Below are 72,089 nucleotides of genomic sequence, written 5' to 3'. Positions count from 1 at the left end.
TACATGGTAGGAATTGTTTGTGATTCAGCAATTCTAATGAATTTTGACCTCATTTGCATCTTCACCATGCCTTTATTCTGTCATTAAACATAAAAACTGCACTTGAACATATATCCTGTCCTAATTTCTGAACAGTTGCATTACCTCAGCTCAGACTCTATATGGTTGGTAACCATGCAGGCAGGGAAACTGAAAGAGAGCTCAATATTGTAAACACAACAGATGGTATTCCTTTGCTATATATCTGCACAGAAGAATAAAGTTTGATAAAGTTTGACTGTATTCTTTAAGCTACATACTGCATATGTTTACATGACAGTATGAATGGGCTTTACACTTTTAGCTGTCTACATCAGTTATGGGCATATTCTTCATTTGGGAGTGGAGGAATGAAGCTGCAATTATGTCATAGCACCTAAAAAGGATTGATGCTATTGTTACTCTACATCTGTAGCATCTGCCCTGTCTAATAAAGTAATAATATTTCTGCTATTACATGTTAAGCTTAGTTCCATACAAATCTAATAACTTTTACTTGCTCTTATTGCCATGTAGACTCCTTCCCGTGGCTGTATTTGAAAGGTTTTTGAATACACTGGTGGCACAAGTACAGAGACTACTCTGTTGTTTTACAACTTGTTGAACTGCTTCACTGTGTTGGTTTGCTTCATTAGTATATAATTGAGCTACTTATGCTCTCATTTTCATGCCACAGAATTTGCCATGTTTGCCCATGAGTGTGTGCCACTACACGGAGTTTATTGAATCTAAAACTTTTTACATTCACATGCGCATTGTGGCACAATGCGCACAATGTGAAAAATGACCATGTAGGCTTTACTGAATCTCCCTATGCATTTACAATTCAGATAAAATGAAACTGATAAAATTATGTGAGGATGTGTTTGATAACTTTGAGAAAATGTAAACAGCATTAAAAAAAGACAGAAATTTGTGTAATGGGAGTCGGGAGGTGGGTTGATTTTGAAAGTACAAAACTATTCTGTTGTTCATGCTCTTAGTGTGATTTATGAGAATAATTTAAGAGGTAATTTAAAATATTTAGGTGAAACAAAAAATGTTTCTTGTGGGGATTTATCACATTTAATTAATGTAATCACTGTAGGGAAAAGGGTCATGCTGTGAATAACTGTAGAGCTAAATGCAGGATTTGTAAAAAAAAAAAATGCAGAAAAAATGTAGAGGGGAAGTAAAGAAGATGAACAAAGGGAGGCGGGGAGATTGCAATCCTCAGAAGAAGGGAGGATTGGACAAGAAAAGAATGATATATTTCAAAGTGATATAAGTGAGAAGAGTGAAAATCTGTTATTGAATGTAGAGTTAGAAACAAATTTGTGTTGTTGGATAGTGAATACATGGAAGAAGAATATGAAGGAATTGTGCATGTAAATAAACCATACGTCAAACAGCAGGGTTAATAAAAAGGAAATTTAAAAATTTAATAAGATTATGAAAAAAGGGTAAGAATAATTTTAGGATAAGTAGAATTAAATATAAATCATTTAATGAATAGCAGGATGTTTGGTTTATTAATGAGTTAAATTTCAACTGGGAAAAATGTGAGGTAATGTAATTGTTTGGAAATTAGGACAGGAAGTATGTTCAAGTATAGTTTTTATATTTAATGACAATAAATGTATTAGATATAACTTATTAAAGATGGGACAAGAAAGGTGGATATTTGGTGGGATAATGACATGCATAAATTAATAGGATTTTTTTCTTGCACAAAGATTAAAGAAATGGATCATTTATTTTAGGAAATAAAAAAGCATGTGGTTGTTAATATTAACATTATAATGGGAAATTGTAATTGAGATTTTTATGAAATAAAAAAAAATGCTGAATATTAAAAATGGAAGAGGTATTAAATTGATGCAATTATTTACTGTATTTTTTTATTCATCATGTTGCAATATATAATGTTGGAGGAGAGAGGGGAGTTATTAAGAAGAGAAGAAAGAATAAAAGGTTAGTAGGAAAGAATATTAATAGTCTACAATTAAATGAAGAGGTTGTTCTATTATTGTAGGATCATTTGACTTAAAGATTTTAATTGGATCATGATCTGACTGGTGGGTGATCAAGGAGAAATATAAAAAGGTTTATTTAGAAGTAGAATTTTATAAAATAGAAAAAAGGTGAATGTGGAGAGTTGTATAAAAATGTATGATATGGAGTTTAATAACAAAGATTAATTTGATAAACAATGGAAGTTGCATAATTTTAAATAAGAAAAAAAAGGTTCTTTTATTTAACCAAAAATATTTTACAAGGAAGGAATTTGTCCTTTTTGGGAGGAAGTCAAAGAAAATCACTCTACTAAGAGAAATTAAGGATGTGGATGTGTGGATGGTAGTAAAAATGTGCTGAAGGAAATTTTAGTTTACATTTTGAATGAATGATTAGAGAAGGGTATTTTTGTAAAGAAATTTGTCAGTGTGTAGTAAAATTTATTTGAAATCAAAAAGGGAAAGTGTGATAAATTGGAGAATGATTAAATAATGCAGATTATGTAATGTTTATGAAAATTCTTCAGATCCATTTTGGAAAATTGTTGGGTGAAGTGTTGATAACCTGTATTTAATAGTTTAAGGGGCTATTATTAATAGTGAAGGAAGTGATGAATGTTATGCTTTATAGAGCTGAAGAGGTTAAAATGATGAAAGGTGATGTTGATAAATCATTTGATAATATAGGACATAGGGCAATTATTGAATATATTCAGACACTGTGGAATTCAGGGAAATATTGAATGCTATTAAATCAGCATATGATAGGAATTATATTTTTTTAATTGATGGTTCAGTGGGGAAATAAGGTTAAAATGTGTAATAAGACAAGGGTGACTGATGAGTAGTGTCTTGTTTGCTTTTATTATGAATGCATTTGAAGGGAAGCTATATTTTTATGAAAATGCTGAATATAAGAAACAAGGAAGTGATAGGATTCATGTTTTGTCCTATTCAGATGACATTGTGGTAATTATAAATAAATTGTAGATAAAGGAAGCTTTGGTTCATTCAAATAAATTATTGAAGGAAGTTTAATGATGAGTAAGGAAAAGTAAAGGATTTGGAGGCGTTGTGAAGATAAAAGGAATTTATTTTTCTAGAAGTGAGATTAATTTGTTAAGGGTTACGTCTGGAAAGGTAGAATTTATTATGAAATAATGGGATGACTTAAAAAATTAAAATATATAGGGTTGTTTTGGAAAACTTTTAGAATGTCTCTTAGAAAAAAAGTGTATTTACTTGTATAATATTATAAAAATAGCTTGTTTGATGAATATATACATGATACACCATTAAGAAAAGAGATTGTATATTTTCTCAGGGTAATATGGGGTTAAAGACTGAACCCAGTAAAAAGAGGTGTCTTACTAAGTTGGGATGAGAGGTGGTCAGTTTAATACATCCAATTGTTTGTGTATCTTTGCATTTCTTTTGGCTTTTATGGAAAAAGATGTTTGAATGAAATTGATATAATATTAAATATTTCTTGTGGAAAATGTTAGAAAAGAAAAGGCAAACAGTTTAATTAATGAAGAAATTAACATTTATCAGGATAAAATTTTATAATAGAAATTGAACTTTAAAATTATTGATAGTAGAAGAAAGTGATACGAGTGTATTGTTTGGTCATGGTATGTAGTTAACCCTTGGCAACATTTTATAAAAGAAATAGTATAAGTTATTCAGAGAAGGAAGAATAGATTTAAAATATATCAACAATTATTATGGGGAGCAACTGCAAATAAACTTCACATTAAGAGACATAGGAAGTACAAATCAATTTTGGAAAGAGTTTATTTTATTTTTGTTTAGAACTAAATAGAGAAGATAAGTCATTTTTTTTTATTTGGAGTGTGAGAGGTAAAAAGAGGTGGAGTTCTGTATAAAGAAAGTATAATGGAAAATATAAATTAATTAGGAGACATAAATACAGATATGATATTGTATGGTTGATATGGGTAGAATCTGAGAGAAAATGAACAAAGTATCAATAGAAAAATGTTTATTACTATTATTTGAATGTCTGGAATCCAAGAATTAATGAGTTATTATTTAATAAGTTATTGAGTTGCAGGAAATCTTAAAAATAGATTTTTGTGGAAAAAAGAAGTGGAGTCATGTTTAATGTGTTCTGTTTCATGTGAATTTGAAAAAATTAATATGTATTTACGTGAACATGTATTTGAGTGACAGTAATATTTATTTATATATTTGTAATTTGCAGATATGTCCAATGAAGGACCCATACTCTTGTTGATAGGTGACATGGGAACTTTTATATCCATCTGAGTGACAGCCAACTCAAGCAGAATGGACTTTGGTTTAACATCTCATTCAAAGAACAACAAAGGTAACAAAACGCAAGTGGGAAATAACTAACAACTTCTAGGAAAATTAACTTTTTGTCTATTTCCTTAGCTGTCTGGAACATGTGCTCAGAAAAATGAGATGTTTACTATGGTATACCACATGAAATCTATAAATGTTCATTACCTTAATTGTTTTGTGCCATTGATTAATACTAGTTTTATGATAGAAAATCTGATCAAATGGCCATTTAGGGCATTTGAAAAATACAATTTTTGCTTTTCTGGCATTTCAAAAATATATCATTTCCAGTCCTCGTGTATGTATCAGCCTTTTAAGTTTAATCAATGTGATATTCTTTATAATAAAAAGGGAAAGGGCAGTGTATCATTTCCATATGAGACGACCTGTTTCTCACACGACTTACAATTTTCACAAAGTAAATTACATGACGTTTTTGTTATATTCTTAACCACAGTTGGCAGCAGTTTGGCCTTGTTTCATCCTTTGCATCTTTGATTACAGACTTTTCCAGATTAGTTTAACTGACCAGATATTTGGGTTCCATAGCTATGGTAACAGTTTTTCATGGGCTATAAACTAGCTGCTCAAGAAAAGGCACATGTACTGTTTCTCTCATCCATATTTCCTAGGATATGATTGGTAAACTTGCTGAGGACAGTGTCTATCCACAACCTTTCATAAATCTCATGCTAGCTGTGATGCCCCAACACTAGCCCAGTAATCAAGGAGCCTCAATCCTCACCACTGGCAACAGTGGGGGGATGTACACACTGGGAGGATGACAAGTAAACATGCAATAAAGTGCAATTTCCCTTAAGAGCACACAGATATCACAGTCAATCACTCTCTTTCTCCAGATCCCCAATACAAGGTCCCACTGGCACAGCTATAGAGTTGAGATCTCAGCTGAGTGGCCAAGCTTAGACCTCCAGCATCCTTTCTGTCCAACCAGTGCTTCGTTTCCCTGCCCATGTAGCTGACACACACATTTTCAGATTTGATTCACACACACACACACACACACACACACACACACACACACACACACACACACACACACACACACACACACACACACCTGGGAAAGGCTGGCATGGAGTTATTAGCTATGGCCCCTTCTGCACAGACACTAAGGTAATTTCCACTGCCACCAGCCACTACTTAAATCAGCTACTTTAAGGCCCTTAGCAAAGGGTGGCCAATCCTACTGTATAATGTTACTATTAATCCAAATGGTAGTCTGACCAAGAGCAAGGCTATTAGGGGTGGCCTGCACAGTTATACCAAGTACATATGTAAGTACTCTTAGAGCTTAAATATGTCTTACAGATATCTGCCACAAAGATGGGTTTGAATATATTTAATAATAAATAAAAGAACAAGACAATACTCAGAAAATCATCACAGTAACTTCAGAGTTCAAAGTCATGGGAAATATTTAAAACAACATTGCAGGACAGTCTCAAATAAATAAAGAAAACATCTAAGGTATACTTCACTATATTCCTAACTGTAACTAAGAGAAATTACTGTACCCTAGTTAACTTACTTACAGAGCAACAAGCAGGCAGAAGGGGTGAGTGTTTCCAGACCAAAGACAAAATGCCCCCCCCCCTCTCTGAGTGTTTTTAAATTAATATCAACTATTACTGCTGGGTTAGCTTGGATGACATCACTTTTGTTCACCTGACTTTAGTTCCCGAGCTATACCCACATTGTCAGAAACTTCAGCATTTAGCATCTTCCTGTGAAAAATACATAGCCTTCAGATGTTTGCAGATCCTGAAAGTCCTAAAATAATAAAACACTTCTACATCTCAAGCCTAGTAATCATCTCTCTTTCAAGGCAACACAGCGTGTCCCCTAGTATAGACATACTGTCTCCTGTTGACTGAAACTGAAAGATAACAATTGCTGTTTATGGTCCAGCGATAAAGTACTTCAATCTCAACTATTCTTAAGTTTTGCAAGTTAATCTCCAGTTAAAATGCATACATCTAAACAATTACAATAGTGTAAAATCTCTCTTCAGCACATGTCTATACAATATGATATACAGTTTTAATACATTTGTAAGACAAGCATATAAATCATGTTACATTTATATTTGACATATAATTATTTATAAAATTCCAGATAGCTGGGCTGGCAGTATTTACTTTTGTTACACTGGCAATTACTAGGAATCTATTAGTCATTTAGGTAATGCAACAGCTGCTTGTGACCTACTTTTTGCAAGAGTTTGGGTAGTGGAATGAGTGTTAAGATGTGATTCAAGTTATTTAATACTATTGTGTTTCCTTCTTTGTGAATGGACAGAACTTAATCTTTATTTTAAGCAGAGAGCAGCATCTCTTCAGAAATAGATATGTTTCTAATCCACATTTAATGGGGTTTAAATGAGTGTACATTGATGACATTAGCTGTTCTTTTGAGAGAATGGAGTGGGGTTTATCCAAAGAGTGGAAATACTATTTTCTTTCTTTTTTTCTTTACAAAGAAGTCTTAGTTTTTGGGCATTGGGGAAGGATAGGAGGAAAAAGGTAGCGGGTAATATATCATTATTGCTGGATGAACAGGAGTTGTCAGAATGAGTATAATGTCTTTCTAGGGAGTCGGAACTGGGAACTTTTCAGTTATTCAAGGACCTATTCAGAGTGCTGATGTTTCAAATTAAACTGTCAGAATGCTGCATTCAGTCTCAGTATTTTTTCCCTATACCCACTATTGTCCAACCATGGAGAAAATATATATAAGTATTGAGATGTCACCACAATGGGGTGCCAAAGGGCTTCTCCCATTAGAAAAGAAAAGAAGTTTGAGGTTTGTCAAAAGTAGCTTTCAGTGAGATATTTTTGCAGCTTTAGTAATTAATGCAAGTACATAAATACAGTACAAAATTAGCATGTTGAGTCAATAATGATGCTACATGCACTTCAGCTGCACGATTCTATCAGTGACATCCAAGTACATGTTTATTTCTTCTGTTTTTGTATCTGTCAACTTTTCACTTAGGAATTCTGGGTAAGGTCCAAAATAGTGGATGGACAAAGACCCAAAGTTAGGGACAACACTTAAATATTCCAGTTCACATAAAAAAGTTAACTGAGCATCAGTTGTTGCATCAAAATGTATTTTTGAGCAGTAACAATGATGAAACTCTAATGTCTGTTCACACTGACTGAATGGAATTCTTAGTAATTTACCAGAAAATCAATATTTTTTCAGGGACAAGGAAAATGTGGGAAAATCAGGGACAGCTGAGCAGTATGTGCGAGACTGTTCACATCACATTCCCAGCCTGTATTTTGATTGCCATCGTGTTCTATATGTGACATAATTTCCTCATTTCTGCTGACCACCATATCACTTCAGCATTGCCCAGACTCTGAATCACCAGGTAAACTAACTGTCCTTAAATCTGTCAGCTGTGTGTTCATTGCAAGGTTTACTCACAAATCTTATTTTAAATAAAACTTAAAGGAAAAACATGTTCCATGTTTTTCTATAAAACAATGAATCAGAAGTGTTTAACAAATTGTAAAAATATATTTAAAATATTCCTTCACTTCAGTAAAAAATATACTCTACCTATGACAGGGGTATCTATGTGTATATTTATATCTGTACTGTCTAGAATTTTTTACATTTATGCTTCCTTCTCCCTTTTGTAAAACCTATTTTCAGTGCACACGAGCCTGAAGCAATGAAATTTCATCCAGTGATGCATTGCATTTGTTGATCTGATTGACAATAAAGTTTACTTTGACTTTGACTTGACAATGGTTTTTGAACAGAGTGCCAAAAATCATGACTTCTACAAAACAGCTCAAGTGCCAATTGGACAGAATAAGAAGGAGATATATTTGTGATATTTGAATATGTGCATGCATTTTAAATACTTTGGCTAGATATATTAATTACAGTCAATAACTCTGCTCAGGTTTGCTGTAAATCAAACCAGAAAAGTGAACAAAGTCAGGCTATGATGTTCTTGATTAAGTACACCCTTCTGGTGGTCCCTAAAATATTGCCAGTCATACTGCTCAGTTGTCCCTGAGAGCAGTACCTTCTCCATATTGTCATGAACAATATCCCATCTAGACAAAGACCCAGGGATCCCAATAACGAGCTATTGGAACTCCAGTTTACCCTGGGCAAGGCAAGCTTCCAACTCATAACTTGTTACAGATCCCCCTTCAATATCTCAAAATGATCGTGCACAACGTCTAGCAGTTCTAAAAGATCTTCCTATAAGTAAGAACTCTTTGATCCTTGGTGTCTTCAGTTATACCTCCACAATTTGGAATGCCTACACTTCAGTTATACCTCCACAAATTGGAATACCTACACCTCTAATTTAGGATTAAACTCAAATATTTTTAGATTGGGTAAACAGATACTCCCTGTCTCAGATTATACTAGAACCCACTAACACAGTCCTTACTGTTCCACCCCTAGCCTATCACTCGCCATTTTAATGTAACCACCAACTTATGACATTTACTCTCAGAACTTTCATTCCCCTGCACCTAATGATACCCACTTTAAAAGACTACAAAAAGGCAATTTTTATAATTATATTATAACATCTCCAAATTTACCTGCAGCATTATTATCATTATCAACACTTTATCTGCACCAGCTATACAAACAATTTGTATGCTCATTTAGACAAATGCAGTCCCTCCTAGAACCACATACAATATGGAATATAAAAAAAATTCCTCTGTTGATCAGGTCATAAAAATAAACTATAACAAGAGGAAGATGATTTCCATTTGGAAGAAAATGTCACCAGATGTTGCCACCTTAGATAAAGTCAAAAGTGAGTTGAAAATTCTGTGTTCAAAGATTCACATTGCAAGTGCTTCAAAGGCAATGGCTAATAACTGCTACATCAATTACTTTACATATCTGGGATTATATACACCTGTTTTCTATACACTTTGCTATGTAGCATAATGCAATATAACGAACTCTACATATTGTAATTCACAGTTGAAAAACCTCACTGTTAATTAATTTAACTTCTTAGTTTTAAATATTGTTTTAACTGTTCCTGCTTTGTGTATTATATGTCTTTGTAGTCCAATATTTGGACATTTGGCTCAGATCTTGGCTGAAAACTATCTGTTGACCAGCCCCCACACCTGGTTTTCAAAGTGTAATAAATAATTCAAAAAATTACAATGTAGAGTAAAGCTAGAACTCCTCGCTATGAGGACAGTATAAAAAATCTCACCAAGAAACTAAAAAGTATGGTAAAGACCAGCCAAAAAAAACAATACATGAATGGAGGTTAGCACTTGTGGAGAAAGACGACTACAAGTCCTTCTTTAACTACATTAGGAAACTAAACAATAATACTGAGCATTGTTCTGAACTTTTCCACCACTGAGTCCCAACTCCAAACCAGATGACATTACAAATATACTAGCCAATAAATGTATTGTATATTTTCCACTGAAACTCCTATCTCAACACCACTTTTCCCAGAATTCTTCCTACCTCCTACCATCACAAAGGAACATCACCTTAAGGTGCTTTCAAAGACCACAAATACATCCTCTAGTGGTCCTGATAACTTACTATGTTAGTTAATAAACAGTGTCAAAAATTCACTTGCTGAACTCCTCCCTAAACTAATCAACATAAGCTCCTGGGTTACCACTGTGGTCAAACCTCCCCACAAGAAAGCACCTACTACAGACCATGGAATTTACAAGCCTATCAGCTTTATATGTCCAATCCATAAAACCAAGAAACATTACTACCAAACTCATTAAGTATGATATCAAAAATCACATTAGGCTTGACTCACAACAATTTGGCTTTTTGAAGAGAAGATCTTGCCTGTTAAATCGTGTCAACTTCTTTGAGAAGGTCACTCAAGCAGTTGATAGTGTTTACTCTGTTAATACTGTTTACCTTGATCTGGTCAAGACATTTGATACCCTACTACATAATGGAATAGTAAAGAAACTATCAGCCTTAAGTGTTGATCCTTATATGGAAATATGGATAGCCAAATGGCTGAAACAGAAAACAGATTGTCTTTGTAGCAGGTGCCTCTAATGAAAAACAGCAGAAAGTGACCAGTGGAGTCCCTAAGAATATGTGGTTGGGCCTTCCCTGTTCAACATTTATTTCTCTGACCCCAAAACTGAAAAGCAGAAGCTTTAGTTCAACACATTTGATGATATTGCAAACTGGTTATAATTGTCAAAAACCTGAAGATGTTTGTATTCTTTGGAAAGAGTTGAAGGCGCTAGTAAATACGTGGTGTATGGAAAAGGGCTGAAACTGAAATCTAAGAAATATAGTCTTGTTCCCTTCAGAAAATAACAATCAGTGCTGCTTATAGCATTGACAACACCCACATTGCAAGAAAAACATTAGTTAGACATCTTGGCTCTTGTGTAGTGAGTTGCCTCTCCTTTGATCACCACAAGGTTCCTGTAGTCAGAAAATCCTTCTATATATTCCAGCTAATTGCCAAAATTATCTCATTTAGATCCAAACAGATGATCATTCCCCTATATTAAAAACTTAAACCCCCCAAAGGTTCCCAACAAAGAAGATTTCTGGTCTTCTGAATCTTAGTTGCCAGGAGAAGCTAAATGTTTTGTCCTTGCATTATCTGTCTTATAGACTCCCCTAAGGGGTAATTTGTGCTTCATTTACCACGCCATTAGAGATCATCTGAGGGTGGTTATTTGGCAAGGCATATATGGTCATTGGGTAATTAACTGTATACATGTTATGATTCTATGATCTTGATTTTGGCTCAGAATTTTGCTCTGTCCCTCCTAATTCCTCCTAGAACTTGTGGTTTTGGGAGAAAAGGTAGTGGATTACACTTAATAAAGAATGACAGTTATTAGAGTTCTATATGTCTCATTTATCAAATTATGCAGGAGAACATTTATATTAGTCCATTTTGTAGAAGTTTTGGGTTTTGAGAGGAACATTTTTTTTTTTGTTTGCAAATGTAATATGGGGTGGGAGGACATGTCTATGAATACAATAAAATTTTATTTGATTCTTCTCAATTAATATTGATTGATTTTGGATTAATTAATGTATGTTTTTGTTTTTTTGGTTTTGTTTCTTGTTATATAAGTATTCAACTTCATTAATAAATAGATCTGAATCTGATGCATAGCTTAAAGCGCTTATCCCTCTTCTTGTTTTATGTGTTACTTGGAATAAAAGAAAGAATTTCACTCCTTTTTCTCGTGGTGTATCCTTGAAGTTTTGTTCTGAACATAGAGTTCTATATGTCTTTTACTTCAGAAAATGCATGCTAATTCACATTCTCTTATTCTGTCAAATTTTCAAGTTAATAGTACTGATATTTTAAAAAGTGCCTCTGATTGTCCCCAATTATTTTTGTGTTTGCCCTGATTCTGCAGGTAAGCGGCTGAGAGCTATGCTGTTAATGAAAATGTGCTTGAGCACCATACTTCTACACTAGAACAGTAGGTTGCCCACCCATGACCTACTGTCTGTTGCATCACTCCATAGTATATAATTTTGTTCTCTGTTTATACGCATTAATGTTAGTCAGTGCTGGCTTTTGCAGTATCAGAAAAAAAAAAGACTAAAGCAAAACTACTAGGGAATTGACATCTGGTCTTCTACTTTGACCTTTGTATGCAGCAGTAATAAACAACCTTATAGTCACAATGGCACTTGGTTACAAGCATGACATACTATAATTTAAAAAAATTCTACCACAGTGCATGCCAAACAGTATATATTGTGGACTGCCATCATAAAATAGTAATATTAAAAAAAGGACTTGATATCTGCTGTGCTCACTTACCCTCATTAACTCTGTACTCATTTGACCTCATTAATTCTCGCTTTATATATAGCTGTAAGTTAATGGGGTACTCTGTGGTGATAAGAATGTAAAAGGCAAAACAAATCAACCACAATCTACATTTGATCACCTGGATTTGCATCCACTGCCTTCACAAATTAAAAGTATAATCAAGGACGCCCACAGCAATAGATAAATAAGTGCAGACTGCTGTTACTTCTTTAAGTGGCTTAATGTCTTTTCTTCTCTCTTGATCCCTATATACAGCAATAAATTACTGAAGAACCTTTTAGTTGTAAGAGTAATTGGCTATCAAGAAGAGAATATGATAGCAAAAAAAGTAATAATATATGACTGCCTTTCTCACCCTGAACTCTTTTTTACAATCAAGAAAGTGTATTCATGGTTTATAATGGTATTTATCTGTGAGTAAAGATGGAAAAAAATAAACAGATACACGATAGGGCTTTCAAAATTCACTTTGAGTAAAGCTCTTTGAATGGAATGAAATCAGTGAGGCAGTGTAAGTCTCATCCATGCTACTGTGGAATGGCATCTGAACTGCTGTGCACTTGTATCAAAAGAAGCCTTATGTACCAGGCAGAGCTGGATCATGGTGAAATGGGGCCCTAAAGATTAGGGCCCTCCCCCCACAGCCATTCCAGTGTCCCATTATTACTTGGCTATTTCTTTCCAGTTACCATAAACACTGTTCAAGTGGGCATATTATTTTCTTCTTTACTTCTTCAGTGATTACAGATATTTGGATTTAATTTAAAACTTTAATTTCAAATTTTATAGCAGAAACGCTGATAGCCATTTGCTAAACAAAAATACAGTCTCACAATGAAAAGACACATAGCATGAACGGTAAACTTCTCTACCCTTGAGACTCACATTCATTGAAACAACATTGCAAATTCATAGAAAATGTATCTGTCCAGTGGCGGACTAAATTTACCTTTGGGTTGTTTTCAAACCACAGGGTCTTGCATTCATTTTTTAGGACCATGCCTGCATGTGTTCTTTGATTCACCTTCCCGACTGTATTAAACTATATTCCTTGTAGAATACCGCACCACTTGTTAGAATGTGTTTTTAATTTGCAGTTTTAAACATTTTGTCCTGTAAGTAATGAAACAAAATCTAGTAACCAATAGTGACAAAACATTTCGCAAACTTACAACCAAAAAATGCCACTCAAACTTCTGTCATTACTTTCCACAAATATCAGTCAATATGCATAATCTCAGCAGAAATAAAAGCCATCTGAATAATTTCACATTAAAGAGATCTGTAACTAAAGAAGAGGTTGCTACTGGCAAACAACTTTAAAATTCAGTGTTTCATCTACAAATTCAGTGCCTGCTGCCTTGAAGAATTAATAGCCTATGTTACAGTTAAAAAAAAGCTGGTAAGCTGGTAATATTGCAATGGAAAATAGGGAATGACTGGCAAACCGACCACACAAGTTTATAGTTACTAGGTATCTCAATATATCTCAGTATATGCTGTGGTAGCATTGTCGCCTCACAGTAAGATGCTGTGCGGTTCGATTCTCAGCTAGAGCGTCTTCTGCATGGAGACATGCGTGAATGGGCATACCTTCGTTGAAGGTTGTGCATCAGGGCTGGCAACTCGGCATGTAAAAATCTACTGCCTATCATTAGCGGTCTGGAGTTCTGCTGTGACGACCCCTAACCGGGAAAAGCCGAAAGACACAACATAGTTAATGTCTGCCTTTCTGGGCCCCTGACTGCGTATACTTTTGCCTTTTTGCCAGTGCAACTGATCAATATAATTAATTACATCTGTTCATCTTTATGTAAAGACTTCTAACATACTACTACTACTTATTATAATAATAATCATCATCATTGTCATCTCTGTAAAATAGCCCATTTGCCTGCTCCTTTCCATGTGCCTACATTTCATTCATTCATTCATTTGTCCATTTTACAGTCTTGCATTTTCTTCTCTAAGTCATCAGGAAGCTGGAGCCTCTTCTGCCAAGCAGCAGTCATAAGTCAATGTACCAGTCATGGATGCGATGCCAGGCAGACAGTCACGCTCCTGTGCCCATGGTATGCATATTTATGGGATGTTTAGAGGACTTCCATTTGCCATTGCTGTAGAAGGAAAACAAGAGAAGACAGGAAAACTTAATGGATAAAGTGATATTTATACTACACACAAAAGACACCCAAGCTGGGAACGAAGCAGCAGAACTAAGAACTGTGAAGTGGGAAAGCTAATCACTGCACCACTGTTTCCCCTACTTATTTTCAGACCATTAACAGAACTACATAAAAAATCTGGAGAGTGAGGCTCAGACAGCTGCTACCTCAATTAGCACCAAGCACAGGATGAGATACTGTGCGAAAGGGCTTGTGAATAAGTATCTTTAAATGCTATGTAATGAATATTCACTGCCATAGGTCTGCAAAGTGCATTTTAAACAGGTGTAAACAACGTAGCAAATACAGAACTTGCAATTTGTTTTTCTTGGTTTTCTCATTGTAATTAACTCTGTCTATTTAAAGTCTGTTATATTTGTCAGCGGCAGTTGTTAAAGAAGACTGAAAATACTGATGCTTATTTGATTGTTTAAGGTAGTATTATATGCAGTATATTTGTAGCAAAGGTATACTTTTTAAATTTCTAATTTCTGGGCACTTCTCAAAATGACAGAATTTGAAATTCTGTCATTGTTTGGGGAACATTTGCATATCTCCCATAATGCCTTGATAAAGGGAGGCTTGCAAATATAACTGTGCACATGTTTTTTTTGTATTGTTAGTCTTTATAACATGGCACTGCATTTGATCTGGGACTTCTACTCCTATTTCTGAAGTGATTGTGCTGCGCAACAGGAAACACTAGAACTAAAGAAAATCTTCACAATTTAAAAAGTTAAGAAGATTTGGGATTGATAGGAAGAAGGTAAGAGGAAACAAAGGCTTCCAGCAAATATTCAGATGCACTGTGTGAGAGAAGATCTGCAAGAATCAGACATGAGTGTCGAAGAAGGTAATGTGTGACATTGACTCTAGAGAGATCTAGAGTGTCTTATGAATGCTTAGCTAAATCTGATTTGATATTCCATGTGCCCATAATTCAAATATTGTATAAACATGTAACACTAATATGTAGTAGATATTTGCATATTCTTCAACCCTGTTTCAAACTTCACTATTTTTTTTCATTTATTGTCATACCTGGTTCTATAGCCTCTGCCAAGACCATAAAAGAGGTTGACTTTGTCCTTCTTTGAATACTTTATCTGTTTTCTCCTATTGGATTATTTTCTTGATTACCTTTTGTCATCAAAGCTGGGATCCTCTGTTGGTTTTTGACATAGAAATATGAAGCCAGGAACATGTTTTAGACAATTGAGGATTGACTAGCATCTTGGGCACTCACACACACTGCTCACGACACACACATATTGACTTATACTGAGGCACTTAAAGGAAACCTTCCCAAATTTCAAAGACCTCCAAAGCTATCTAATGGCAACAATGCTCTTCAGCAATCACTAAAGCACACATCAAAAACACTACCAAACATCTCTATTAAGCCAACACCCATTAGTCTCCCAGGACCAAAGCCCATAAGGCAAGCATATACTTTACCCAATACTCTTGACATTGGGGACTCCATTGTGTGACACACAGATGCTCCAATCATCAGGTTAGACAAGAAGAAGATAAGTTAGTTGCCTATCTGGAGACAGGATCTGTAATATCACACATTCAAGCCACTGAACCCCGGCTTCCAATATGATTCTATCATAGTTCATGTGGGTGTAAATGACCTGAAACGTACTTCACTATACTATTTGAAAACAGACATACTGGATCTCTTGGAATATGTGCCACAGATCAACATGAACCTTGCATAAAGCAGCATTCTACCTTCAAAAGGATAATTCCACAGTATGAACATAAAATGATTGATTTTAATAACTAGTTTTTAGTTTTTGGTGTCACTCCCGAGGGGTCCAATATCAGTCCACATGGGAGGGCATGGTCAAAAGACCAAATTGCTTTGCCAAGGATGGGCTGCACCTGTTCCTCTAGGCTTTCAAATATTGTCTACAACTTTATCCACCCATTTAGAGCCCTTTTTGGGCAATGGCAAAAAGACAAAACTACCAAGATCCAAAAAACGAAACCACTGTAAAGCTCTACCAGGCCATGTCGGAAAACACTTTAGCATAATAAAAGTTTAATGAATGTTTTCCTTAAGACTTCTTCAGAAAATAAACATAACAGTACATTTACTTGGAATTTTAATAATATATGACAGATGTTCTAAGGCTATATATGGGCCCCTCATAAATATGCCTGCAAGCTGTACAATCATTACATTTGAAGGTTCCCAAACTTCTCTGGGTGGCAGGGGGACTATTTTCATAGTGTTATTTTCCAAAAGCTGTTTGATATTATATTCCTTTTTATAAACAAGCAAATCCGTTTACCCCTATTTTACTAAAGGGTTTCATGAAAAAAAAATTGTAGGAAAATCCAATAAGCAGTCTACAGACCAGGATACAGTCCCTAGGTACATTAGACATGTCTGTTGACAGTCAAGACGTTACATTGATTTCATTTTTTTTTTTTGTGGAGGGGTGATATGGAGTCCTTTTCTACATTTGTTTGTGATTTGAACAATTCAACTAACTTTCTTAAGTTTACCATTGGACATTTTGGTAATGAGATAGATTTTGCTGGATATCCATTTGAAAATAAACTCCCTTAACCAGGATTTTGTTAGTCGGATTTACAGAAAATCTACATTTGTGAATCAGTATTTACACAAAGACAGTTTACATCCTAGTCACATGAAGTGTGGAGTAGTTAAGGGACAATTTATACGTTTGAGTCGTTTAACTAGTGACCATTTGGTTTTTATTAATGAGGTCAGGACGTTATTTTGTTTTTTTCATCAGAGGGGTTACAACTCCGTTTGGTTGGATAACATCATTTCTGAGGTTATTGGGCTTACAGATAACATAGCACGACCAGTTTTGGGTAGTGAATGTATGAACAACAGAGTCTCTGACTCTGCAGCTATGGTAATTATTCCTAGGGCTGCACACGAAAAATCAGTGAATTACAGGTTGGCATTCCCCATTCCAATATCTAATGAAATGGGCATGATAAGGTCCATTCTTTTTGACAATTGGAAGGTCATTCTGGGTAATCCAGATTTAGTTAAAATTTTGGGTAATAAACCATTGTTCACGTACAAGAAGACAGTTAACATTAAATCCATTCTTGAAGGTAACAGCCGAGTCAAATGTTGACAACCAGGGCACTTACCCATGTGGACAGTGTCGACAATGTAGATTTATTATGGGTTCATCTTCTATCGAATTTAAACACATCACCAGGACTTTTTGGGCTAAGGGGCATTATACTTATGACACATTTAAATGTGGTTTATGTGGCTGTCTGTAATTCTTGTAAATATTTTTATGTAGGAAAAACCATCAGAGCTTTATGTAGGAGGGTTTATGAACATACCTTGGCTATTAAGAAAAAAGACCCTTCTAATGCACTAGCCAGACACTCACGGAGTTGTGTGGATTTCAAGAAATTTTCTTTTTCTGTTTTGGAGCAAGTAGATGCCAGTTTGTTTAGTGGTAATTTTAAGATTACTTTAGAATGTCATGAAAATCTTTGGCAAGTTTTATTGGTGGCTGATCAGCCCCCAGGTCTGAACAAAATGGTTAATATAAAGTGCTTTTTACAAGCACAAAGACCTTGAAACTTTATTTGTATTATTTAATTTATTTATTTATTTATTCATTTATTTATTCTAACATTCGTAAATAAGTATTGTTTATACTAAAGTACTTTTTGTACTAAAGTTTACTAAGGTATGGTTATACTGCCTTTAGTATTACCATCTATGTAATAATGTGGTTTATACTGAAGTGTGCCTTTAAATTTTGAATGGCTTGCTATCATGTGACTTTTGAAATTTTGTATTTATGAGCTTGTGCGAGGGGTGACTCTGTTTCTGATGACGTCCAGTTGAATTAAAAGTGGATGAAAGTGCAAAGTTGGTGTCTGGATTATTTTGCTGCATTGTCTACAGTTTTTGAGTTCTTATGTTTTTTTCCTTGAACATTCATATTCCCCTCGCATGAATTATATGATAACTGTAGATGAAGTTTCCCTTTTTACCATTATACCTCAACTTGAAGGGGTGGAATATGTAAGAATGTTTTTAAACAAGTAAACTAACATTGGTAATAGGCTAGTAAATTTCTACTGCACATGACTAGAAATATTGTTAGAGATTTTTTTTTTCTTTTTAATGAAAAGTTTTATCATTAAAACAGGGGGGGTACAATTGCTTTGGCTTTTGCAAGTTTAGTACTTGGCTGGTGGGAGCTAGAGGTATTGCCCACAACCTGACAGTTTTCCAAAATAGTTTTTTTATCGTATGTTTATGGATGATTTATTTTTTATCATGCAGCACCACCAAAAATGCCATCACTCCCTTGTTGAGAATGTGAACGCTAGTTCAGATTTTCTGTCTTTCGTAGTCAGGGACACCAGACAAACAATAGTAGAACTTAGGTAGAATTTCTTATCTGAAAACTTTTATAGTAGAACTTTTTGGAAAAACACTTTTTACAACAGCTATTTGCATCACCCTACTTTTATTAAGAATAATATCCCCAGAGGACAATAAATTCGAGCCTCTAGGATGAATAGTAGGGTGATGATTTTGAATCTGAAACAGACTTTATAACAGGCCTTTTTAAAGAAAGAGGATTCTCCTTAGAATTATTGAAGAAGACCTTAGAAGAAGTTAAATTGAAACAAGCAACTCAGTTTAGTCATATTCTTACTAAAGGGTTTCAGAAAAAAACTGTAGGAAGATCCAATAAGCAGTCTACAGATCAGGATACAGTCCATAGGTACTGCTTAGCCATGTCTACTGACAATCAAGACATAAAGAAAATTATTCATAACTGGAAGATTTTAGCAGGTAACCATGACATTCTGGACACTGTGGGTAATGGACCTTTTTTGTTTATATAAAAAGGAACACAATATTAAACAGCTTTTGGAAAATGACAGTACAAAAATAGTCCCCTCTGCTACCCAGAAAAATTTGGGGACCTTCAAATGTAAGGATTGTACAGCTTCCAGACATATTTATGACAGCCCATATATAGCCTTAGAACATCCGTCATATACTATTAAAGTTCCAGGTAGATTTACCTATAATAGTAAAGGTATTATTTATATAGCGATATGCTCTGGGTGCCCACATTTTTACATAAGGATGACTACTCTGAGCTTAAGAAAGAGGATTAAGGAGCATCTCCACGCTATTAAATCTAATGACAATAAAAAATGCATTGTTCAGACACACCACAAAATTTAAAAGTTATAAAAAAATGTTCTATTTTCTGTTTTAGAATTAGTCACGCAGGATATGAGAGGAGGAAGTTATAAAGCCAGGTAGAAAGAAAAGAAACAGCATGGCAGATTAGGTTGCGAATAGATCAGCCACTGGGCTTAAATTACATGATTAATATCAAATGTGACTGTGAATTATCCAGTAATGGGTTAATCTTAGCATGGTATTGATTCTTTAATTGTGTATTAATAATGTATAGGACGTGATTGGTGCTCTGATTGGTGCTCACAATTTTAAATTTGTATTTAAAACATTTGGCATATTTTTCTGTTTTGTTGATTTTCTGAAGAAGACTTTTGATGAAAGTTCATTAAAATTTTATTACACTTAAGTGTTTTCTGACATGCTCTGGTAGCACTTTACAGTGGTTTTGGTTTTTAGAGTTTCCTGTTATATACTGCAGCATCAGGGTTTCGTTTTTTTTTTAATGGTTCAAACTACCAAGATTGTGAAAAAGTTGACAGACAACCTTGGGGTGTCACTGCTCAATGCCTAAACAAAAAATCTCCACACCTTTCAAGCCCTCCTCCTATGGAGAATGCAGACATCTGTGATGTGACTGTGGCTTAGCTTAAAGCTGTAGAAAGTGCTCCACTGCAGTAACTTCCACACATTTAGACCGACAACAGCAAAGACTGGGGCCAAAGGTGGAGGTGTCTTGATCTACATTGGCAACAAACATATCTCCAGAGTGGTTAAACAAGATGATACCATGGAGCTCATCCATATGAAAGTCACCACAGATAAGGTCCTTTGGGTCTACTTTATTTACTTGAAAGCGTAAAAGCGCAAATACATATGGATCGATCCGTATGCATCGAAAGTGCAAGCCGTCAAACTGTAAATGGAAATCTCCGTAGGTAGAGATGTCCATTTACTTCAATGTAGTGTGATCTCGGAGTTGTTATATTTAAGTAGTGGGGGGTGCAGGGGGGGGCTTGCCCCCCTGCCTACATCTTTTTTTTTTTTCTGTGTATTTTTTTTCTTTATTAACTTTCGAACGTTTAAGAGTTCGATGCATATTTGTCGATCATTATGCATTTGAACTTTTGAACATTTGAGTTAATAAAGTAGACCCGGTTCTTCACCATATAATGGCTAGCGGCAGGTCATTATCTATGCCTCTAGAATCTCAGGACTTTTACCTAAACCCACTAGAGATTCTCACCATCCAAACACACACCCTATTCACTGGTGACTTTAACTACCACAGCATAGACTTCCATGTGAAGCAGAGCCTTTCCCTAAACCTATTCAAGTGCAACCTGGACCAGTGGATGGGGAATCGGAAATTCAGCCCTGGTCTGACACCTATGTCTCTGATGGACAGAAGCAGCTGTTAAATCATGCATTAGCTACAATACACCCCCTAAACTAACCTCTAAGGCACAATAACTCGTGGGATACATTTAGGTTGCATGGCTAGGCTTATAAAAATCCCAGTGGTTGGTAGCCAAGTATAACCTATGAACCTATGAAATATTTAAGGTAGAGTCTTTGACTGATTTCTAAAGTTTTAGCCTACTCATGACCAGCTTGACAGTGCAACAGGAAAACTTTCATCCATCTAGTGACTCAGATTTGAGTAGCCAAGAGTAGTCACCCTGATGATGGTGGGCTGGCCATGATAAGGGTTTGAATGAGCAGTGGTGAGCTGTACTCTTTGGAGGGTGGCTGTTTGGTAAAGACTGTGAAGCTAGCTGCAGGCAGGTAATATGACCAATGTGCTCAGATTTTCACAGAAGAACCACAGGCAAAGAAAACATATAAATCTTCTACATTAACACTATTATTTATTATACAACCAGGGAATGAAAATATGTGGTCAAGTCATAAGAAAAAAAACAAACCCTACAGTGAGATGATTTTAGCTGTTTTTGTCACCCAACCATCACCTTAACAGATGCAACAGGTAGACTCAAGGTATTGAAATATGTGGGTGGGGGGACAAAAAGTCTGAAAAATGACACATCTGACCTATGTATGCTATCTAAAATGACAAATGACAAAGTTTGCTTTGAGCCTAGAGAATATTATGGAGAGTATATGACCGTAAAAGTGTGAGATGTGGAGGAAGAAAAAGTGTTTACATAAGATAATGAAGTCTTTATAATCCTCTTGGGAACTAACTCTAGTGAAATAGTGCACATCAATGATTATAAACCTCTATTGCGGTGGTGGTGCTGCGGTAGCATTGTCGCCTCATAGCAAGATGTTGTCCCGTTCTATTCTCAGCTAGAGCATCTTCTGTGTGGAGGCATACGTGAATGGGCCGTGCCTTCGTTGAAGGTTGTGCGTCAGGGCTGGTAACCCGGTATGTAAAAATACACTACCAATCATTAGCGGACCGGAGTTCAGCTGTGGCGACCCCTAACCGGGAAAAGCTGAAAGACACAAAATGATTATAAACCTCTATTTTCAGTGAATTTTGGAAAGTATTTAAACAAAAACACACAACGGAGTCGCCAATAACCACAGAAAAATTTAATAGCATTCTGGTACCTCGACTTGAGTGCCTTCAGAGGGATAATTTTCAACACTACCATGCAGTTTATTTATACTAAGTCTTCAATTGAATAATAAATAATTAATGAATCAATCAGCCCTTAAAAGAGCCAACACCATGGCCATACAAACACAAAACCATGCATTCATACATTAAAGTTAATTTCCAAGTTTAAACCTCTAGGTATTAGTGTTTTGTAATTCAGAATGAGCCTACTCTCTAGCTTCAATCATTTTAGTGCAAAATTACCCCCATTCAACATACATGGTTTGGCTAGTACACTAAAAAGTAAGCTACCATTTTGACCCCCATGTACATCATAAAAAAGATCTGCTATGGGACTATCTAACTGATTATTCCTAATATCACCCAAATGCTCCATAATATGGACTTTGATCATATGTTTAGTCTGACCCATGTACCATTTGGGAGGAGAACAGCCACAACCTATAATTTTAAAACACCCCACAAGAACAGCAGTCAAACCTATGAGTAATCACAAACTTTTTACCATTAATACTAGTACCAGAAATATTTCTAACCTTGGAACATACTTTCCATTTTCCACATTTAAACATACATGACTGAACATTACAAAATCTCTTGTTTTTATTACTGAGAATTCCTTCAGGTTACCAAACCTACCATACGAAAAAGTAACCTTTTTTGGGAACAAATGTCCCAATTCATCATCATAACACACTGGGCCACAAACTATCAACCAAACCCTTCAAAATAGGCAAAAAAGGGGAATATTTAGTAACAAAAAGTATATGTTCCCCTGCAACACATATCCTTGTCCTTAACTGGCCCATAGATTTCATTCCTACTGATAGTCCCATGACTATCAAAATCACCCATAATTTTATTTCTAGCTCTCTCGATAGATGCTAATGAATACTGTTTATGTAATAATCTTTCCTTTACAAGGAAGCATTCCTGTTCAAGCAAAAGATGATCAGAAGTACGTTCAAAAGTCCTCTTAAATTCACCAAAAGGAAGGGAATCAAGCAATTGTGGAGGATGAGAACTACTAGCATGTAAAAAGTTATTCACTGCCGTTACTTTTCTAAAGGGTTTATATTGTACTCTCCTATCATTATTCACATACAGTTTAGTATCCAAAAACTGGATGGCATACTTGTCAGTGACACCAGCAAACTTCAAACCAAAAGGGTTGTCATTGAGTAACTTAATAAAACTCTCAAATTCCCTTTCATCGCCTTTACAAACAAAAATTAAATCATCAATATAATGTTGATACTTAACCACCGAATTCACAAAAAAATTCAAATTATATAAATGTTCTCAAAATAAGACATAAAAATGATAGCATAAGCAGAGGCAAAATTTACTCCCATAGCTGTACCTTGTTTTTGTAAAAAGAACTCATTCCCAAAAATAAAAGAATGATGTGTCAAAGAAAACTTAAGTAAATTCAACAGAAAAGTGGTCCGTGGCCCTTCTCCCATCACAGCTTACTTACTGCTTCCAGTCCCCTCCTGATTTTAATATTGGTGTACAAAGATTTTATATCAACAGTAGCCCAATAAAAACTATCCTCCCATTGCATATCTTTCATAATTTTACAAAACTCATTAGTATCCTTAATACGTAATGGAATTTTAGACAAAAATATTTTCAAATAACTATCCAAAAATATCCCTATGTGCTCCAGGAAAGAACCACAACAGGATACAATGGGCCTACCCGGAGGTTCAGTAAAATGCTTGTGAATCTTGGGCAGGGCATAAAAAATAGTCCCTAGGAAAATGGAATAAACAATTTATTAACATCTTGTGCCATTAAAAAGCCCAGTCTCTGCCCCCTCTAGTATTTCTAACAGCAGCTCATTAAATTGAACAACAGGGTTATGGGTTAACTTTTCATAATCATCCTTCTCGGATAATAACTCATAACCATCTATGTATCCTGTTTAAAATGTCAAATGACAAAGTTTGCTTTGAGCCTAAAGAGTATTATGGAGAGTATAGGACAGTAAATGTGTGAGCTGTGCGAGAAGAAAAAATGTTTACATAGCATAATGAAGTCTTTCTAATCCTCTTGGGAATTGACTCTAATCAAATAGTGCACATCAGTGATTATAAACCTCTTTTTTCAGTGAATCATGGAAAGTATTTAAATTTGTCATCAATAAAGAAAATTTTTCTACCAGTAACCATTTAAAATGTTTGTACCCACTAAATCAAGTCCTGAAATTCCAAACTGAATGGCCAAAAAATGGACTTACATATATTAAATCCGAGATGCCATTTCTTGGAATATTCCTTTTTCTCTGAGGTATGGCGGTGCTGGATTTGGTATATAAGTTCAAGGGGTGTGAGGACTTGCTGCCCCTCCCACCTGCTAAAAGAAGTTTTAAGAAGCAGAGAAATTTTTGAGATTTGCTCTTTTCCTGTATTTTCTGTCTTTTTTCCAGTTTGTTGGCACTAGGCATTTTGAGTGTCGACATTTCAACAGGGAGACATTTCTGTCCTATGGCTTAATGATAGAATGCATGCAAACATATCTCCCATAATACTTAAATATAAAAGAAATTCTTTAAAGTTCACACATTTTTTTTCCATAATGCAACCTAATTGCTAAGTCCTGTTTGTTTAGCTAGGTGGCATTTCAGCTTTTCAGCAGACTATACATAGAACATAGTTTATGTTCAGAAACATTTAACTTACAAGAAGAAAGCAAAAGCTGCAAATGCAAAGGGAGCCCAAACAGAAAGCCCCAGGCAAAACAAAAATATATGGATAGAAAATACATATCAAAGCATCATGGTATATGTAAATTATCCCTAAATAAACTTTGCAAAATTATAAGTGAATGTGCTACAAATTCTAGTATGCAAACATGTGCATTATCCAAGAACCTGTCAGAAAGTGTGATCTTAACCAGAACCGAATGAAAATCAAATTGAAATCAGATACGCTGATGCCCAAAAGTTTGCCAGCTGAATCATGTAACAGGTGTCCCTATAGCTGATAAGTTTAAGTTCTTTTTAAATCTGTTGGTGCTGTTGCTGTCCCTAACAAAAGCTGATAGTGCAGTCCAGCTTCTAGCCAACTTTTCTGAGAAACAGCTAATGGATCTACACTCTTAAGCACTGTCTTTTCCACCAGTTTACCTACCGTTGACATAAGTCTAAAAAGATGATCATTTTGGACCACAAAAACACTTCCTCTGTTCTTATAAATAGGCTTAATATCAACTGTCTTTAGTCAGTAACAACAAAGGCCCCACAATAATATTTATTAAACAGACAAAATATTTTGCAAGTTTTTAAATTTAAATAATTCATGTAACATTTCATTTGAGATCTGATCATTGCCATCAGCCTTTTTTAGGATCCAAATTGCTAATTAATTCAATCAGCTATGTGATATCAAAAACATTATGATTAGATCTAGCAGTTATCTATTTCTGGTATACTGCCTTTTCCAACTTATTAGCAATTGTGGCTTCAATAGTATTGCCAGATTTTCTGACAATCAAGACTGTACTATTATTATTATTAACTTCCACCCTTCTTCCATAAAACTATTTGTGCAAATGGCAAGATGTCTTGACATTTCATAAATAATTAAAAAATACTTTATTATTATTATTTTCCCATTTACTAAATATTCCACTATAGCATATCTGTCCTTACCTACTAGTAATTTAATTAATTCAGACAGTGTTTTTAATCTATTTCTAAGTGCTGGTAGTTGATTTTAATCTACATCATCTAGATTTATTCTGCTTAACTAAGCTTTTCACTTATTTAAACATCCTCAGCTTCCTGTGATAGTTTCTTTTAGGTTTTATAAGAAAATTCATCTGTTCTTCAAAAACCTTAGAATTAATGCAATTTTGGACTTAATTTCTCAACAGCTGTCCAGCGTTAAGCTTTCACTTCTAGATAGAGAGGCCTGCCTTAGCTGTATGGGAGGCTGTTTTGAACATATTAGGAGGAGCTAGATTTACATACTTCGTGTTATCAGAATTTTGAGGGGAAGTGGGTGATGAAGACATGAGTAAGGAAGTTTTCACTGTTAGACACTGTAACTATAATAATAATAAGAAACAGATGACTAATACAATCATTATCCAGTATTTTGTTCCCTCTTTTAGCTTTGGTAATAAATTGTTTAAGCTCTAGATCTATGAGATATCAACCACACTCCATCTAGTGACTGGTTAACTAAGACTACCCAGTAGCACACTGTATTTCATATGATTAAATACTTGTAAGAATTCAGTTAGTCCTTGTAGATCTTGAAAATAAGCCATCTTTTGGGTGATATACAGCAACCCATTATGTTTCATAATGATGGCAACACTATCAGTCTTATGACTTTAAGTCTGGAAACACTGAATACCTTAAGTATGTTCTTTTAGAATACTGCAGTTATACCACCCCCTACATTCCTCATATGTCTGATTATATTCAGAGTTGCTAAAAGCAATGAGTTTGTGAGTCAACTTATTAACTTTATTCCATGATGCTGTGACAACTCCTGTGGAAGACTTGGTTCATATAGTTCACTCTTTTTTTTTCTTTTCTTTTCTAGAATTCCATTATTAGTAAGCATGGCTTTAATAATACAAGGTTTTAAAACAACTCCTCCTTAGGTTCTCTTGTTTCCCAAAAGATAGGTAGAAGAAAATAAATGGCTCCTTATTGAAATGTTAGCACTCAAAAGGGCAAGTGCCAACAACAAGCTGAATTTTTTTTTTTTGCATGAAGGCAAGCCCCTCCCACTACCTCAAAACTTATATATAACAACTCTGAGATTGCCACACCTATTCTGGGAAATGGCCATCTCAGACTTTATATGTAAGTCTATTTTTAGTCTATTCTGTCTCTGTGTTTTGTGACTTGCTCTAATGGGTCCCCATGTTTCAAATGGCTACCAAATAAACCAAATAAAAACATTTCTTAGAACTAATTGGATGTACTGCATCAGGTACCACACAGTTTGCTTTGACATTATTAGCATTAGCTGTGTACCCAAAGCTATGAATTTTGCAAAACCTTTTCCATGTGCTCACTCATTTATAGCATTTCATTTCCTGGGAAGCCCTAATCAATATAGGATGCTACTTTTCTTGCCTAAAAATATTAGGTAGACTTTTTAAAAGTCATGGAAACCTGGATCGTGGGAATGATACAGTAACCTTGTACAATCTATCTTTATTGCAGAAGAAAGTAGCACCCATGAATATTCAAACCATAATAACCAAGGTATCATACCCAATATACTTAATTGGCTATGCACTGTCTAAATATATTCAAATCAGTTTCCTCCACCCTGTCTACCATTCCCCATCTCTAGAATCAGAATTACATCCAGAAGCAACAGCATGTAGGATTTTTTATATATTTTAACACATTATCGGAATACTGAGTCTATTGATGACCTTTGTTAGGAGTTATTATACATCCTAAAGACTTAGAATGGATTTACCATTTACCCAGCCTCCAGTGTTAGTTATATTTAAGGCAATTTAACTGCAAATTGCAAACACTTAGAAGCTAAAATCTCCTAAATGTGACCAAGAATCTCCCCAATCCCCTAAATCTTAACCAAAAAGTTTATTAGGGTACTTTGTAGGGAGATTTATAAAAAGATTTGATCAAGAGCACAAAAAATGTAGGTGGTCCACGTAAGACTCATAATACACCAAACGCGGTATGCTTGACACCCATGTACCTGTGAGCCAAGTAGAGTACCAAGATAAGTCTTGGAGAAGGAATGATTCCACTCAATGCCAGGTTCTTTCTTTCTCTGTCTAATCTTGCTAAAAGTAAAATTTCATTTATAAGTTAGCACACCTTGCATGTAGCAAGAAGCATTGTAAACTGTTAATAGCTCATTGGGTAAAATCTGCCTTTGCTGTAATGCATTTAAAGCATAGATTAGCTAAATATATACCTAAATGTAATGTGACAGCCACTGAGTGGTTTATAATACTTAGATATAAAGTAACATAATGTCCTGTCTTGTACAATCATGTTTTAAAGTTCTATAATATTTTTGTGCAGCCCAGATCACATCAGAAAATGTTCATTCCTGTTTACCACATTCATTGTTGACATAAAAAAGTGAAAAAAAATCATATCACTGTATAGCATACCAAACCAGCTTTAGTGACACATGCATGGCATACCAAATATAGCTCATTATAGCTTCATATAGGATGTGACATTTAAACTACCTGAGTATTTGTGTGTTTCTGAGGCAAATTCCTAGGTAAATCAGATGAAACTGTCACTGGGCCCAGTTCTGCTCTGGGGTTTGCACCAGGGTAGGATTTTTTTATTCCCCGATATATTACTTGGGTTTCTTGTCATATTTGCCACAAGCTGTCTAGAGCTTAATGCCATTTAACACATTATCTGTCAGTTTTTGTTTGGATCAGGATTGAAAGTTTGAATATACTGATTTTATCTCGAGCAGTTTATTTCTTGCCAGTGCGGTTAAGTGACTTCAGTGAACCGACTCTTTGCTGAAAAGGTGGTTCTTATTCTTTCACTGAATTGTAGGATTGGGGTCATATATGTTACTTTTGTTATAAGTTGCTTCATATTTGTTGTACAGATGTATACTGGAGATATTGCATATATCATATATGCATACTGAGAAAAAACAAAGTAATGATACTGCCAAACAAATCACGCCAGTCTCTGCCAAGATATATTTATTCCGTTAGCGCTTTCGTGCATTAACAAATAGATGCATTATTAAATTATTTAATGTTGTGCAAAAAGTCCATAAAAATCCTAGGGGTGGTCCTTGGCACCTAAAACTTGAAGAACGGGAACTACTGTGACAATTTAAAACTGAAGCATATGTATATCCAGGTATAAATGAAATATGTTCCATCAAATGTCTTTTGAAACTGAAGGCTTTAAAACGCTAGGTTAGTTAATATTTAAAAATATTAATATATGTTAATTTAACATATATAGTATGTTTTAAATATATATGTGTTGTGAATTACCTGATAAGATAACATTCAGTATATTAATGATTTAAATTATATGTAAATCATAATGAGATTTTTATACTTATAAATTTTGCGTGAGTTTTAATGTTCAAGTTTGTAGTAAACAAATAGAACATTTAATTTTTAAGGTACATGGTGCTTTAAATGTTTTAATTAGATAATTGATGATGAGCTGCTGGGTGTGTGTGAACATATATATATCTTAGTTATTTTTAAATATGTTGTCTGAAGAAGTGCATCTATTTGTTAATGCACGAAAGCGCTAACGGAATAAATATATCTTGGCAGAGACTGGCGTGATTTGTTTGGCAGTATCATTACTTAGTTTTTTCTAAGTTTGTGGTTCCTTTTGTTTTTTCGAGTTTTGATGGCTGAATCTGGTGATGCTCAACAATCGCAGTCTCTTTTTTCCACCAGCCAGTGATATCAGTGGCGTGGTTAGACCACGTATTGGTGTTATGCACTATCCTGTCCCTGGACGTTCTAATGGTTCTACTAGGCAGCATTGCCATGGAAGCTTAAGTAATTCTGATAACGCTGGTTCCTTGAACAATGCCCTACCTAATACAACTTTGGTAGGGGTACCAGTAAATAATGTTGTAGATAACAACCAAAGTAATCATGGAATCTCATTACCTGGACTCAGTGATTTTTTAAATACGCCTGTCAATATTTTTTCCAACTGCCCAAATCAAGCGGATCAGGTTCGTGAAGCCGACCAAGTAAATGTTAATAACATAACTGTGAAATTGAAGTTATGTCAGCCTGTTAAAATATAAGAAGTTACAGGTTGAGATTTTGTATTTTCAAGAATGTATAAAACTTCAAATAGTTCCTAAAGGTTTGCGTCAATGGAAATATCCTTCAGGTGTTCAGAAAGACTCTGATATGTATCGTAAATTGCTTCAGTTATTTAATAAGCAAGGACTTGAGTTTCTTGAGTTGCTTATTAATGAATACAACAATCAAATTAACGATCTAAGACAACAATTGGATACTTTAGAAAAGGATATTCATAGTGATCCTGATTTTGTACGTTATAACTATGACTATAGGAGAATCTTTTCTAGTATAGAGATCCTCTTAGTTAAAATTATGGACACTAAAAAGCATAAAATTAATAGGGATAAAGCCGCGTATGCACAAGGTACGGCTTATCCTGATCCACCAACCAATCGCAATGTACAAGGCGTGGTTTCGAATAATAACAGGGTGGGTACCGAGCATCGTGATGATACCAATTTTCAGTCGGATAATTCCACATCTCCTCAGGTCAACGAAGTTCGGCATAGTGAACGAATCTCTAATAGAAACCAGCACGTTAATAATCAGGTGAATGATGTGCAGGCTCAGATAACGGAGTCACAGCAGGGTTTTCACACTATGAAGAAGAATTTGAACTGGAACAAACGTACACAACCGAAATGGAAGTACAACAAGCGCAGGAGGCAAACGAATGCCAAAACATCTGCACTGTAGAAGTTTCCTCCAGTATATACGAGGACTTTAATGTGTATAATTTTTCTTCCATTGAAGTATCCCAGGAGTTTATTGACTTTTTAGCTAAAGGTTTTAATTTACCAATGCCTAAAGTAGATTTAGCTCGTGTATTATGTGATTTGAGGTTGTATACACGCAAATTGAATTTCCAGTTAATGTTTAGAAATTGTGTTAGCATCCATAGTATTGAGCATGTTTCTAGTTTATATAATCCTTCTCTAGATAACAATATAGCACTTTTTGAGAAAATTTCTGACATGCACATTAGAGTATTATTTAAGGAATATTCTAATAAATTACATCATATTGGGCATGATAGGGGAATTTATAACATTACTTAAATCCCGTAATATACGCGTCATGAAGCCCGACAAGGGAGGTGGCGCTATTCTTATGAGTAATGATGAATAGGAATATAGAATGTGCCAAATGTTATCTTCTGCTGATTATATAAAAGTGTCCATTAATGAGTTGAATCAGTCTTATCAGAAGATTAAAAATATACTTAGTGATATGTTTATTGAAGGTAGTATTACGCTAGATATTTATCATTATTTGACTATACTATCTCCTTTAGTGCCAGTAATTTTTGGAATACCGAAATTACATAAGGATATGAATAATCCGCCATTTAGACCTATAATAGAAGGTCGACAGTCAATTACATATGCATGTGCCAAATGTGTTGACAACAAACTAAAAGATGTATTAATAACAGAATCGCAAATATGTCGCGATTCCTGGCATGTGTTAAAATGTTTGAATAATATAGTTTTTGACCCTGATTTCAAGTTTTTGACTGCAGATGTTAAAGATCTGTATACTGCAATACCCCAAGTATTAGGCTTGGAATGGGTTAGAGACTTTTTATTAGGTAAACATCTATTGGGTAATGATATCGACCTTATTATTAGTTTGTTGGAGATTGTTTTAAATAACAACTTCTTTATGTTTAAGAAACAAATCTATTTGCAAAAGAATGGAATAGCAATGGGCTCCACCTGTGGGAGCTTTGCTAATAGTGTAATGGCTTATTGGGAGCATAATTTTCTTTTCCCACACAATCTCTATAATAAAATGGTAGTTTGGTATACTCGCTACCAAGATGACATCTTTATGGTCATAAAAGGCACGAAAGAAGAAGCAGAGAAGTTAGTAGATGTGATGTCTTCCTTTACTTCCTTTTTAAAGTTTACACATCAGTATGCAGATTCAAGTATTAATTATTTGGATATTCTCATTACAAAAGATATAGTGGGTAACAGATTTGTTTCCAGTATATACAGGAAACCATTTTATAGCAACTCATTTTTGCATTTTAGCAGCTTTCACCCTTTCTTTCAAAAGAAAGGTGTAATAAAAGGTCAAGTGGTTCGTGCTTCACGTATGTGTAGTACTGATCTGTTTTTTGAGGAATGTAATAGATTATTCACAATGTTCACTAATAGGGGATGCCCAAAAAAAACTTATTCATTCTATTATTAATGAGGTTACTATAAAAAGACAAAAGGGGCTTATGAGCCCTCTATTGACAGCTGGGTCTATAATTGTTAATCCTTTGGTACATGAAATGGATGGAAACAATCATATAACTGTATTAACTGATGAGCTTAAAATTAATTATAATGTTAGTTTTTTGACCCAGTTCAATGATTTAGCACCCCATGTTAGGAAAATATTATGTAATAATTGGGAATTAATGTCTAATGATAGAAATTCCCTTTCAGTTTTGGGTCATAAACCCGTGGTTGTTTATAAGAAGGCATCTCCATTTAAAATGTTATTAGAGTTACCAAATATTAGTTATAAGCCTAATAAGGGAATGTTTAAGTGTGGACGATGTAACTATTGCAAATATATAAAAACAGGTTCCTCCTTTGAGATTAATGGTCAAAAATATTATTGCAATGACAAATATAACTGTGAAAGCTCTGGCGTGGTATACTTGGCTTCCTGTAAATTGTGTTCCGCATTTTATTTGGGGAAAACAGAGCGTCAGTTAAAACAGCGTATATATGAACATATATATGCTATTTCTAAAAATACATCTACAAATGCACTGGCAAAGCACATTACTGAGTTCCCTAATCACAGTTTTTTATTTAATGTTGTGCAAAAAGTACATAAAAATCCTAGGGGTGGTCCTTGGCACCTAAAACTTGAAGAACGGGAACTACTGTGGCAATTTAAAACTGAAGCATATGTATATCCAGGTATAAATGAAATATGTTCCATCAAATGTCTTTTGAAATTGAAGGCTTTAGAACGCTAGGTTAGTTAATATTTAAAAATATTAATATATGTTAATTTAACATATATAGTATGTTTTAAATATATATGTGTTGTGAATTACCTGATAAGATAACATTCAGTATATTAATGATTTAAATTATATGTAAATCATAATGAGATTTTTATACCTATAAATTTTGCGTGAGTTTTAATGTTTAAGTTTGTAGCAAACAAATAGAACATTTCATTTTTAAGGTACATGGTGCTTTAAATGTTTTAATTAGATAATTAATGATGAGCTGTTGGGTGTGTGTGAACATATATATATATATCTTAGTTATTTTTAAATATGTTGTCTGAAGAAGTGCATCTATTTGTTAATGCACGAAAGCGCTAACGGAATAAATATATCTTGGCAGAGACTGGCGTGATTTGTTTGGCAGTATCATTACTTTGTTTTTTCTAAGTTTGTGGTTCCTTTTGTTTTTTCGAGTTTTTATATATGCATACTGCATATATTCTTGCCCTCATCCAAAAACTTAAACCATGCACTCCTTCAGCTGACCAAATACCCGTTGAATACCTACAAAAGGCAGCCAAATCTATTGCTTACCCCATTTCCATTCTTATCAATAGAACAATCACTGAAGGACATATCCCTAGCATATGGAAGGTCTCCCATATTATCCCCCTTCATAAGGGTGGTAAATCCACTGAACTCTCCAATTACCGTCCCATAGCCCTACTGTCTCCCCTAGCAAAGATCATGGAAAAATGCATCCATAAACAATTGCTAGACCATCTAATCCATAATAACTAACTTTCCAATTCTCAACATGGCTTCAGACCTTCACACAGCACTACTACCACCCTTCTTTCTTTCACTCACTGTATCAACAAAAACCGAAACCTTAATATGCTTTCCTCTGCACTGTTTACAGATCTGTCTAAGGCGTTTGATATGGTAAATCACCAGTTACTTATAAAAAATCCTTAAATCTCTGTCACTAGATGCATTAGCTATGAAATTGTTCCAATCCTATCTGAATAACAGACAGGCCATGCTATGGCACAATATTCTATCTACCCATCAACATAGGGGTCCCTCAAGGGTCCATATTAGGACCTCTCCTATTTTCTATATTTATCAATGACCTACACCTAGCAATCCCCCAAGCTACATGCATACAATATGCAGATGATTCAACACTTATATGCTCAGCCACATCAATATCTGAACTTCACTCCCTTACCCAAAAGGTCTTTAACACAGTTGAACAATGGTTTACTCAACGCTGTCTCCTCCTAAACCCCAAAAAACTAAACTCCTCCTTTTCATTCCTACTTGTAAGTCCCCACCAATAGACTTCACAGTAACATCCAGTAACAGTACTCCTATAACCCCAGACCCAACTACCAAACTACTTGGTATAAACATAGATAACCTTAACTTTGACACCCGCATTAATAATACCTTAAAATCTGTTAATAGAAAACTGGGCTCTCTCTACAGGATCAAACCCTTTCTCTCTCTTGCAGCAAGAATAACTATTTCTCACACTCACCTAATTTCTACTCTCCTCTATGCCTCACCCATATACACTAACCTGTCTAAAATCAGCCTTAATAAAATGAAAAGTGTCTACAATAGCATAGCCAGATTTGCCACTGGAAACCCTTTCAGAACCCACCACTGTATTAACCTAAACCAACTAGGATGGCTTGAATTACAAAATCAGCTTAAATTCCACCAACTTACCGTTGTCCACAAAGCCCTTTACTATCCTACAGATTCTCCAATACTATCTACCCTCATTGTCCCACAACAATCTTAAGACCTTACGTTCGTCACAAAGACTGCTGGTAAATATTTGTAACAACAGGGCTGGAGACTCACTTTTCTTTAATGCTGTTGGAAAATCCTGGAACCTTCTTCCTAGCGAACTTTCCTCAATTCCCTGTATATCACTCTTTAAAAACAAACCTTTTCTCAGAACACACTGGTTGTGCCCCTGTACCAAACCTGACTTGATCTACCACCTTTCTTATTTGGATCTACCTACTCTCTTCTTCTCAATTATTCTTGTTCCTTTTCTTAACAAACTGACCTTGACCTTTCGAAATTTTTTTTACTTACATCCTCTTAATTTCTTTAAGCAGATTAGTTATTAACCTGTATACTGATTACTACAACTCCTACTTTTTGTTTTCCTTCTCTATGTCAACCTGTTTACCAACATATTATCTAACTCAGCTGCTATCTTTTTATATGCTGTATTGCAACTACATTTGTATTGCAACTACATTTGCTTTGTAGTAAGTATATTTGTATATTTAGCACTATTCTATGAGCAAACGACCACTGTGATTACTCCCTGTTTTTTTTTCTCTTGAAATGTTTAACATGCAAATTAATCTTTGTATAATGTGATTATATTTTTACTTCCTCCGAGCTCATCTCCCTGGGCCTCTACTGAAAATGGACAGATATCCAGTTAGATTAGCCCAGTCAACAAATGTAAAATAAAATAAATATTTTTGCATTTGTCAAGCTGTGGCGACCCCTAACCGGGAAAAGCCGAAAGACACAACAACATCTTCAAAGATAGTTCCTGTAAGGTAGATGTCATCAATTGCTGTTCTTTAATTCCATGAGTTGTTCATATTCAGTGACTCAATATACATGCCACATGTAGGGTTGCTTCGTGAAGAATAGATATACTTTCTCATTTACATATATATTATATATTTAAATATAGCATATAAAGTAGTGATCTGAAGAGTTGTATTTGCAGTGGGTCTTCTTTATTGTGGATATTTCCATATGGGTACTGCTTCTCGGCAGTACTGTAAGTAGATGTATGAACTTTGAGATCACATATATATATATATATATATATATATATATATATATATATATATATATATATATATATATATATACACACACAAACACACACACACACAGTAAGTGCTTATTAAATGCACAAGTATCATTTTTTCACTCTTGCATTTTTAGAGTTAAAGATTTAGATTTTGGGGTAGTTGATGTTTTTACTTCAAAGCCATGGCTGCAAGTTTCAGCAGTTCTGGAGATGCAGTAATCGGACTGCTGCATCAGCTATTAATCAGTGTACACCTTTCAATGTCTGAAACATCTAGGGATAACATTTGCTCACTGTCAAATGTGACACAATTGGGGCGGAGCCTAGATGACCAACTGAGAGCAGTGAATTTTGAGAGCTCTATAAACTAGTATAATACAGAAACATTTTTATTATTTTCAAGTTTAAAACGTCAGAAATCTATAGATAAAACTACTAAACTATATAAATATCAATTTTGGTGGAGATGTACAAAAATGCTCCTGTCAAGTAACTTGGAGATATATTGAGTCACTGAATATGAACAACTCATGGAATTCTCACCCAGATGCTGCTTTGAAAAAAGAACAGCAATTGATGACATCTACCTTACAGGAACTATCTTTGAAGATGTTGTTGTGTCTTTCGGCTTTTCCCGGTTAGGGGTCGCCACAGCGGAACTCCGGTCCGCTAATGATTGGCAGTTGATTTTTACGTGCCGAGTTGCCAGCCCTGATGCACAACCTTCAACAAAGGTACGCCCATTCATGCATGTCTCCACGCAGAAGACACTCTAGCTGAGAATCAAACCGGACAGCATCTTACTGTGAGGCGACAACGCTACCGCAGCACCACCACCGTGGAAGATGGATGGGATTAAAAATGACTTATAAAACCTCAAATTAAATTCTCAAAAATAGACTGATACTCTTAAGGAACTATTACAGCAACACCATACAAAAATAACAAATATATAGACTTCTCTAAATGACATTGAAGGTAGACTCAGAGGAAGAATTCCAAAAATAATTTCTGCTTAAACAGAATACATGGCTGCTTAACAAAACAGATGACTTAGAAAGCAGGGAAAGGAGAAACAACATAAGGATCTTTGGTCTGCCTGAAAACACTGAAGGTGAAGACATTATTTCATTCTTAACCTGGATTCCTGAATTTTTAGACTTGAAAGAGGCACTTTCATTTGGAACTGAAAGGGCGCATAGAGCACCGAGGAAACCTGCTTCTAATTCAATAAGTACTCGACCTAGATCCATAGCTATAAAATTTCTTTCATTTCTAGGCAAGGAATTAATATTAAAATGTACTTGGAGAAAAATCACCCTTAAAATACAATCAAAGCCTGATAAGGTTTGACAATGATTATTTTTCCAGAATACTAGAACAAAGGAAAAAAGTCTGGCCAATAATAAAACTATTGAAACAAAGCAACATTAAAGCATAGCTGGCCTTTCCAGCCAAGATAAAAATGCTTTTTGCCAATGAGATGAGAACGTTTAATGACTTAGAAGAAGCTACTACATTCATCAAAAACAACAACATAGTATCTATCCCAGAAGAAATGGAATGGATGGCCCCTACTCTTAAAAGAATAAAATAAACAAATCCTTGGATTGATGCTAGACAGAAGAAACAAAAAACTGATTCCAAGATAGCTGTTACAAAAAAAAAAAATAACTTTTACAACTACATCTCTCAAAGTATCAAGTGATATGGTACATCACTTGTCATCTGTTTTTATTTAAAAAAAGGAGGGTTTCTTAAACAACTGAGAAAGCATAATGATTTATTCTGAATGTTCAGAGTCCAGTAATTCTTCACAAACAAAGGTAGGGCAAGATGGGTTACTATTTACATTATATATATAAGCCAAACAAAGCTAAACAAAGCAACCTATAACAACATCCTGGCAGACGGGTTCAGTGCAAACTTCACCCCCCCCCAAAAGGGCCCATAACTATAACTGAAGAATGTAGTGCCCCTGAAATCACAGACACTCAGTTTAAAACAGCCCTCTCCAAAGCCAAAAGCATAGCATCAATGAGACCGGATGGTGTCCTAGGCTGCATCCTACTCAAGCTAAAGGGTGAACTAACCCTCATCTAAACAAAATGTTTAAACTCTGCCTCTCCACAGGCTACATGTCTACAAAGTGGCGCACAGCAATGGTTATTCCGCTCCACAAAGGTGGAGCCATAACGGACCCCGGGAACTATTGCCCTATAAGCCTGACTAGCTTGGTCTGCAAAGCTATGGAGTGCATCATCATGGATCTCATTAACTGAGACATTGGGAACCTCCAAACACTGGACCCTATCCAGTTTGGCTTTGTTAAGAGCAGATCATGCCTCCTAAACCTGGTGGACTACTTTGAGACAGTTACCAAGGCTATAGATAAGGGATAGGTGGTCCACACAGCCTACCTAGACCTCGCAAAGGCCTTCAACACCATTCTCCACTCAGATGATATAGACAAACTCACCAGCCTGAACATAAACCCCTACGTCACGAGATGAGTTGCCAACTGACTCATGACAGAACTCACTTGGTAAGAGTTGCAGGAGCTAGGTCCGACTCTAAACCAGTTACAAGTGACGTTCCCCAGGGCTCAGTCTTAGCACCCTTCCTGTTCAGCATATACTTCTCAGAGGTACAGGCAAGCACAGGAGGACTATGGCTGACCGAGTTCGCAGAAGACTGCAGACTAGGGGCTATAATTGACTCTCCAGCTGAAACAGACATCCTCCAAAAGGATCTCACTGAGACAGATACCTGGTGTCAAAACCATGGCCTCAAGCTAAATGCCAAAAAGTGCATAGTCATCCTCTTTGGAAACAAAGTACCCACAAACTACCACATAGGTGGTAGCCCCCTAAATACAGAAGATGTAATAAGGGATCTGGGTACCCAAGTAGATAGTAACCTCTCCTTTGATAATCACATTGCCAAAGTGGTTAGAAAATCATATGTTGCCCACCTAATCACAAAAGGGCTTGCATCCAGATCGAAAGAGGTCATTGGGTCCCTCTACACATCACTCATCAGACCCATCATAGAGTACAATGCCCCATTTGAGATGTACCTTACAAGACACCTGCAACAACTGGGAAGACCACAGAAGTACCTCACCAAGAGTATCACTAGCCTCAAGCACATGCCCTATGCAGCTTGACTGAAGAATCACCAGCTGTACTCTGTTGCATACCGCCTACTCAGAGGTGATCTCTGCCTCACATACAAGGCAATGTCCAACCCAGAATTGATGGACATACTCCACCTAAAGAAAACCATATCCCGTCAAGCCACACGCTCCAGGGATCTAAACCTCACCACAACAATAAATAGGACGTGCTGAAGGGAAAGATTCCCCTGTCACAGAGACTTCCCATGCTCTGGAACAAGATTCCAATCTACATTAGGTAGAGCACCTCATTAACCCTCTTCAAGAGAAACCTTGATGAGTTTATATCATGCTATTGAAAGATGAAAATAGCGAATGCTATTTCATCGAACCTAAAATATCAAAACCACAAAATATCGAACATTCAGAACAGCAAATTTTTTCCCATGGAAAAAATTTGCTATTCGGAAACACTTACACACAAAACAAGCACACCAAACAAACAGCAATCCGCACACATACACTTAAAATCCTACATCTAACCCTACACTAAACTGTACATACACTACTATCTATCCACTTACCTTAACCCAAACCCTAACCCTAAAGTCTGTCACTATCGCAAACTCACCTGACACATGCCCTAACTCACTTAACCCGCGCCCTAACCCTAACTCGCCTAACCCACGCCCTAACCCTAACGTCCACACAATCGCACACTTACCTGAACCCAAACCGTAACTTTCCACCACAGCACTGAAAATAGCGAAGGCACAGAAACAGCCAACCAAATTATTTTCCTAGGAAAAAATTTGGTGTTCTGCAGCTTTGCTATTTTTAGTGTTTGCTGAATAGGGGTCGTTATTTGAACATTCGAAGTTTTAAAACTTTGATGTTCTGATATAGACCCAACTAATCTAAGGGGGTGGCGAAAGCCAACACATTCCGACTAGGCTTATAAATGCCTTTGGGCAGATAGCATAGTACCCACTTATGAACCTATAAATATAGAAGTTTCTGTTCCCCTACTTGAACTCGGTGAATACTTATCTTGTTCATTTTTTGTTGTTTTTACTTATAATAATTTAAGTAATTAATTGACTAATTCAACAAAGTACCATTCATCAGAATTCAGACTCGTATGTAACAAATTAACATCTTATATAATAGCAGTAACAGTAGAGTGTTTTGAAAAAAAATGCTGTCATGGAGACTAATGCCTTCTTCAGTTAAAGTATGATTTAGAAATGTCATGTATATCCTGGTTGAATAACAGTAGTAAGCTCTTAGTACAAATGTCATCATTATTCTGTCTAAATATAGTTAATTTCAGTTATGGCAGGTATCACAGCTATGAGTGCTGTTTGATCAATCCTTATATGGTGTGTGTGGATGCAGCTGTGTCTGGCAGCTAGTACAGATGTCATTATTATTCTGTCTAAACATAATTAGTATCAATTATGGCAGGTATCATAGCTTTGAGTGCTGTTTGATTAAGCCTGACATGGTGTATGTGGATGCGTTTGTGTCTGGCAGCTGTTATATGTTGTCATTTTCATCTCTGGGAAGCTGTGGGTTGTGGCTTGTGATCGAGGTTTATTGATGCTTGTGTATTAGGAAAAGACATTTGGAGATTTAGCCTGAATCCAGGGGAAGGGGGTGGATATTTTGGCAGAGAATGGTTTGTTTGTATGTCTGCTGAGTGGGAGTATGTGGTCTGAGGTGGGAGTGGGAGGGCTGGAGGAGAGTGTGTCTGTTGTTGTGGCTGCTTGTTGGGAGTTTTTTTTTTTTATTTTTTTTTTTTTTTTTTTGTTTGTATTCTTTTTTCCTGGCTGCTGCTTGCTGGAAAGGGGAGGAATTTAGGCTTGAAGTTGCACTGAAGTGAAGCTTTGCTGTCAGGTGCATCACGAGCCTCTGGTATGCAGTACACAGACACATTAACAGAAACAGACACAGGCCAGGTTGCTATGGTAATGGAGACAGAGTGACGATAATTCTCTGAGGGGCCTCGGAGATGATTCTCGGCAATGATGTTTTTGGTTTTAGAAAAAAAATGTATAATAAAAGGGCTGTTTTAAACCACATGTACACATTTTGATGGTCTCCCAACACTTCATTTAGCTCATTAAGTTGATTCTTGATTAAAAAAAAAAAAAACACACACAGTTATGTCATGTATGATTTTAGTAAATCTAGACATAAAATATAGAATTTCCTTTGTAAGATGAAGCAGTCTGCTGAATTTAGATATTAGACAGGATTTAATAACTTGGGTTTGTGCATAATAACACTACTGTCTTGTCATAAATTACATACACTACATTGAACATCAAGCGGAAGCATGATGATTTTCTCATATAGGTAAATGTGCATAACAAGTCATATAATTGCTTTAACTTGAATTGCGGTTTTGTAACACATCTTGACCATACGTAAACTGTTACCAACATAACTAATATTTTATACATGACATCAAACTGACAAAGTTGTTCAAGGGAAACAATAGAAGCCTGAACTAGGAATGTCACAGAATGTAACAATCACATTCTGAACAAATAGTATTACATTGACAATAATCACTCAGTTTAACCTTTGCTGATTATACAAAATAGAATGTTGCTATTTAAATCTAAAAACTTTCAGTATATGTCATAAAATGGTAATTTATAAATATGGAAAGGGAATTTATAGTCATTAATCACAATAAGTGAATTTGTTATTTTTAACCTATAATTTTTCTCATTTTATAATAAGAAATGACAGATATGAAAATCCTTATGTGTAGGAAATCGGGGGAAGAGGGATGCACTGATAATTAAAATGCACTAACTTTCATCAATATTTATATAAAACAAACTTGATTCTTTAAATAAGTTAGCAACAAACAAAGTGATTACTTAAATACTAGTAAATAGTGAAATATAACTTCTGATATATCCAGTAAAATACACTGTATTATAAATATTAGGTATAAATATTACCATCTATTTATATTGAGTAATAAGTTTTGAAAGACTTCATCAATAAGGGTGAATGTTAAATAACTGTGTGCTATAATCTTTTACTGAGGTTTATATATGATGCATCCTACTTTACTATGAATTGCTTATCTATCTTTCATGTAAATATTAATTTCTTATACAATAAGTACATTTATATTGTATTAGAATTCTGTCTAATCTACAATAGTGCTATATCTGTTCAAAATAATATAAATATTGTTTATTCCTATTACCAATATTCACCATATGATTAAATGTATGAAGCTCAAATGCTCCGAATTGTCAAGGTATGAGTTATAATCTGATGGACTTAGGTTTATCCATCAGATTAGGAGTGATTTTCATTCCATGGCTAGTGCAGATCTTAGTTTTGTTAACATTTATTTCATAAAACATGTTTAGTATGCCTGACCAAAGCATTACTTTATTGGTAAACACTCAAAGTATAAAACTGATAATTTCCTTTAAAAGCTCAAACATATACTTTATAGTTATCAGAGGAAAATGTTTAATAGTCACAATAAAACAAAAATGCATAGTCTAAATAACCTAAGATGGATTTAACTTTATTATCATTAAATACCAATGACTTAAACAATCCTAACGAGATCAAATCTACTGAAATATTTAAAACTGAACAAAACACAAACAGTCTTCCTTCAAGAAACTCATTTCAAAACAAATGACCATTACAAATGGAATCCTAAGGAATATATGATATTGGCACAATCCACTTATAAGACAAAGTCAAAAAGGGGTAACAGTTTTATGGAAAACAAATGTGATTAACCCAGAAATCATTTATAAGTATGAAGATAAAGAAGGCCTTATGGCATTAGTAATAGTTAAATATAATAACAGAATATGGACCCTAGCCAATCGATACTGGTTCTCAGGCATTGGTTCAGAAACTGTTAAAAAAACACTAGAATTTCATTTCCAGAAATTATAAAGGCAACTTAATATTAGGAGGGGATTTTAACTATATATTTGATATTTCTGAAACTACAAATAAAAGACTGCTGTGTACATCTGCTGTATCAAAACAAGTGGGTAGAATAATTTCATCTTGTAGATGCTTTCAAATTTAAAGAAAATAAATCTTTGTTGTTTTCCCATCAAGATCACAGATTTGGTACTCAAACTAGAATAGATAAAACATTTGCTGCCCATGACTTGCACTCTAAAATCATTAATTTCTCAATCACTCCCTGCCCCTTTTCAGACCACAGTTCATTGATACTAAAACTTCAAAATGGGTACAAACCATTACTCTTTAACTCCAGAATTCCAGCATATGTAACTAAAATTAAAGAGTTCAAACCCTGGTTATTATCTGAATTACAATTGTTCTTTGATATTAATTACACCACATAGATAAAATGATATGGGACTCATTAAAAGCTTAAATATATGGTAAAACCCTAACTTGGTATAACAAAATCAGAGAATGGGATTCTGAATTATTAGATCTACAATCCAAACTTTTGTCTGTAAAAGCAGAAAAAAATCAAAATCATTTGGAGATGAAAAAGAAAGTAGAAGTATTAACAATAAATTCAATGAAATTCTAACACATAAAACTAGTTAGCTTTAGAAAAACTAAAAATCAATACCTTGGCCACTTCTCCCAAATATCTACATAATTTATCTGCAAGAATCAAAATACAATCAAATGCTAATAACAGTAAAAGTATCTTCCATGAAAAGAAAGGGGAAAAAGTCTCTGAAATAGGTGACATCCTTGATACCTATAGAAATCACTATATGGAACATTTCCAAAAAGAAAATATACATATCAATCAATTAAATCTAGAGAAAAAATGTTCTAATATAAAGAATACTAGAAAAATTAAAACTAGATCTGCAAGTACCGATATCCTACAAAGAAATTACAGATACAATAAAAATAGGGTAAAAACAATAAAGCTCCAGTTATAGATGGCATAATTATGGAAATATATAAACTTTTTCCTTCAAAGATACTATCCCACTTTCATAAAACTCTATTAGAAATTCAGTCACAAGCTTTTATACTACCCTCTTGGAGATATTCCTTAATCACACCAGTCCTAAAGAAAAACAAATCCCCAAACCTCTGTACCTCATGTAGACCTATATCATTATTAAATGACTATAAGATATTTATGACAATATTAACTAGCAATATTAACAGAATGACAATACCACTATCCAAAACAATAAATAATGATCAAACTAGATTTATATATCATAGGCACATATATGACAATATCATAAGAATAATTTATCTTCTAGATTATGTTAATAAAGAAAATAAAGAAACACTCATAATTGGCTTAGATATAGAGAAAGCATTTGATTCCCTAAATTGTTATTTGAATTTCCTCCTTCCTTTGTTCATCTACTAAAGAATATATATCCAAATAATTTAGCGTATGTTAAGCTAAGTCCTTTCACCTCTGACTATATACATATAACAAAGGGTACTAAACAAGGATGTCCCATGTCACTGATTCTTTTTGCTTTGGCTAGTGAAATATTGGCAGATTCAATACGTAACAATACAAAAATCAAAGAAGTAGATGTTTATGAACAAAACAATTCTAAAGTAATGCTCTTTGCTGATGACATTAACATTATCCAATACAAAAGAGACATTAGAAGAATTAGATATTTTAATTGACATATTTTACAGGACTTCAGGTCTCCATTTCAGTAAATCAAAATCAAAATTTTTATTTATAAATTAAAAACAAAAGAGTTGCAGATGAAGGTGAATCACATTATAGGGAAACAATCTACCTTAAAATATCTAGGAATTGAGTTATGCAAGGATAATAATGAATTAGTCTCAAAAAACTACAATAATATCAATAAAATTAAAATCTCTGTGGAAAAGTGGAACAAAATAATAACATTTGAAGACAGACCACTGTTAATAAAAATGGTTTTACTAGCCATGATTCTATATATAGCTTTGGCAATACAACTGTTACCAGAAAGGAATATACTCAAAGAAATAAACTCATGCCTAATAAAGTTGTTATGGTTTCCCAAAAGAAACAGAATAGCTTTACTACATCATATCAGATCATGGAAACGGGGAGGATTAAACTTTCCTGATATAGAAACATATATAAAAGCATCAATATCTAAAACAATCTCAAATTGGATAAGTCCAAATTATTCTGCAAACTGGAAAGAATTATTAATTGTAATATCAATAAAATTAATTTGATTTACAAAAACAAATTCAAATAGATAAAAACAATTTGCCATGGCACATATTATATATTAGTATGCAATACAACATAACTAAGCCCACTAAAACTCTTATGATTAATTATTACATTGACCCATTTAGGAAAATTATTAATGCAAATATAGATTTAAAAATCTGTTTTGATCTTTTAACGCCATTCATAGTTACAAAGAGCTATCCACATAAAATATACAGAGAAATAATTAATTCCTGGGAACAGAAAGGATTTGTTTGTTCTTTCAATGTATCAAAGAACTAAAAGTTCTGGATATGCAAACAATAGAAACACCATACAAAATTCCACAACAAGATTGACAAACTTTGCAAAGCATTCTGACGTATTCACAAGATTTATGCAGAATAATTAGCAATTCTTAATTTAAAGAAATACCTAAACGTACGAAATACCTATATGAAATCATATGTTATGATTATGACATGGGAAATAGTATTTCAAAATTTTACAAGATATTGATAAATTATAAAACACCCAAATCCTCATATTGGAAGTATATAACAAAAGGATACTCATTACAGCTAACTGAAGAAATTAAATCAAATATTTTATTATCAATAAAACATCCTTTACATAATAGTGGAAAGTTTTTAATTTTAAATGCTTGCACAGAGCATTCTTATCTCTAGATAGAATTACTAAAATTAATTCTTCCACAAAGGGAATATGTTGGAGGTATGAGCAAATACACAATACAGATTGGAATCGCATTTTTTTCAACTGTGTTAAAATTAAGTCATTTTGGAATGGTATTAAAAACGTTTTACAAGCTTTATTTAATGAATCATTTAACTTATCTAAAGCTCTAGTATTAAATGTGTATGAAGGTCCTCATTTGAATGAGTCAAATATGTATCTGGTTTGGACAATACTTGCAATCTCAATGAAGTGTATAACAAGATGGAAAACAAACACAATACCAACTTTGGAAGACTTCTACAGCCTACTTGAAAGACCACAGCATTGTTGGAAATTAAAATTAAAGAATTAAGGATTCATCCTACGCCATTTATTAGCAATCCATGGAAAAAGTCTTATCATTGATTGACACTTTACAATAACTGAACAGACACACTCTGATAACTGGATTCTTATACCTATAAAGTAATTGTATATACTGAGCTCTGTTATAGTGTCAGGCTGATGTAAATAGTGTACATAGTTATTTAAGATGCTATATACAAATACTATGGAGTTTATTCAACTGTATTTGAAAAATAAAAACATTTTTGAGAATAAAATGTGACACAATTTTACTTTATAGGAAAATATATTTTTTTATCTTATTTTACTTTCAAATTTGTCTGTTTATAAAAGCATACAGCATGTTTTACTGACAGCATGCAAATGAAGAGAAACTGCTTATAGAACATTACTATATATGAGCAGGCACAATCTCAAAGTCTTTCCTATTTACTTTCCTGGTCAACAGTAGCATTTGTTCTTAAATCACACAAACTTACACAAGGTGATGGGTTGCTTCACAAGACAACATAAATATTAACAACATTCATAGCAGGATTTGACAGTGTAAAGAGAAGTTCCTGTCTGCAGTGTTATCAACCCATGTTTGACTATAGCCCCTGGTGCTGAACGTGGTGAAACTGGAGCTAAATTTATGACACAGTAAATTTGCTATATCCTCTGCATATGTGCTTCCATTTACAATGAGTTAATCGCACCATTGTGTATTACCCTTGTGATTGCAGACATACCTGAAGAAGGCATTGTTAGCTGTTCTTTGGTTGCGAGGCTATCTTTACCTCAGATTTGGTACTTGCGGACTTGATAAGACTCCTGAGCTGCTTATTTAGTTTGATGAAAGAGTGTACTTTTTTCATGGTTTTCTTCATTTTTATGCAACTTATTGATGTTGCTAAATTAGTATGCAGTTCAAAACTGCCTATCCACATATGTATAAATCACCAGGCAAATTCTGTCCCAACACAGTAACTTTTAATCAACAAGATTGAACACTTTCATTTATTCAGAATATAGACTTCTTCAGAACAAATAAATGCAGCAAGACGCACTTCCTTATATAGGAACAGTCACATGATGTGTTATGTAAATGCAACTACTTAATATTCATTTGCTCATATTTCCACATACAAGCTATAGAGGTAGTATTGTTACCTGGTGTTTCGCCAGCACTCAGGCATTTGCCAAAACAATTCCCTCCTCGATAACAAATGAATCCAGTCCCCACCTTTGGAGTCAAAATGTAACATTTTCCAGTAAAAAAATGATGTTGGGTTTCCACTAGGGTGACTTGTTCTTTAAATTAGTCATGTGCATATTTCAGGTGTGTACATCTGCCTAAATTCAGCTGTTTACATGATTGCATAGGGTCTCTTTGAACAGTTCCACATAAGTAAGGAGTTTACATGGTTAGGTGAGTTTGATTTTTTTGCAAAGATATCACTCAGTAGTGGGAGGTTTACTTTGGAATAATTTCCAATTGTTTGAAGGTAAGCTGGTGTTTCAGGTTTTAGTTTAATTTCAGAGGACGCAGCTTTTATGATCTGACCAGATAAGTGAGGACATTGCACATAGGCGGTTACAAAGTTCACCCATGTTTGTGAGGATCAGGTCAAACAGGTTGGTGCTTCTAGTGGGTGTACAGACTAGCTGGTCCAGAGCATTTGTGTTGACAAACTCTAGGAATCTCTGTGTTTGTATACTGGAAGTTGTATATGTTTTCCAGTTTACAGTATATTTTGATAAAGTAATTCTTTAAAGTATAACCTTTGGTTTCAATGCAGAGCCACTCCATTTCATTTAGTTATGTGGTATGGGTGCCCTTGATCATAAAAGGGGATTTATAGTTTCACTGATATGGTCTGGGACTTTGCTTATCATGAGTTGGACAAGGAATACTCAAGTGTGTCATACTACTTTACCAGTCTTATGTTATGACTGTTTTTGATAAATATTGAGATACCTTCACCTTTTTAGATGTGTGAGACATGGATGTCAAGAAATTTCACCTGAAGAATGATGCAAAGTGAAGCTTGAGAGGTGAATCTTGGCATGCAAGCTGAGAATGCATAGGAATTTAGTTATGATTGTAAATCCTTAATCATAATTCTTGGTAGTACATGAGCTTTAGCTGTGTCAAATGTACTACTGGTTGCAGAAAAAAGTAAAGGGCACAGAGTGTTTTGCAGCCTTAAAATTGTATCATACTTGGCACTACCACACATCACAAATAGAGCCAACATCTTTACAAGTTATCAATTTTTTGTAATTTATGTGGCAGCATGAAGCGTATTACATATTTTATATCTTTCAAATCACTGCCAATGCTGAACGTGCTGAGATTGCTATGTGTGCAGCACTAGACCTGATCATAACAGTTTTATAAAGTGCGTAAGAATAGTTGCTATACACTTTTGAAATATTTTATGATAAGATCTAGCAGCAGAAAGGTGTGTAACCAGCTTATTTTTGTCAATTTTGAGCACATTGAGCACATGCCACGTAGTACAAAACTATTTACAAACTCACTCTTAATAAATACAGGTGGGAATAGCTTGAAAAAAATATATGAATCTTGTAACTTAGCATGAAATTATGCCATTAAAAGCTCTCAGATGTTTGTCTATAGAGGTGCTTCCATGCATTTTTTGATTCTCATGATTGTGTGTTAATGGGGTGATTTTCCATCAGAAACACAAGTGTGTGTGTCATTGCATGCCTGTATGTTTGTTTATAGGTGATCTCAACGTGAGGTTTTAAGCACTATGAATTCTGTATATCCTGCAAATGAAACTGAATGAGCTTTCTGTAGTCACAGCATAGCACTGTAGAACTACAACATGAAAACAGCATTTATGCAAGGGTGTGCATCGCCTTGCTGTGGCTGGAAATTCTAAATCAAATATAAAATAAATAAAAATAAAACTCTCACTGAAACACAACAATCTCTTTGTCCTCAAAAGGCACTTTCTGAACCAAAAATGCTTCTTGATGCTACTAAGACTTATTTCTGCTGTTGTCACTGCTACCTCAAACTACTGTACCTCAAACTTAAGTTAGCTTTGTGGCATAGAAAGATAAAGCCCAGACTACAACTTGAGCAAAGTGAGTTTATTTAGTGGCTCAGGTGCCTATTGGAGCAGACAGGGTGAGGAGACTATATCTGCCCACCTCTCCTCAAGCAAAAGGCTGGACATGATGTGTGGCAGTAAGAAAGATCACTGCTGTAGTCCTGTTGGAGACCAAGGCTCAGATTTACAGCCAGATTGTGAATCTGGGCATGCCTGGGGGTGTTTCCACTCCTGGGTACAGGAACAAGGCACCCTTGAAGCCACATGTCATGTCAGATGATGCTATGCAGCTAAGCATCCCCTGCTCAAGAAGCAGCATTAGCAGCTCTCTGTCACTCATTCCCCATTCAGCTAACATCAACAGTGGAGAAGGGCTATCCAGTTAATGGAGCTTAATCCATGGTTTGGAGCATAAGGTTCATGACAGAATACTGTGCTACAATGTGTAAGTCAACCCTAATATATGCAGAATGAGTAGACCGAATAAAATATCTCAAACCTAAACCTGCCACTAGTTCTTCTGCAATATGTAGATTAATCATTGGTAGACATGATTTCATCTGTCTGAATTACAGCAAACAGAGCTTTTTATTAGTCTTAGGTGACACCACTGTACACAGTAAATACAACTTTGAGTAAGCAATGCCACATTGTACTCCATAGTGCTGTATAGTGTATATTATGAATGAATAATATATATATTCATACCCAGTGGCAGGTGTGAATGCCTGAATAATCAAATGCTTTGGCAATGGAGTAAATTCTACCCCATAACCCCCAGCTGTTGCCATGGATTATTATCATTATTGTAGTGTGATTTTAATTTGTTTGAATTAAAAAATAGTCATGTTTTCTGTTTTGCTGATGCTTGTCAAGTAGCTACTGAGCATGCTCATATTCCATGCTTGATTCGGGACAGTTTGAGAGGAGACATTATTTTGTCATGAACATGGGGCTCAGTGGCACTGTGTACTTTTAATTTATTGAAAGTAATACATTTATGATGTATTAATTTCTGAAAGATCCAGTTATTTTTGTGAATATGTGAATTTTACTTCATCAGCAATCTGAAACTGTGGAAATACTCTGAAATATGATCTTATGTTTATTTCTGTTAACCATTTGAAATGTCGGGGCCCACTAGAGTGAATGGCTAAAATATTGGACTTGTATATAGTAAGCCCACAGTGCCATTTCTTGGAATATTTCCTTTTCTCTAAGGAGATCTCTGAGTTGGTATATATAAGTTTGATATGCGTGAGGGGTGTAGGGTGGCTTCCCCCCCCCCCCAAAAAAAGAAGTTTTAAGGAGAAGACTAATTTTTGAGATTTGCTCTTCTCCTGTGTTTTCAGTCTTCTTTTTTTTAGGTTTTCAGCACTCTGCATTTCAAGTGTCAACATTTCAACAGGGAGCCCTCATTTCCAGTATTTCCAAAAGGGAGTTTCTTTGGAATCTTTGGGTTCTGTGCCACCTATATAGGTGAAACTAGTTTGACATCTGATACTCTGAAGCAGAATTCAAACTTGGTTATTTATCTGAAGGGAGGGAGGGACACTATCTATATCCTCATTCTGGGACCCTTCACTCTCTGCTTCCACTTACTTAATATAATTGACTCCAAGGATGCCACATTTCAGGGAAAAGTAAATTTCTCTGCAATGACTGTAGTGGGAAACAGCACAGTACCTGTGATTTTGTCCTTATCTGAATTGGTAATGTCCAATGAAATGACTTTAATGATGGTTATATGAATACTTTATATTGCTCGGAGGTATAATATCAAATATTTCCTCACAGGAGAAAACATGAGTTATATACTTATCAGAATTTTAGATTTCTCTGATTTCCGTTTGAACACTGGACTGGTGCCTTTGGTACTAGTAATGCCAGTAAACTCCTCACAAGCCCATGCTCCTTCATACCCATAATCCTTCCCTATTCAGAATCCTCTAGATTGAGTATGCCCCCATTATAGAACTACCACTCTAAGGAAAACTTGAACACATTATATACCCTCCAAAAAATCCAAATAGATCTCTCAGGAAAAGACATTTTGGAGGGGGCTGGAGGACAGGTTGTTCCAATGTCTAGACAAAGACCAGGGAAATCTAATGTTACAGTAAGTACATAACTTACATATTTCTCAGATCCTGTCTGGACACTGGAACAGCAGGGCAGATTCCCCAGCTAACATGGGTGGCCTACAACAGTAAGCCTTTCAAAGTGGCTGCTCCAAAGGAAACTCTTGCTCTGGAGATAGTCAAGCCTGTAATGTTTAGTAAGGTATGCAAGGAAGACCAAGTGTCCACTGTTGTAATAATATGGAATGTAAGATTTATAGAAAATGCCATAGACATGGCATGAGAACTGACAAAATGTGTTTTTGGTGGAACAGGTAGCTCCTTGTCTGCCTTGTCACACCAGGATGAGATGCAGTCTGTAATCCACTTTGCTAATGTAACCTTGGAAATCTTCTGACCAAGCTTAGCTCGTGGAAAAAATAAGAAAAAGCTGTTTGTCCTTACAAAATACTTTGGTACAATCCAAATAAAAACTTAAGATATCTGTAAATATCCAAGGAATGGAAAAGGTACTCCCCTTTATTAGAATACTTAGAAAAAAATACAGACAAATGAATATACCTATTCAAATTAGTGTCTTACGCAATTTTAGGTATAAAAGATGATTTGGTTCAGAGAGATATTCTGTCCTGATGAAAAATAATAGAAGGATATTGTGAGGGCAAGGTGAGCAGCTCTGAAATCTGTTTTGGTGAAGTTATGGCTACCAGAAAAACTGTCTTTCAAGAAAAAAGTGTAATATCTACTGAGCTAGCTGGTTCAAAGGTGTGTCTCATCAGGGACTCCAACACAAAATTTAGATCCTAAGCCAGTGCTGGTCTAGTTAAGGGGGAAACTCAAATGGAAAATACCTTTAAGAAATGCTTTACAGCATTTATGTGTAGCCAATGAGTGATTTGAAAAGCTGTTATGAAAAGATGAGATGGTTATCAAGTGAATGTTGATTGAACAGAAGCTAGGCCCTTTATTGTATAACTCGGTCAAGAAGGTTAAATCCTCCTCTAATGGTGCAGACATTGGAGAGATATATCAGTACTAGGCCCACAAAGAAAACTTTTCCAATTTACCCATGTCAAACCTTTTGGTGGAATTATATTGAGATGCCTTAATAATGTCCACTACTTCGGGAGGAAACTAAGAGTTCCTGATCATTATGGGGAACTGGAGAAACCAAGTGGGTGGACTGTGAGATTGAATATCTAGGTGAGGCATTCCAGTCATAGAAGATAATAAAGCAGAGCTCTGTGAAAGAGATAAGGATCTCTTCCTTAGATGGGGCCACAGAAAGGAACCAAGTCTGACAAGGACAGAATGGTTTTATGAGAATTAGATGGGCCTTTCATTCTTTGGCTTTCTGCAAGAGTCTCCGAATCAGCTGAAGAGACAGAAAGGCATAGAAAAGACTGGGGGGGGGGGCAGAGAATCATTGGAGAATGACTGTCCTGGAGGAACAAGAAGGGACACTTGGTGTTAAATGGTGAAGCAGAGTTGTCCCCATTTCTTAAATATATTGTGTGCCACTTTTGCAATGACAAGGCCATTCATGGGGAAGCATAATCTGCCTACCCAATTTCTCTGCAATTACACTGGTGGACACTGGTATGTGCACCACTATTAGAAAGTGGAGCAAAGTCAACACCCATTCCCACACCTCCTTTGCTTCTCTGCACAAAGGATAATATTGGCTTCCCCATGCTTGTTGATATACAGTACTACTGCTATTTTGTCTGGCTGTATGGTAATTGCACCTTGAGGAAGCACATTTCTGAAATGCCTACAGAGCTAGGAAGACTGCTCTCATTCTCAAGGACACTGACAGACAAGGAAGCCTTTTCTGTAGTCGACAAACCTTATACCATCTTGTTCATGAAGTGTTCCATCCACCCAAGGGAAGACAAGTCAGCCATTACCATTGCCTTGAGAAGCAGCTTAGTAAATTGAGATCCAGTTGTCAAATTCTTCAGATCAGTCTATAGACTTTTTCTGACTTCCTTTCACATTCTGATTGTGTAGGCCTGAACCCACTAGGTCCAAAGCATCTTCTGCAGTATCCTCATGTTGAATCATTTTTTCACTTACCTGGTGAGGCGGGGGGTGAGCCCCACTGGGGCTCTCACTTCTGGCTTCAAGTGCCAGGGCATCTGGGCATGACCCGCTCTGGAGACAGTGTCAGGTGGGGGATTTGACTGGGGTGGTACACCTGTCAAAGTGTAATTCAGGGGTCCTAAGGCAAACTCAGAGAGGACAGAAACCTCCCATGGAGCAGGAGGGCAAAAATGCTCTTTATCTTGATTTTTCAGTATGAATATAGATCGTGAAAGTGGGGCCTCATGGTCCTTCTGGCTTTTTGGGTTTTAGGCAGATGGTGTCAGAGAAGCCGGCAGGGCCCTTGGGAGAGTTCTCTCTCTTTTTTTTTTTTTGTTGTTGTTGTTGTAAAGGGCAGGGTACCCTGGAATGAGTTCACCCCGAGAGAGGGGCCCGCACCCTAGAAAGTTTTGCAGTTCTGGCGGTGTCAGGTGAGCTCTAACTGGCCCTTGAAAATCTGGGGGAGAAGGTGTAAGTCTTGCGCCAGGCCATACCCATATCCACAGCTTGTCTCCAAGGTGAACAGCCTCTAGCATGTTAGAACAATGTAGGTAAGGGAAGTTGGCAAGCCAGATTCATAACTGAGGGATGAGGGACGAGACATGAGGGACCATTTGTATCAAAGCAGCCATAGAACCTAGCATCTTTTGGATGCTCACTGCAAATGGTCTGTCTTGAAAGAGTAGACATAATATGACTTTTACTATGGCTGAGAATCTCAAAGTAAACTTTTCAGATAGTTCAATGAGTCGCAGCCTATAAAGACTAGATCTTGGGATAGCTGCAGATTGGATTTGACTATGTTTATAGTTATTCCCAAAGGCAAGTATATCTTGAGCAAGTGCTGCCTTGCTCAAACACGTTTTCCACTGATGTAGCTGCCAGGAGATGATTGTCCAAGAAAAGAAGTATTTGTATCCTTAAGAGTCGCATGTGAGTAGCGACTGATGCCATATATTTGGTGAATAGCCAGGGGGCTGAGCTGAGACCCAATAGAAGGGCTCAAAACAGAAAATGATTGGCTTCTACATGAAAGTTAAGAGACCTCCTGGATGCCGAACTAGTTTTATGTAAAGATGGACATCCTGAAGATCCACCGCATGTATCTAATCCCCTGCCTTTAGGCATGATAGAATCAACTACACTATGACCATCTGGAAAGGCTTCTTCTTTACATGCTTGTTCATCCAACTGAGATGAAATATCAGGCTGAGATCCTTGGTCTTTTTTGGACACCAAAAAGAACCTGGAGTAAAATCTGGATCCTCTCTAATCTGGCAAGTCCTCCTGGATTGCTCTCTTGCTGAGGAAGGCTTGCACCATCTTTGTTTCCATTTCTCTTTGTTTGGATGACACTGAAGGGAAATGAGGGGTGTGGGAAAATGATGTTGTAGAAAATGTAATGAAGTAGCCTCTGGATACAATTCTGTTTACCCCTGAGTCTGACATGATGGTCACTCATGCTGGAATGTTCAAGGTGAGACATCATCTGACAACTCCAGAGAGGAACAGTCTGGAAACCCTTCTGAGATCATACGAGCATACATCCTTGAAAGGATCCCCTACCTCCCTAGTTGCTCAAACCACCTCTACCCCTGAGGTGACAAATGGACTAAAAGGCCCCTCTGCCCTGAAAACCTAACTTTGATTGCTGTTTTTGGTGGGGCTGTTTGAATTTGTTAATTTGGAGAATATAACCTCTTTCTGACTACTATGAAAAGTACTTTGAGTGGTAACAAACTTAATCCCAGCTCTAGTGAGCATCTTGCCTCTTTCTCTGGGTTAAAGAGCCTCTATTTAACTTGCTGCCTGAATAGCGTTGAGCCATCTAAGGGGGCACTGACAAAAGCCACCCTGAAATGGTCTGGGAAATATGTCAGCTGCAACCAGGTCCATCTGGTCATAGCTAAGCCTGATCATGCTACCCTGACTGCTTTAGGAAATCCTGCTCATAAGAGTCACTTGGATTTTTAGTTGAGAATGTAGATCACCCACTGGAAACTGTTTTAAAGTGTCTGCTGTCTTCTGTGCAGTTTTTCTTTGAAATCTAATTATATATACGGTGTAGCTCAATGCTCTACTGGAGAATGTACTGGGTGCTTAAATATACTTCCCCAATATACCTGTTATTCTAGAGTCCTTGCAGGGAGGCAAATGGACTGAACTTCCTCTGGGACATCTTTCTTAGTGGCAACAGCCACAACAATGGATTCAACAAGGTGTCCTTTACTCCAAATTGGTCTGAGTTTGGCAGTATGCATATTCCTGTTTGGGTTTCTCAGAATTAGCTCAGCCATGATGGTCTCTTTCCAAAATTTGGAACTAACCATGTCAACTAGCTTATCCAGAGGTGGCAATACCCACACAGTGGTGGTGGTGGTGGTGGTGGTGGTGGGGTTATACACCTCCTGCAAGATTTGCTCTTCCAGGGAGGTAGGGTGTGCTGGCCATTAGCCCCTCTGCCTCATCATCTCTAATACCTCTCCCTAAAGAAAGGAAGGCTCTTCTGAAGGAGATTTCTGGGAAGCTTCCCCTTCAACTAAATCTGTATCCTGGGTGGAGGACCCTGAAGAGGTGTCTATGTGCTTTCTCTTACATTTCATCTTCTGAGGGGATATGTTGGCAAACCTCATCAGAAACGCCTGAAGAAGAGAAAACATTGGGTTGCACCAGGACTGGCTTACACATCCTCCTGTCCTGAGCACAAGAGATGCCATACCCAAGTGTCGATGTCTCTGGGCTGAATTGGTGAAACTGTAATGACAGGAATTAAGGAACTAGGAGTAGTGCCTTTCAGCTTCATTTAATCAGCTGAAATAACTGGGCCCACTGGACAGTTCCAGTTGCCCCAATGGCAATAAGGCCAGTGCTGAGTGTGGCAAGCTTGACAACACCAATAGTGCCTAAACCTCCAGGGCTGAAGCCAACTCAGTTACCTTCAGTCCCAATGCATAGAATGCTTAACTCTTAGGCATCAAGAATGGTCCTGACAGAACTGGTGCTGACAATCTCAGGGCCAAAGGTTCAATATTAACCCTTCCAAGGACCTTATAACCATTAGCATTGAAGACAGTGTTGTCAAGGATACCAGTGCCAAAGTAGTCAGAGTTGGGGAAGTAAGGTCAATCCAGACGGATGAAACTGGTTCTACAGTTGGAGCTGATCCAAACACTGTGGGTGCTGAAACAGGGTCAAGAGAAGGAAAGGCAACTTGTGGAAACTGGTTTGGGTCTCAGCCCTTGCTAGGTACTGTTGGGATGAGATCATGGCTTATCAGATCTGGGTATGTAGAACACGAGCAAAAACAGTGTCAAAAATACCACTAACAAAAATAACTAAACACTGCTTGCCCCACGGACTACTAACACAATGACATTATTGTAGAAAAAATAAAAAACACACAGATTGAGAGCTTTCTTCCCTTCAACAGAGATTTCATCAGAAATCCCTGTTGAAGGGAAGAAAGTGCTCATTCCATATGTTTTTTATTTTTTCTACAATAAAGTCATTGTGTTAGTGGTCCGTGGTGCAAGCAGTGTTTGGCTCTTTTCGTTATCAGATCTGGGCCTTGACAAAGATTGCTTCCCATCAAGCAGTGCTGGGCTCCTGAGAGACCTATGAGATTAGTACTCACTCAAAATCAGTATCTGTGAGATACTGTGAAAACAGGAGGAGGAGGACTGGATAAAATCAACTTAGATAACTGTTTCTCCGGAGGAGAAACTTTCTGTCTTGTGATGAGAAGTAGAATTGTTCTTGGTGCCAGAGGAATTCTGGTGCTGAGGGGACAACTCGCGAACCATACCCCAGGTTGAGATAGAAAAACGTGAGAAGAGACCCTGTGTCCTGGGGGAGACAGAGAAGGTGGAGAAGACCCAAGTAAAAACAAGCCACCCTGGTGAACATCCAGCATCAACAAACTTTACAACAAATGCAAAACGTTGCTGTCAAAGAAAACAATGGAAAAGCACCCTCCTCAGTCTCAATAGGCAAATAAGACAATGTCAATTCCTCTAATGGTATCTTTGAAAAAAAATTAGCAATCACAGCCAAGGATAACCATAAGGCCTTTTACACCTACATATGTAGCCTAAAAGGTAGGTCCCAAGCATGTCATGAACTAGCGACTAATAGTATCACACACACACTGATCCCACAGTGATAAGGAAACATGCTAGCAGACAGATTTGGTGAAAATTTCACTCCCTTATCCCTTTCCAACTTATCAGAAACCTAGCCCCAAACCCCACCTCACCCTACATATCCAAACAGTAGATCATTATTGCCTTGTCTAAGGCAAAAAACACAGCTTCTATGGGACTAGACAGCATCCCAGGCTGTCTAAGCAAACTAAAACATGAACTAGCATCTCCATTAAGTACCCTATTCAATCACAGTCTAAGCACAGGCTTTGTTCCTGCAGAATGAAAAACAGCAACAGTTATTCCGCCTCTATGAAGTTGGCTTAGCAATAGACTCATAAGTCTGACCAGCCTCATCTGTAAAGCCATGGACTGCATCATCATGGACCTCATAAATAAAGACATAGGCAACCTCTAAACCCTGGATCCGACTCAATTTAGCTTCGTCAGGGGTAGGTCCTGCCTGTTAAACCTGGCAGATTTGTTTGAAAATGTGACCAGAGCCATTGATGAGGGCAAATCTGTGCACACAGCATACCTTGACTTGGCAAATGCCTTTGATACAATCCCACACTCAGGCATTACCGATAAACTTAGAAAACTGAATGTAATCCCCTTTGTTGTAAGATGGGTTGCCAACTGGCTCACAAACCATTCACACACTATCAAAGTGGGTGACTCCACATCAACCAGCAGACCTGTCACCAGTGGGTTTTCCACAGGGTCAGTGATGGGCCCCCTAATGTTTGGTATATACTTCTCAGAAATTCAGGTCAAAACTAAGGTGCTGTGGCTGAATGCCCAAATGTCAGTATACTTCAGGTGGGTCTTATGCAGACCAGTGACTGGTGTCTTAGGCATGGTCTCAAATTGAATGCAAAGAAGTACATCATCATTCCCTTTGGCAAAAACAATGTCCCTTCACATTATCATATTAACACCACCACCATACAAAGTGGTAAGAGATCTGGGATCACAAGTCGACTGTGACCTTAACTTTGACCACCATGTGTCCACTGTAGTAAGGAAGGCTTTCTACATGGCACACTTGATTAGCAAAGGAGCTTATAACCCCTCTATAGTTGTCACTAATGATGCAAATAATTGAGTGTAATGCCCCTTTTGACATGTACCATACAAAGCACCTGCAGCAGTTAGAGAGACCTCAGAGGTTTCTAACTAAGAAGATCAAAGGACTCCAGCATGTGCCTTACACAGACCGACTAAAGTCTCTTTCACTATAGTCAGTATTGTATAGACTTCTTAGGGGAGATTTATGCCTGGCTTAGAGAGCAAACTCTGACCTGAACCTAATGAATTTGCTGCACCATCCATAAATCAAATGGGACTAGAGCTACCCATTCCAGGAACCTAAATATGGCTTGCAAATTGAATAGGATGTGCTGGAGGGATAGATTTGTCACCCAGAGACTGCAGCATCTTTGGAATAGGCTGCAAATTCATGTGAAGCAAAGCACCTTAATGACACTGTTCAAAAGGAGCCTGGACAAATGGATGGGGCACTGCAAATCCTTACCAGGGATAGCACCCACAGCCATCCTGAACATGGGCAGTTATTGCTAAATACAGTCCTGGGTATTGACTAGAGTATCTATGGTATTATATTGGGATGAAACTGCTAGACTTAAAATGACCTCCGTTCGATAGCCTAGTAACCTCCTATGATGGAGAAGGTGGAGCCATACTTGCCAGGGGTAGGTGTGGCCAGCACTAAAGTCTTAGCTGGAGAGAATTGCTCCAATAAGAAAGGCTCTTCCACTTTCATCTTTTCCTTCTCTCATGAGGGTTTATACATCGATGAGGCCTTTGGTGCCAAATCAGCGGCGATAATCCCCTTGACTACAAGATTATTACAATAATCAGCCAAGGTCCTAGCACTGAATACCTTACAAATGGAACAGTCACTGCTGAGAAGTGATTCTCAAAACTGATTAAACAAAGATTATGAAGATCCTGCAGGGGTAACTTATGTCCCCAGCATTTATGTTTTCTAAAGGCCTGTTTAGCCTCCTTTCCCATCTCCAAATTCAACACATGCACAGTAGCACTGAAAATACAAACACTAAGGTGCAGGAACTATAAAAGAAAGGGAAGACAAATAATAGGCCCTAGGCTCAAAGATGTGGCAGGCTATGAAGGGAAATCAAGGCAAGATAGAAGGGAAAAGAAAAAAAGTAAAATCTCAAGAGGAAAGAACAAAATTGAAGATACTGGCTAACAAGCTAAAAAATTGTCCACCTGCACTTATCTCTACAGAAAAACACTACCTAAACACCTAGAATTTGTTCCCTAATCGCGCAAGCTCAGAGGAAATGTCATTGTCTTAATGGTGGCAACAAGATCTGGAGGATTCACTAGCATGGAGGGATTATGGGTAGGGAAGAGCTTGAGCTTATGAAGAGTTTTTGCTGTGACTAGAGGCTGCCAAATACACCATTCTTGACGTTCCAGTGACCAGACAGGTTGAAAAATTATGTCGATATTATATCACTGTGTAAAGATATGAATATTCTAAGGTACCATATATGTGGGATCTTGTAAAGACAGATCTAGTTAAAGTTAGAGAAGTTTACACTGCCACTTAATGGCTATTTTAGATGCTTTCACTTTACATTGCTGCTTCTTTTCCACATAGAATATCTCATAGGTTCATAAGTTGGTACTAGGCTATCGGCCCTAGGGCCTATACAAGCCTAGCCATAACAATTCCCTGGATATTTCTTCCCACAATATTTACTTCCCTGGACCAGTGTAGCAGGGTGACTGATGTGATCCCCGGGGTGAATTTCCTATCTCCCATCCAATCGTCAAGGTTCCTTTTGAAGAGGGCCAAGGAGGCGCTCTGCTTGACATGTATGGGCAGTCTTTTCCAGAGTATGGGGAGTCTCTGGGTCAGGAACCTATCCGTCCAGCATGTTTTATTTATTGTGATGACAAGGTTTAGATCCCTGGAGTGTGTGTGGCTCTGAGGGATTGGGATTTCTTTAAGTGAAGCATGTCCAACAGCTCAGGGTTTGACATAGCCTTGTATGTTAAGCAGAGATCGCCTCTGAGTAGATGATATACCACAGAGTATAGCTGGAGTTTTTTTAGATGGTCAGCATAGGGCATCTGCTTTAGGCCTGTGATTCTTTTAATGAGGTATTTCTGCGGCCTTTCCAGCTGTTGCAGATGTCTTGTGAGGTACATACCAAACGGGGAATTGTACTCTATAATGGGTCTAATGAGGGATGAGTACAGTGGGACAATGACCTCCTTTTTTCTGAATGAAAAGCCCCATAGGATTTCCTGATGTATGTGGTACCTAAAGCAGTACATGTCCAAAGGATAGAAGGAAGATAGTTAATTCCACAACTTCTTGTACACAAGTAGGTTAATCATGGGTCAGGAACCTATCCGTCCAGCATGTTTTATTTATTGTGATGACAAGGTTTAGATCCCTGGAGTGTGTGTGGCTCTGAGGGATTGGGATTTCTTTAAGTGAAGCATGTCCAACAGCTCAGGGTTTGACATGGCCTTGTATGTTAAGCAGAGATCGCCTCTGAGTAGATGATATACCACAGAGTATAGCTGGAGTTTTTTTAGATGGTCAGCATAGGGCATCTGCTTTAGGCCTGTGATTCTTTTAATGAGGTATTTCTGCGGCCTTTCCAGCTGTTGCAAATGTCTTGTGAGGTACATACCAAATGGGGCATTGTACTCTATAATGGGTCTAATGAGGGATGAGTACAGTGGGACAATGACCTCCTTTTTTTCTGAATGAAAAGCCCCATAGGATTTCCTGATGTATGTGGTACCTAAAGCAGTATATGTCCAAAGGATAGAAGGAAGATAGTTAATTCCACAACTTCTTGTACACAAGTAGGTTAATCATGATCACAAATCAGATTACTCATGCTTTTTCAACCACTACCATTTTTTTCATATCTGACACAATGTCTGTCAAATTACACCTCCTCCCTTGCCCACTTAAGTCTCAAAGAAGATACCTACCTAAGAAAATACATTAATGGCACATTTCAGTCTTTTATTTTCAAGTCTATAATTACAACTATTTTTACTGATAAAACATGGGAATACAATAGCAAGGCATTGTAAAATTGCTGCTAATAAGGATGTGATGTCAGTGTGCTTCATAAGAGCCTTTGAAGAGACAGCAAGAGCTTCTTGGGGTAATTTCTTTACCACAAACACTTTTAATGCTGCTGCTTTTAGGCTTGCATAGAAATGTTTCACATTTTGTTCTCTCTGCTTTTGGCAGGCCTCCTACACATTCTCTGATACGTGACGGAAAAAAGTAACATATAATTTCAGAAAAGTGATTATAATTTTATAATTAGTAGACTAGCACAGCCCATCAGGCACTGTTGCTGTAAGCAATTAATAAAACACATTAAATTACTGTATTAAGAATGTTTTCATTACTGTGGACTGAAGTCATCATCTTTTATTTATTAAGTCTTGTGGATACATACAGAATATATTATTTTACCTGCAATTTTTTTTCCATTATACATGTCTTCACTAAATGCACTACTATTTCAGTAAGTTAGTGACTAACAATGGTGTAGTGGTTTGTCAAGGTGTGGTTAATGCATTTCAGAAGAAATAACTTACATGAAGCTAGAATAAAGTCACTATGCGTCTGTATATGTTTTTTTCTCTTACACGGAGTGCATGCCTTTTCAATAAGTGCTTCTCTTGCCTTTTCAATTGAGGTAGAAGGAAAGCCTAACACTGTGCAGACCAGTTAGTTCAATTTTGGCTTGCATTGTAAATTAAGTATTCATTCTACGTTCTATCTGTTAGTAAAAGAAAATAATTCCACTATGATTGAAATTATGCATTCCTGTTAGATGTACTTTGCAAATCAAATCTTTACAGATCAAATCTACTACATACTGACTGAAAGCACACCCAGACCTTTGTCCAGCGAATCCTTATCTAAGACTAAGAGTGCGATTTGAATAACATTTTTTTAATAAGGGTGTTAGTCTGTTAAGAACACAGGACACATCTCAGACAGAAACAGACTGAAAAGCCTTGAATAGAATATATCATATATCAGTAAAAATACAGTTTCTTTATACAACACAGTCTGAAAGAAGTATTTATTGGTGCTAAATGTTGTCTTGCATTAGGAGTTATTGCCACCAATGCAAGTTAAAGAAATGTGGGTATAAAAGGGAGGAAATGTGATGCAATGAAGAGGCAAGAAGTACAGTTCTCCATATACGGGTGTGTGCCAGTGTGTGTGTGTGTGTGTGTGTGTGTGTGTGTGTGTGTGTGTGTGTGTGTGTGTGTGTGTGTGTGTGTGTGTCTGTATACTGTTTTTTTTATTCCCTGGAACCCTTTAGTTGCTTGATAGGTCAGCTGCATGGTGCTTCCCCCACAGCCCCTTCCCCCTCACAGTACCACCTGATGGAAGGGAGGGGAACTGGGAAATCATAGTGCCACCGGTATTACACTCGCCCAACTAAGACCATCATTGGTAGTTTGAGAAGAAAGCACAGAGTGTAGTCAAAGCATGCAGCATCATTTATGCTGATTGGTGTTCCAGGGCTTTTTCTAAGCCTTACTCTCCAGTGTACTTTCATTCTCATACTTCTGGATAGGGGTGGGGGGTAAAGAGACAACTCCTTTAAGGACATGCCTCTTCAGGCTCTAAAGCAGCGCACTTGCTCAACCTCCCTGTAAACACAACTTGGTGATCTCTCTGAGCCCTGTCCTTCACTAACACTCAGAGAGATTCACCTTCATCAGCATCACCTCCAATTTTCATGCTCACATATGTATACAGACAGATACAGATAAATAGACATACACATGGAGTTATAGAGAGATACAGAATAGATAGAAAAGAGATAGCTAGAGAGATAGAGAAAGATGTTGAAAGATAGACTATAACTACCCTTTAAAATACTTTTATTGCTGGAATCAAAACATGCAAGTAATAAAGTTACGTGAACAGACCATTAGATTCATATTAAAGCATAAGCCCTAAGATATGCTCAGTATCACGTGTCTAGATGGGAGAAATTTGTCAGTAGAAAATCTAAGAAGTATAGGATTCTGCGGGGGTCTCAGGCTGAAAGGGGGGAAGGAAGATCACTCCTCAGCTGCTTGCTGAAGTTGTCATCACAGACTCCAAGTAAGATGACAGCCCACTCCCAGAAACATTCTTACATACCAGCAGATGCATACAGTAGAGCTGTAACAAACACAACAGCCCACTTGGAAGGGGAATACTGCCATCCAGGCCTGCCCTCATAACCACTCAAATAAAGGGTCTGAGATGTGCAGCTGTAAAGAAAGAACATGAAATACCTGCCACTATACCGAGGGAGAAAGTGAGGAAGGAATATAGCTGGATAGCAAATTCATGGGATTCTCTCAGAATATCTGTGTAGGTGTCAAACAATGGTAGGAGGGTCGTCCTCATTGAGGTTGGGGTTATTTTCCCTTAGAAGATTTTTTAGTTCATCCATGCCTATAGCACAGTTTTTATATACTTTTGTTTAACACCCATAGCTCCTGATTGGCATACTGACATATTCTCAGCTGGCTTCCTTAACTAACTGGCTTACCAATTAATACTAGACAGAATAAGAAAGGGCAAGGTGTAGACAATAAAATAATACTAATATTGTTAATCTAGGATGTCCTGCAGTGGAAATATTAACTACTGTTTGTCGCTTGTTACAGACGTTGTCACATTTTATTGAGAGGTATAGCTGAAATGTCATGGCAGGAGACAGAAAAAATACATCGTCTTTGTGCACGTATATTACACTATACTGGAATTATTTCTAGTTGCCTGCTAGCAAATGTTAAGTTATGCATTATAATCATATGTTTATTAATACTTCTGAAACCGTTACTTACAAACTATTGTATGGCATTAGGTGAAATCACAGATGATGTTGAAGAAGACTGTTCACTGATACTTGCACTGTAAGTGGTACATCTTGAGAAATATTTAGTGTTATTCATATTAATTACACAAATAAGCCTAATATTTTTCACATCTGTGTAAATATCCCACTCAAAGAATTTGTTATGATCTTGAAAATTTCAAGTCTGACTGAACAAAAGTACTCTTACACAATAGGTCTTGGATATACAGTTTCCATGATATGAAAGGTTAATTGTGAAACCATGGGGGAAATTGTAATCATGGGTTTGTATGTATTATAATCTATTACTGTAATAATGTAAAGACTGTGAAAGTATTGCCTATGGTCACTGTAAAAAGTCTTACTGATAACATTGCTGTTTGTATCATTGTAATAGCATTTACTGTTCATATAATATTTACATATTTTTGTTTTATGCTTTTTAATGTGTTTTTATAGCAAGTGCTCTAAAATGTAAGCATGTTTGTTGACTGCTAGAAGTGTGACATTCCATATCTCATTGTTGTTAATACTTAAGAGGTGTAAGATTTGGGAGACGTTAGAAGACCCCCCCACATTCCCAAGTGACTGTTAGTTACATGGGAACAACACTTAAGTAGAGCCAGCTCTGTGCCATAAAAGAGATAAAGCTCTACATCATGGGTTATCTGACTTCTGCTAGTGGCTCAAGTATCTGAAGGAACTAGCTATGGAAGATAAGAGTAAGCATTACTGCCAGCTCACTTATCCCAGGGGGTCTCTAGTTTGCTAAATGGGTGACACCTAGCAGGAGCACTAGGTGCTTATCCAGTGGAGTTCTGAGCTGACTGAGCTTGTGTTACCACATTGCAGTTGGTCTATGTATAGGGAAACTAGCAGTCATAGGCAAGCTTCTCCTTGGGAAGTAACAACTGTGAGCTTAGTGAAGCTACAAATACTAGGAGCTGTTCCCAGAGCAAAAGGATAGGCCGTCTCTAGGACCAGCAAGATAGTCCACTCCCTACTGCCTGATTCTTGCTGGAAAATGGAGGGGCTGATGGGCTATCTGTGCTGGAATAAAAGGGCCATAGGGCTCATGCCTACCCTGACAATAATGGACTTCTGTTGTCCTAGAACAAATGGGCCAAACAGGTAAACTTTGAGGAGACATTGAGTTAGATCCTGTAAGGAACAAAAAAATACTAGGCAAGTGATCAACGGCACCATAAAATGCCTAGCCCATATACACCTTTAAGAAGACACACTTAAAAGTTCTTGCTCCTCTTTTCAAGTAGAGTTGTATATGATAACCCTTGTGCAAATTTATGCCTATCCAGTCAATCATCAAGGCTAGCCTAACAGGTAGCAACATAAGTAATTTGTTTAACCTTCCTTGGTAACTTATTCCATATGTTGGGAATACATTGATTTAGGTATCTATCCTTCTAGTGATCCTTGTTTATTTGTTGGTGTAGATATTGGCCCCTACTGTAGATGTAGTAGAGCTAATGGTTTTCAGAAGAACTAAGAGTCAAATAGGATTGAGTCTTCAGATTGCTCAAAAGTGTGACAAAGGTCCCCTTGGAGTTGACCAATAGGCTACTGAATACAAACTATTGGGATAGTTGAAGGACTTAAGGTCTTTAGTTTTCTTGATTAAAAATCTTTGAAGCCATTCCGGTTGCGTGACATGCTTAGATTTGTCCATACCAAAGTACACAATGTATTTAATGATGGATCTGAAAAGGAGGAGGACAGTAGTGGAAGGACTTCCTTTGACCTTGAAGATATATATTCCTTTGGAAATTTACTGGGGCAGATAGAATTACTTCTGACTGTGTTGGAATCATTATGATTGAAAGAGAAAGAGTGTTCAAATAAATTCCCAAGTCTCTTATGGCCATGTCTGTCTAAAGAGGACATATTATGGGAGTGTAGCCTTTTGCTCACTGCTGCTGTACTGCACTTTTTTTACATTTAGCTTGAGACCATTTTCTGTACACCAGGTGCATATTCCTATTCTTGCTAGAGTTGTTTCATATCAGTGGATGAGTGAATAAGAGTGCTCATTTTGTAGAAACTTGCAAATCTGGTCAATCCCATATCTGGGACATTGGCTTGGATGCCTCCAGAATAAATGCCAAGAGAGGGCCCATAACTGATACATGTGGTATCCCATTAGTTACAATTTTATGTTTATAGAGGGTCAAGCAACTTCCACAACCAAATTTGCAGTCCAGTAAGTAATATATGCACTATGTTTGTTTAATTTTCCAGTAGTACCATCACAAGTGATAGTATCAGAAGGCTTGGCCAAGCTGAGATAAGCAACACACATAGAGTGACCACTGTCTAGAGCCTCAGTAACCTTTTCAAGAAACTTATTGGGTTCAGAAGACAGCACCTGCCCTTCAAAAAGAACCCCCAAACTGATTGGTGTCTTCATGCATTACTCTGCCTATGTATGCATAAAGGTGTCCGGCTATGATATGTTACATAACTTTGCATGTAAGGCTGGTGAGGTTGATGGTCCTATAATTAACCAAGTTAAGACTATCACATGGATTCTGAGACTGGTTCCAAGGTAATTTCAGGGGAAAATAAATTAACAGTAACTAGCAGGGGCGGCTCGTGGCATAGGGCTGCCGGACTGCAGCCCCCTCAAAAAGAAAAAAAGAAAGAAAAAGAAATGAAAAAATAAAAAAAATATTTTTTAAAATTCGCGGACTTGGCATGCGCATAGACCGAGTCCCGGCTTATCGGTCTATCGCATGCTCAGGGCAGCCGTCCCCATAGGGGACACAAGGAGCGTCTGTGCACTTTTACAGTGCACAGACCCGCCAGGATTATGGGACGCATCCGGACTGCAAGAGGAGCAGCAGGGACTCGGGACAGTGCCTCAGGGATCTCGTCGGGAAGGAGCATGTGGATCTCGCGGGTCTTCAGTATTGCGCGGGAAGGGTGTATGGACGTTAACTCTGGATGTATTCATTCAGGATTCAGGTAAGGTGCCTTTCAATTTACAATGTTTATTTTTCTTTGTGTATGGTGCTTGTGCTTTACTGGAGTTTGTGTATGGTGCTTGTGCTTTACTGGAGTTTTTGTGTGTGTGTGTGTGTGTGTGTGTGAAAATGCCCCAGGTGCTTATGGTGGTGTGGTAGGGAATGCCTCAGGCTTGAACCCTGTACCCTGTATGCAGGTGTTAAAGACTTGAGTTCCCTACCCACCACCATTTGTAAAAAAATTTCAGATTTTTACCTCATATTTGATCTGATCTGTTCCTCATAATATCTGTGGTTTGTAAATGTTGTAATGCTTGATATTTGATGGTGTAGTAGTAGCATTGTTGCCTCACAGCTGCAGGTTCTTGGGTTTGATTCTTGGCTGGGGTTCCTTCTTTGTGGGGTCTGTATCTTCTCCCTGTGTTTGTGTGGGTTTGCTTTTGTGCCCTCCCATGTTACAAAGACATGTCTGCATTATTTCTTCCTGGGCCTCCGCTGAAAATTTGTTTATTTGTTCCAAGTCAGACTGTCCTGATTAAAAATGTTAAATAAAATTGATAGGCATTTGAATTTCAGACTTAAGGGTTTCTGAATGTTTAATTCCTGCGTATTTGATGGTGCAGTGGTAGTATTGTTGCCTCACAGCTATAGGTTTTCTGGTTTGATTCTTGGTTGGGGTGGCTTCTGTGTGGAGTCTGCATCTCCTGCCTGTGTTTGTGTGGATTTGCTCTGGTGCCCTGCCATTTTACAAAGATGTGTCTGCAGTTTTAATCCCCTCGTCTCTGCTGAAAATTGTTTTTGTTCTGTCCGCAGTAAATTTGACAGGCATTTGAATTTCAGACTTCAGGTTTCTGAATGTTTAATTCCTTGCAGATTTGATGGTGCAGTGGTAGTATTGTTGCCTCACAGCTATAGGTTTTCTGGTTTGATTCTTGGTTGGGGTGGCTTCTGTGTGGAGTCTGCATCTCCTGCCTGTGTTTGTGTGGATTTGCTCTGGTGCCCTGCCATTTTACAAAGATGTGTCTGCAGTTTTAATCCCTGCGTCTCTGCTGAAAATTGTTTTGTTCTGTCCGCAGTAAATTTGACAGGCATTTGAATTTCAGACTTCAGGTTTCTGAATGTTTAATTCCTTGCAGATTTGATGGTGCAGTGGTAGTATTGTTGCCTCACAGCTATAGGTTTTCTGGTTTGATTCTTGGTTGGGGTGGCTTCTGTGTGGAGTCTGCATCTCCTGCCTGTGTTTGTGTGGATTTGCTCTGGTGCCCTGCCATTTTACAAAGATGTGTCTGCAGTTTTAATCCCTGCGTCTCTGCTGAAAATTGTTTTGATCTGTCCGCAGTAAATTTGACAGGCATTTGAATTTCAGACTTCAGGTTTCTGAATGTTTAATTCCTTGCATAATTGATGGTGCGGTGGTAGTATTGTTGCCTCACAGCTATAGGTTTTCTGGTTTGATTCTTGGTTGGGGTGGCTTCTGTTTGGAGTCTGCATCTCCTGCCTGTGTTTGTGTGGATTTGCTCTGGTGCCCTGCCATTTTACAAAGATGTGTCTGCAGTTTTAATCCCTCGTCTCTGCTGAAAATTGTTTTGTTCTGTCCGCAGTAAAATTGACAGGCATTTGAATTTCAGACTTCAGGTTTCTGAATGTTTAATTCCTTGTATAATTGATGGTGCAGTGATAGTATTGTTACCTCACAACTATAGGTTTTCTGGTTTGATTCTTGGTTGGGGTGGCTTCTGTCTGCATCTCCTCCCTGTATTTGTGTGGATTTGCTCTGGTGCCCTGCCATTTTGCAAAGACGTGTCTGCAGTATTAATCCCTGCATCTCTGCTGAAAATTGTTTTTGTTCTGTCCGCAGTAAAATTGACAGGCATTTGAATTTCAGACTTCAGGTTTCTGAATGTTTGATTCCTTGCAGATTTGATGGTGCAGTGGTAGTATTGTTGCCTCACAGCTATAGGTTTTCTGGTTTGATTCTTGGTTGGGGTGGCTTCTGTGTGGAGTCTGCATCTCCTCCATGTGTTTGTGTGGATTTGCTCTGGTGCCCTGCCATTTTACAAAGACGTGTCTGCAGTTTTAATCCCTGCTGAAAATTGGTTTTGTTCTGTCCGCAGTAAAATTGACAGGCATTTGAATTTCAGACTTCAGGTTTCTGAATGTTTAATTCCTTGCATAATTGATGGTGCGGTGGTAGTATTGTTGCCTCACAGCTATAGGTTTTCTGGTTTGATTCTTGGTTGGGGTGGCTTCTGTTTGGAGTCTGCATCTCCTGCCTGTGTTTGTGTGGATTTGCTCTGATGCCCTGCCATTTTACAAAGACGTGTCTGCAGTATTAATCCTGCGTCTCTGCTGAAAATTGTTTTTGTTCTGTCCGCAGTAGAATTGACCGGCATTTGAATTTCAAACTTCATGTTCTTCAAAATACATAGTAGCACAACCTTTTTTCTAGCAAAATTCTAAGTTTATAAGATGAATATTTTAAATTTGTCCCTATTTTTGGGACTGTATTCCCCCATTATTGGCTTCGTCCAGGTTTTTGTGCTAAGGTTGACAGCTATGGCAAGAACTGAATTCACTGAATATGGACTGTAGAATTGTGCATATTTACTGATAAAGGTGCACTGTAGAATTGTGCATATTTACTGATAATGGTGGACTGTAGAATTGTGCATATTTACTAATAATGGTGGACTGTGGAATTGTGCATATTTACTAATAATGGTGGACTGTAGAATTGTGTATATTTACTAATAATGGTGGACTGTGGAAGTCTGAGTAGACTTTTTATGATAAATGTTCTCAACTGGGCAGTTTTGCCATTATGGGTGCATATGTTTTGTTTCATTGCTTACTGGAAAAATGTTCAAAACAAATTTAAAACACCCTCTAACAAGTGTACTGTATTGTACAAGGAATATAATTTTTAGTACAATGAGGAAGGTGTATCAAAGAGCACATGTATGTTTCATATGCAAGGGGCCTATGATTGAAAACAGCCCAAAATTAATCTTTATCTGCCACTGGCAAAATGTATTTTCTTTGAATGTGGGTTTCAATGAATGTGAGTTTCAAGGGCAGAGAAGTTTTAATGCTAAGTTTTCATTGTGAGACTGCATTGCTTTGTTTAACAGATTACTTAATGTTTGTGCTGTAAAATACAAAATAAAACTTTCAAATGAAGTCCAATCATTGAAGTAAAGCAGTATGCACATTAGTGTTTATGGTAAATGGAGTGAAATAGCCAAGTAATGGTTAATTGGAATGGCTGCAGAGGCTCCAGTTCAACCATTATTTTGTCAGGGGAAGGGCAGCAAACTCAGACAGGCCCAGCTGAACTATACCTCCCAACTGTCCAGATTTTCAAAGAATGAATAGATTTTTGCTTCTTATTTTTGGTTTGTTGTTCATAAAATTTGTAGTTTTAATTCCTAAATGATTTGCCAGAAGTCACTAAATAATAAGTTTCAGACTTCATAACCTTCATAAAAATGCATGTTAAAGTAAGAGCCGTTCTATCAACTGTCTCAATTTATACAAGAGCAATTTCTAGCACTGTTTATATGTGCCCCAATATATTTGGCCTTGTTCAGATTTACTGCATTAACAGGTTGAGAGGTACATGCAAATAAATTGCTTTATAGAATTAGGCATAGCCAACCTCTCAACTGTCCCCAATTTTTGGCTCAAAATGTTGCTCTTCCCCTAATAATCCCTCCAAAAATAGCAATTTTGGAAGAAAACATGGAGGGTTTACAATTAAGAAATAACTGTAATAATCAAAGTTATAGATTACTTGAAATGCATGTAGATTCTTTTATTTTGTCAGCTGCTCAAGGTAGCAGTACTAATATTAAAGTGTCCCTTCTTTGACAGGTAGAAGCTGTATTGTGTGTCTATTTTATATTTTTGCATCACATTTTTGGTCCATTTTTCATAAAATTGTGTTTTTTGGCAAATTAGTGACAAATCACTAAAGACTGAAGTTAGAAAATGACAGACATTTGAGTTTCAGATTTTATACCCTTCAGAAAATTCATACTAATGCAAGACCTATTCTATTATCTTTCTAAGTTTATTAGAGCAATATTTAAAAATTGTCCTTCTTGTTGTGCCTTTGTCCCACTTCTGTGTATGGCTTTGTCCAGATTTCTTGCTCTTGAAGTTGAGAGGTATGACAAATGTGTCAGGGCCATCACAGTCAGCCAGAGAGATTTCAAATTGTGACATGCTTGTTGCACCCCAGTGCGGCGATGTAATGACTCTGGATGTGTCCAAGGAAGGCAAGGAGTAGTTGTATCTACCTTGGATGGGAGGACACACTGCATAAGTACTACAGTGGCTTTTCATCTGTCCTTGATTTTGCAGAATGGTCTGGTTTCTGTCATATTTTTGTACTGTTGATTTATGCTTATTACTCAAAGTGCCTGTTGCTCTGTGTTTAAGTAGCAATGCTTTAATGACCATAAGGTAAGCTTGTCTGACATCGTAAGATGCAAGTAAGCTTTAATAAGCATACTGTTAAAGAATTGCCAACATTGAAAGCCTTTCTGTTGTTGCCATGCAGAGAATACTTGACTAGATAATGTATAAGCCTTGGGTATTAAAGGACAGGATTCCATTATTTTAAAAAGCTCATTACACTTGTTGGAGACTTCCAGTCATCTCTACAGGCT

This window comes from Protopterus annectens, chromosome 14.part0 (assembly GCF_019279795.1).
Source record: "Protopterus annectens isolate FY-2018-M chromosome 14.part0, PAN1.0, whole genome shotgun sequence".
Taxonomy (NCBI): Eukaryota; Metazoa; Chordata; order Ceratodontiformes; family Protopteridae; genus Protopterus; species Protopterus annectens.
The sequence above is the reverse complement of the archived record's forward strand: the minus strand, read 5'-3'. Positions refer to the sequence as shown.